General features: G+C 36.0%; 1 protein-coding gene across 1 annotated transcript; it reads right to left on the bottom strand.

Moving 5' to 3' along the window:
* Positions 1-49395: 49395 nt before the first annotated feature.
* On the bottom strand, positions 49396-50363 carry LOC131078385 (uncharacterized). The gene is made up of 2 exons (XM_058016061.2): positions 50142-50363; positions 49396-50046 (listed from the first exon to the last, which is right to left on the bottom strand). The coding sequence occupies exons 1-2, from the start codon at positions 50275-50277 to the stop codon at positions 49565-49567; spliced, it is 618 nt and encodes a 205-aa protein (XP_057872044.2). The 5' UTR covers positions 50278-50363; the 3' UTR covers positions 49396-49564.
* Positions 50364-72089: the final 21726 nt, after the last annotated feature.

The raw sequence follows: 72089 nt of genomic DNA, 5'->3' as shown, positions 1-72089 counted from the left end.
TTATTTTTCAAATAATAATTTAATATTTTAAATTATTTTAATATGTCTGGTCATTTACGATAAAAAGTAGTTTAAAAATATTGATTGCATTCTTCATTGATCCCTCTCAGTGGCCAATGGTTTCCAAGATGTACTCGATTGTTCGTTGAAGCGGAAGGTTAGAAATGCTCACTTTTTGAGCATTCTTAACCTCATTTTTCAACCTTTTGTCAAAAAAGGTTAGAAATGCTCACTTTTTGAGCATTTCTAACCCGTATTTCTAACCTATCACAAAAAGGTTAGGAATGCTAAAAAATTGAGCATTTCTAACCTCATTTCTTAACCTTGTGGGTCCCACTTTGTCAAGAGGTTAGAAATGCTCAAAAATTGAGCATTCTTAACCACTTTCATAAGAGTTTAAAAACGAGCTTCAAACAAAAGGTTATGAATGTTCATCAATGCGTTGAAGGTAAATGGTTTCTCCAGATGTTGAAGTTGCAGCTACTTTGATCGACATGAATGCACATCATGAAAGCATAGACACTACTTATGAAATGTTTGACAAAATGCATGCGAACTATTGTTGAAAGGGGTGTTATGGGCATTTATCAAAGCATAAAGGATAGAGGTATCAGATGTTGTGGTCACAACCATTTTAGTAGATGGTGTTGCAAATCATGGAAGCACAAACAACGCACATGAATAGTTTGACAAAATTCCTCAAAGAAACGTTATATCATTGCATGTGATAATTGCAGAAATGTGGTCTCATCTACGCATGAAAATTGTGGTAGATGTTAACTCCAGCAAGGTGGTCTCACAACATGTTGAATGTACAGGCACAAATCTCAACTATTGGGCGAATCTCCTCAAAGAAATGTGGTCTCATGAATTCCATGCATGGTAGCGCATGTGGATTGTTTGACCAAACTATTTTATCAGATTAAGATGGCAGCGTGGAAGTATTAATGGCACATGAAAATTGTTTGACATAATCCCTCAAATAAATATGGTCTCATGAAATGTGATGATTGTTGGATATCCATAAAATGCAGAACTTGGGATATAAGTTATGAAGAATAGACCTTTAGTGAACTGTTTGACAGAATGCTCCAAGAAGATGTATTGGCAGGTGTAAACCAGAATTCCACGTAACATGCAATAATGGAAAGCTTAGACACAATGTGTGAACTGGTTGACGAATTCCCCGAAGTGATGTCATCTCATGATTGCGATTATTGTTTTTCCATTTTATTTCGACTCAGTGAAATGCATTGGTAACAGATACTTGATCTGTCAGAATGCCTCAACCTTATGAATCTGCTAGAAGGAACTTCAAAACTGAAAAGCTTGCAAGTGCTGGATCTGCATGGCTGTGAAAGTATGAGATAGCTTCCTTTGAGACTCACTTACTTGGTTTCTCTACAAGTTTTAAAGATGGAGAATTTATTCACCTCTGCATCTCCCATACAATTTAAACCACCGACCACCATAACCAGTCAAATTTTATCTCTTAGGAGAAGTCGCACTCCATGTTTAAGTGATTTGAAGGCCTTGATTGAATTCAAATGTCTAGAGATTGATAATTGGAAGGACACCTCCATTCAATAAGGAACCATGAGTTTTTTTACCAAGATAGAGAGATTAATTTTGTGAATGCATAGCATAAAACCGTACCATAGGATATGGTTAACAACAAAGGGTTTAAAATAGGATATGGTTAACAACAAAGGGCTTAGGCACCTTGTTTTCAAGTGTCCGAATATCAACAAGTTACTGGCTTGGATGACTAAGTTTCAAAATCTGCGAAGCCTCAAATTATTTAATTCTCAAAGTTTGGAAATCTTGCGAGCTTTGGATAATATAGTCTCTCAGGTGTTAGGAATTCATAAATGCGATAAACTTAAGGCCCTTTCCACTGCTTTCAGATGTCTGGGAGCATTCCCTAATTTGACGGTGTTGTGGCTGCGAAAATTGGAAATGTTGCAGAATTTACCGACCATTGGAAGGGGATCGATGCCTATGTTGGAAGTTTTGGGTGTTGAGAGACGTATGAAAATATCAAGATTGCCATACGGGATAAAAAGGCTGGATAATCTCAAGGTGCTCAGCATTTATGGGTCCAGACAATTGATCAGAGCTACAAGCCAAGGTGGTGAGGATTGGAAGGAAGTCGAAGGCCACCAGTTATTGTATACGGATTAAGCATGCACCCATTATTTAACATAGCAAAGTTGTGAACTGTTTGACAAAATACCTCAAATCAATGTCATCTCATAACATGTGACCTAATGAATATTATTGCATGTGAGGGCACTCAAAGAATGGAAAGATGTAAAGTTCTAGGTGAATGGAGATCAAAGTTTATAGTGGCCAGATGGTGAGACAGTTGCAAATACAAGTGGGATGCTTTGAAAAGGGATTCATTAAAGAAACACTACTTTCTATATTGTGAAGAACATCAAATTTGTTCCAAATAAGACTTAAGACTTCCAATGATGGAAAACACCAACTCGCAAGGATTTGAATAAAGTCAAGTGATAACAATCAAGTGAAGCTACTTAGTAGATGTAGAGGTGGTTGGGTAGCATCTCCTCAAAGACAGGTTATTGGTGGACAAATATTTCTTCGTGTCAATGATCATTTTATCAATGCATGGGCGTATTGCAACAACCAATCCCTTAAATTCTTATGGAGAACCTCAAGGTTGTCTTTTCCTTTCAAATGGGAAGACATATTGAAAGTCAAAATGAAGTTGATGAAGACAAAGAAGTACCTCAACATAACTTATTACTTTTTTTCTCATCAAAATTATAAAGTTTCAAGTTGTTCTTTTTGTAAAAAGTGACTTATGTCGCTTATTGTAACCAAAGGTTAGGAAATTGAATTTTTCTGCGCATAAGTGTGTAAGTTACTAAATCTTTGAAATTCACGCAGAAAAGAGTTAGTTATTAACCTAGGATTAAATTTAGTTACTAAGGTGGTTATTCTGGGAAGCCTATAAATACAAGGCTTTTGTATTTGGGGGGGGGGGGTTTACAGAAGGGAAAACTTTGCTGGAATTCCAAGAGAAACTTGTAATGATATTTTGATTTGTACTATGTATAGAAAAGATTTTGGACTTGTATATTTCCAAAAGGATAATGAAGAATACGTTTTAGTTCGTGTGTTCTAAATGTATTCGTGTGTTATTATTACCAATTTCTCGTATGTCAAGTTGGTAGTCTTTTTATGCATATGTGATTTATACAATTGATGTGATGATGCACAAGCAACCTTTGGTATCTCAGTTTGAATGTGTTGAAGTATCTTATCTCTGTGTATGTTGAGATTTTTCATTCTTCTTTATCGTCATCTCATGGCTAAGCATATTACGTTACAAACTCCCCTTGTAAATTGTTGCTAATGTTGGGAAATCTCAGTTGATGATCGTATGCCTATTGTTGGGGTTTCTATCTTTATTCCTATTTAGTTTTATGTTTTCCCCTTTATGTACTTTCAGGTTAAAAGTACACAAAATCCTAAATACCCCTATCATATGAGGGAGTTGCCCCTCTCAAACGCAGAGGAAGACCGTGTTACATAGAACGATCTCTCCAACTGTTGGAATGTTTGTCATTGCTCATTGGGCAAACAGGGTCAGTTTCAGGTAAACGACCACAGTGACAAATCTGTTTACTAATAGATTTTTGGCAACTCTGCTGGGGAGTGACATACTAGTGTGCTTTGTTCCTCAGATATTGTAAGGTACCTTCTTCAGAATGAAGGTTGGCGACTCTGTCTAAAAGATCGAATTTAGAACAATGGTTTGGTACAAAGGAAAGTTGGAAAGTGACAGTGAAAGTGATGATGAAGACTATATACACCAAAAGAAGCAAGTTCCTGATGAACCCATACAAGTTGAATTCTTGAAGAACTTTTATGGCGGCATGCAGTTTACCCCTGATAAGATTCATCCCTCCTTATGTCAAGTGTTGCAAGACATTGAAGAAAAAGATGGAAAGGAGATTGGTTTTCTCGCTTGCGATCATATACCCAAGTTAACAATCAAGAAAGATGAAGACAAAAGTAACACTTCTCCTGTACAAATTGTTCAACTGAATCAAAGTCATGATGAACCTGAATAGGTCAACTACTTGAAGAGAGTCAATAGTGGAAATAAACTTGATCCTCATAAAATTAATCCTTCTCTACTCCAGACTCTACAAAAGATTGAGGAAAAAGATGGAAGAGAGAACCAAATTTTTGCTCGTGACTATATTCTTGAATCAACAATGGATAATAATGATGATGCTCATTCTCCTCCACCTGTTTCTTGACAAAATTAGGTTCTCACTGATTCACATATAAAGTTTTTGAAAATCTTCTATGGAAATATGAAATTTGATCATACAAAAGTACATCCTTCTCTGCTCCAAACATTGCAAGAGGTTGAACAAAAAGAGGAGGGAAGAAATTATTTTCTTGAAGATGTGTGCACTCCTGATAAGATGTCTTGTGATCCAAATTTTGAAAAAGATCCATCACATTATGCATGTGTTAAGGAAGATGAAGTCATATTAGCTCATAAAGATACAGGTCAAAAGAAAGATCAAGATGAACCGTGTGAGGAAGAAAAAGAAGTTTGTGTTCCTATATGTCATGAGCATTATAAAGATCACCATAGCCAGGAGGAAGTCCTCCATGAACCTGAAAACAAAGAGTTTGAAAGAGGAATAAATGATTTCAAGACTTCCATGCAGCCCAAGCTTCAAGAAAATGGTGAAGAGGAAAGGTATAAACATGAATCTCCTATAGTTATCATTCCAACTTGGTGTATCAATTATTCAAAGGATGACTTTCTATGTGGAGAGGATATTCCCATTCATCCATCACTAATAGTTGAAGATGAAAACTTTTCCATGGAAAATAAAGGTATGAAACCTAATGGACAATCTTGTATGGATTTGACCAATGGAGAAGCAACCATAGGTAAAATTTTGCAGACACATTCTCTATCTTCAAAAATGGAGACTTTAAGTGAACTCCTAGATCAACCTCGAGTGAAAGAAGATGAACCATCAAGTATCCACTCTTTATCATGCATGCCACCTGACTATGAAGTTTTCAGATACCATGAAGAGTGTGATAAAGAGGAATCATTGGGACAAGAGAACACAAAAAGTAATACAAACGTCTATGAGGAGGTTGAAAATGAAATCCATGTAGGAATATCAACAAGTGACCCTATCTTGATGGAATTGCAATCTATGCCTTATGAAGTTTCCAAGGTTCAAAGCAATCCTCCTTTTGAATACTTAAATCAAGAAGACTCCCCTATCAAAGAGGATAGTTTTGGGAACTTTAACAAGAATGCAGAGATAAATGAGGTAATGGATGATCTAATGAAGAAAGCCAATGAAGTTAATTCTCATAATGATTGTATTCCAGATTGGTGTTTGAACGCTTCAAATGATGACTTCTTCTATGGTGAAAGTGTGTACCTCAATCCTTTGTTTTCAAATGAGTGCATTTCTACAGGTGATTTTCAAGTTGATACTCAAGAACCAGATTCAATGGTTGTGTCTACTCAAGTTTCTTCACATCACAAATTATATGAAGGCTGTCTAATTTGAGGCTTGATTTCTTCCAATCCAAACTATCAAAGCGATATTCAGATAGGGGATATAGGTACACTTGAGAATATTCCACAAATTGCCAATAATGTTCAAAATTGTACCCAAATCTTTCAAGAGAGCTCGCAGATTTATGATGAGATATGGTTGTTTGGTTCATTGCTCAAAGATATTTCTCATCATCTACATGTTGAGCTTACATGTGTCATATGGATGCATGCCATTGTTCCGCAAAGGTGCCTATTTCTCTCAGCCCGTGAATGGTTTTGTATGATAATCATGGAGAGCTTTGAGGTGGGTATTGCCTACCATGTACATAATTTAATTGGAATTTTGTTGTGTTCGTCCCATTTTTGTTTTGTGTCTAGTTTCTCCAGCCATTCCTTATGTTGTTTCCTCTTTGACTCTGTTGCCCAATGGATAGTGTACTAGTCTGTGAACCAGAGATTTTGAGTTCATCCTGTGTCCTTTGCAGTCCTTGTCCCCAGTCAGAGCTAGCTGTTGCCCCCATATTTGGCCTACATAAAATTTGAACTTCAAATCAATCTCAATATCAAGTAAAGGTCCAATGAGTGTTTACGCGTAGGTAATGAGCATGTTATCCAAGGTCCTTGCTAGTCAAAATCTGAAAAATGGAAGAATTTTGAGAATTACCACAAATTGAGGGAAACCAGTTGACAGTTAGGATCTAAACATCATTTTGTATCACATGTCCAACTTTCACCTGAACCGAGTTCATACTTTGTCATATTTTAAACTTAATTTCATCACATTTTCCTTAACCTCTTTAGCCATTTTAGATGCATCTTTGATGAATTTTTCACTACTTCTACATCGAAAAAACAGTCTCAATAGTGTCAGCATTGCCAAAAAATTTTTTAGAGGGTTCCCTAGGTGCATCAAGAAGTGTCTTAGCATAAGCCTCAAGAATATTCAGATCAACTTCATATCCCATCTCTGTTATCCAAATAGTTCTAGGAGTAACAACTTCCATCCATGTTTCATCTCTTTTGATTACAAAAAAAATTTGCTTGTCATACTTATCCATAATTCTCTACGGAATCCTTTCTCTAGCCTTCATTTTGGTTTGGAAGTTTTTGAAGTAGGATTTTACCATGTCATCATTGTTAGCACCAATGTTGGTAATAGATTCCATGATCTGTCTACCTACTAGGATGTCATATGTGTTAGTTAAAAGATTGGATTTCCCAAAATTTATTAACAAATACTCATGCTCGCCTAGTAGGAAACCAATGAAACCAACAGTTGGGTAGATAATGTTAATTTACCCTCTGCATAAGGGTACAACTCCCCATATGATATTCAATGAATTTTGACCAAATTTTATCGTATAATTCACTTTTAACCAGAAAGCAAAGAAAGGCTTTAACATTCACTTGTCAACACAAAATGAATGCCTTACAAAGATTATTGGAATGCATAACAAAACATTAAATTTCAAATAATGATTATCCTATATGAAGTGATCAAAATATTTGAACTTTGATTGATACTCGCTCATGCCTCATAGGACAAAGGGAATCAGAATATTCAAATGCTTTCAACTAATTTCATTCATCAGATTGATTCACAGACTTAATATTTGATAAAAATCAGAGAAGGGAATAGAAATTCTTATATATTCAAACGCACAGGTTTCAAAAGTTGTATTAGACATCCCATTCCATTCAAAGATGGGGTATTTCATTGAAATTAACAAGTAAAATAGTCTGCTATCTTAATTTTACAAAATTTTTTATGGATCCGCACCAAAACATCCATTCCTAATACTTATAGCCAGCCGGCTAACCTAATAGCTAAACACAAAGGTTCAAGAAACAACCGTTTGTAACTGAAATTAACTAAAAAAAATGGCTAAGAGCTGTAAATAGAGCTATAAATGCAGAACAGGAAACGGTTCTTGATTTGTCTTATTGGTGTGTTATGCCACATATATTTCGCCACTCCATATGAGCCGTTGAAAAGTTGTGAACAACCTGATAATGTGGGAGCCCAATGTGCAAGATATGTACAAAGACATGACTCCATCTCAAGAAGTTTTTTGTATACCTCTGTCTCTGCAAGTGTGGATAGAACTCATAGACTTTCATTCCATCAACACATGGTTCTTGATATAATCCTGGCCATTCTCTGATGCAGGCTAAAATATAAAACAGATAGGAAGACATATGAAAATTGGCTATTCCAACAGAATTACTCAAACCCTCATGCAATCTCTCTGCAATTACGTGCGCCCAATCAAGGTATTTCCTACCAGATAATAACACCTGAATGTAAAAATACATCTAGTCTTCCCAATAAAAGGCATGTGAATTCCCCTTGAGCCTGTTCAAAAGAATTACAATATCTCTCACTTCTATAATAAAATGCTCCCTTGTCAAAGGTTTAGGTAACCTAGAACCTCCCTTCTGCATTTTAAGGAGCCAATTTCTAGCAATGACACTCCGATAAACACTTTTCTTCTCAGAGAAAAATGCATATGAGGTTCCTATGGACCAATCTTCATATGACTCTTTGTGAGGGATCCTAATCATAGCTCTTACTGTTTCTTTGTCAATCCACACTAAATGCCTCCATCACTAGCCCTAATACACCTGTTACTAGCATCATATTTTCTCATGCATGCATACACTAATTCAGGGCAAGGAATAGCGATTGGGAAAGTAGCGGCTTCAACCAGACCGCTGTGAACTATCTTTTCCATCATGGAATTGGCCTCTAGATTCTTAGCCCTTTCTAGAAAATTCTCTAACTCATCCTGAACTAAAGCTGTATCATCTAATTCCGGAAGGGTACTAATTAAGCATGAGGTTCGACCCAAGTTCGGAAGAATTGGTCTCATGTTTTCTTAAAACTGCATCAATCAGACAACATTCAACCCCGAGGCAAGGAATTACACTAACAATTTTAGAGCTAAAACAGAGCAGGGGAGGTTAGTGATTAAACTCACCTGTCTTCACCATCAAACTGTGTAACCTTCGGAAAAACTGAGCTAAATTACCTTTCGCGTCCTTACTCTTCGCCAACAACAACAATGATTTGCTTACCTGAGAAACATCATATTTAAGGACGTAAAACACTAACAAGTACCAAAGCATGCTTCGCCCCAGCTCATTTATCTGTGTAAAACTTCCCATGATTTGATATAGTTCTGACATGCTGATTAATTAAAATTCAATTCCACATGGTCGACATGCTTTCTCATGATTTCTTTCCATAATTATAGTTTGAAAACACAGAAAATGAGGAATATTTTGTTCCCATCGTGCAGCCTTTATCTCCTAGACACCATCGAGCTGATTTGAAACAACGCTTTGAACCTTGAACTATTTCGAAAGAGGTTCATTGGTTCAAAGTTCAAAGACAAAAGATCGATACTTGTGGCAAAGAAGAAAGAAATGAAAGAAAATTTCAATGATGCAAAAATGAGCCTTGAACCTTGAACCGGAAAGGTTCAAAGTTCAAGTTCAACGACTACAAGGATTGACGTTAAAGGGACAACCGCAATACATAAGACAAAAGACCGATTGAACCTTGAACCTTGAACTGGAAAGGTTCAAAGTTCAAGTTCAACGACTATGCTAATGAAGACTTAGAACTTAATAGACCATATTTCCTTTGAACTAGAATTTTGAACTTTATAAAGGGTTCAATAGATGAGTACGAAACTCAAATTAATGAAGACTTAGGCTTTAAGATACTCAATAAAATAATGACCCCTAATTGATAAGCTATAAGTGGATAAATAAGGGGTAACAATGGCTCTGACTGGGGACCAGGACTGTGAAGGACTAGGAAGGGACTTAGAATCTCTGGTTACGCATTAAAACAAAGACGAGGGCCCAAAACAGACATAGCTAAAAACAACAAAAACTTGACACAAAAAAACTAACACAACAAAATTGAGTTATGTATAGAAGATGCAGGGAATACCTACTTACAATTTGTAGAGCTTGAGATCCTGTCCATTATAAGATAGGGGAAGAACAGTACCATCCACATGGGCCAACTTGAAGGAATTTGGTCCCTTTACTTCATGAATAAAAAATGCACCCTTCCACAATGACTCAAATTTTCCATGTGCTCCCTTCGGCTCCCTCCGTTTGTCCTAGAGTAGGACTTGGTCTCCTTGCATAAATTTCCTCAGCTTGGCTTTGCGATCAAAAATCTTTTTAACCCATTGTTGATGCTCTGTAATGTGATCGACCAACTTCTCCCTTTCCTCTTCTATCCTGATTAAATACATAATTCTCTTTTCCAACGCATTTTGAAAATACGTATCTTCAATGACTGTTTGCAATTTAGAAGCTGCCAATTCAAGAGGAAGTGAGAGTTGAGCCCCAACTCCATACACAAGTTCAAAATGTGACATACCAATTGCTCGTTTGGGTGAAGTCCTGTCTGCCCACAAAGCTTCATATAGCCTTTTGTGCCAATCTTTAGCATTCTCACTGACCAATTTCTTCATGATATTTATCAAATTTTTATTACTGGACTCTGCTTGACCATTACCCTACAGATAATAGTCAGAGGAATGCACCAAAGAAATGCCATGATCATAACAAAACATGGATATTTCATAGGAGGAAAAATTTGCAGCGTTATCAGTCACTATCTTCAATGGTACCCCAAAGCGAACCACAATATTTTCCTTTATGAACTCACATACTACTTTTGAGGTTGTTCTCCTAATAGGTACTACTTCTACCCACTTAGTAAAATAGTCTATGGCCATGAGAATATGTGTGTGTCTAGCGCTAGAGGGGGGTGTCAATGGACCAATGAAATCTAATCCCCACTGTTTGAAAGGTTCTTCCATGACTACTGGTCTGAGAGGTAAAGCAGCTAGCTACGGTTTTCCTGTAAAGAATTTACATTTGTCACACTTAGCAACCCAGGTATATGCATCTTTAAACATGCCAGGACAATAATAGCAGTTCCTTAATATCTTGTAAGTGGCGACTGTAGAAGAGAAGTGTCCACCGCAAGCATCATCATGAAATGATTTTAACAAGGCCTCACGCCGTGCTTTATCCACACACCTCAAGAAAGTTCCATCTAAACCTTTCTTATATAATATGTCATCAAAAATAACATACTTAGCTACCTTTAACTTTAAGTTTCTTTTCTCTCTGGGAGACAAATGCGCAGGACATTCTCCATATGTTAAATAAAAGGATACATCGGTAAACCATTCATCCTGCAGGCTAACAAACAGAGCTAGTGGCAAACTTTCTTCTTCTTCTTTATTTTCTACCATCAGGCGACATAATCCCTGTCCATGAACTAACTTTGTCGGCCTGATGTCCAAGTCAAATTCTTGAACCTTTGAAACCCAAGTTTCTCTATTATTCATTCCCACTTCTGCAAAGTCAAGATACTTTTAACAACAGAATTTGGCACAAAAACAATTGAATGAGAATGCAATACATAATACCTGAAATGCTTAACAACTTTAACAACTGCAAAAGCCTACTTCTCATTCAACGAATAGTTTAATTCATGCTTTTTGAGCGGGATACTCATAAATGCAATAGGAAACTCTTCACCAAGTTCATTCTTCTGTAGGAGAATACCAGACACTGTATGCTCTGAAGCATAAAAGTAAATGATAAAGTTTTTCTTGAAATCAGAATTAATTAATGTTGGAGCATGAGAAATGGCCTTTTTAACCTCTTCAAAAGCTTTCTTTGCTTCCTCCTTCCATTTAAAGATTTGTTTTTCACTCATCATTCCTACAATATGTTTAGTGATTTCAGCAAAATCTGGCACAAATCTCATGAGAAAGCTTACCTAACCAAAGAACGATTTGACACCACTCCTGTCTGATGGAAAACTTAGCTATTGGATAGCTCTAACATGATCAGGATCAATCTTGATACCATCTTGTGAAACAATATGTCCTAAACGCTTTCCTTCAGTAACACAAAAAACTGATTTCTTTGGGTTAAGAGAAATACCATGATCTCGGCATCTTTGCAACACAGTTTCTAAATCCTTGAAATGATCTTTCCTTTTCTTAGAAAAGACTATCAAATCATCTAGATACACAACAATGGTCTTACCAATCAGGTGACCAAATGAAAGGTTCATTGCTCTTTGGAAAGTGGCTCCAGCATTTATCAGACTGAAAGGCATGTGATTATAGGCAAAAGTTCCCCATGGTGTTGTAAAGGCCATTTTGTACTGATCTTCTTTTCCCACACTTACCTGATTATATCCAGAGAAACCATCAAGCATCGACATCATTTTGGATCTGGCAACAACTTGGAGAATGTGATCCATCACTGGTAAAGGATAATTGTCTTTCAAACTAGCTTGATTCAGATTCCGAATATCAACACAGATTCTTATTTCTCCATTTTTCTTATGAACCAGAACAATATTAGCCACCCATGTGGAATGATGGATTGGATAGATAATCCTTGCCCAAAGCATTTTATCTATTTCTCTGAAAATAGCATCTGCAACTTTGGGGTTGTAATTCCTTAGTTTTTGTCTGAAATGTGCCACTCCGGGTTTAAGGGGAATATGATGTTGAAATTGGCCATTTCTAAAATTTTTCAAATCTTCATAGGACTAGGAAAAAATATAAAAAAAACTTTGCAACAGTTCAATGAACAAATACCTTTCTTTAGGAGTGCAACATTTACCTAGATTGACCATTTTTGGATCATCTTCATCACCGATATTAACTTTCTCATATTCACTTGTATAAGCATCTTGGGAATCAGTTCTTTTTACATACTTGTCATTGCGGTCAAACAAGCTTTCTAAGGTTGCTAACCCTTTTGGAATTCGATTCCCTTTAAGCTAAACCACTCCTCTGAAGCTTCCCTTCTCATCTGGACAAAACTCATTGCATTGATTCTTAGAACCTTCAAAATAAGATGGAGCAAACATTGCAGCATTTTGTAAGAACTTATCAATATGTTTATCATCTTCAAACACTTGCTAGAAATCTGAATTATCAGGAACATTAGGACGATATATTACTTCAATTCTGTAAACATCAGTACCAAAATCTAGATGTGGAAGTAATAATGATGCTGATACTGCCAAAGAATCCACGTGGGAATTTTGACTCCTGGGAATAGCTTCTATTGAAAATGCATCAAAATACTCAATTTCATCCCAGACTCTATTTCTATAATGTTTAAGCCTCTCATTTTCACAGAATAATGGCTACGAACCTGATTTACAATCAATTCCACATCACCCTTAGCGCACAACAGTCTAATTCCTCTTTTCTTGGCTTGTTCAATTCCTAGCAATAATGCTTCATATTCTGCGGTGTTATTCATATTTTAAAACTCCAGTTTAAATGAGAAAGGAATCTTCTCACCCTGTGGAGAAATAAGTACCACTCCAGCACCAGACCTGACAGATGCACAACTTCCATCAAATTCCGTTGTCCACAACCCTGCAACATGATCAATCACATCTTCTGACGTACCCTTTTTATCATCAGAGAAAAGTAAATAGTTACCAAATTCACATTCCTGATACAATATTTGTGACTTTGGATCATTAGAAGGGAAAACCGTATATTTGGATTTCGGTTCAGGTATGAGAGTAATTTTGTGTTTACCTACCTGAATCACCACTTCAGACCAGTCCATTTTAATCTCACCACCTAAATCCTTACAAAAGGTTCTGCTCAAGAGCATTCCATAAGTTGTAGGGATATCAACAACTAATATAGTTAGCTTTACTCTTTTATTCAGATGAACTACCAGAGAAACCTGAGCATCTTTAATCTGACCAAGCAAGGGCACCTATTTTGAATCCATTGAATAACACTTCCCAAAAGTTTTAGTGAGTGGGAGACCTAATGCTTTGGCAACTGCAGAAGGCATTATATTATCTGAGGCTCCTGCGTCAATGATGCAATTATTGAGCTTATATCCATTGATAAATAAAGACACATAAAATGGCTCAGGTCTTAGATCAGACATGTGTGATGATTCAACTGGTTCATCAACAGATATCTTAGATGTAGAAGTAGCAGACAATTCCACAGCCTCGTTATATTGTGAGTGTTCAAGATTTATCAATGGTAAACTTGAGGGCTTCAGTTGAGAATTTCCCTCCTGCACATACTTAATCAGCTTTTCTAATTCTTTAGGATTCAACTTAAGGTATTCAGCAGGCGAGATTTGAATCCTTGATGCTTTACAAAACTCCACAATATCAAAAGAAGTATTAGACTCAGACCGCTTGAACATTTGAACTTCTTGAACCTTTGAACCATTCTCATAATTTCGGTTCATGACTTCTTTACTCTTAATTAAAGTTTCAGGAGAAGTAGGGGTACTTGTATATTTAAAAGGATGTTGACTCCTAGTTAGAACAACACAAGAGGAATCTTCAAGGGTCACCAATATATCACCTCCTCTATCTGAATTTGAGTCATATTCAAGGAAGTGTATTCTAGAGTCGCCAGGCTGCCCATGAACTTCTCCTTCTGAACCAAGTTCGCTTATGAATTCTCCTATACTAAGCATCTGTGCATGTCATACCATTTCAGGGCATGAACTACCATCATGATCATCCGTTAAATGAAAAACACACATGTTTCCTCTATGTGGTGGTGGTTCAATGGCTAGTCTTTGTTGAACTGGAGGAAGTTGTAGAGTTTTGTTCCCAATCCCTATAGGTTGATTATTAACTCTTCTTGGTACATCTTGATAAGGCTGAGGATAGGAAGTGCTAGCCTTAGGTAGCTGCCTTTTGAGAGCAATTACATCATTCATCAGTCTCTGGATTACAGGGTCAGATGAAGTTGTGGAAGTTGATGACTGTGAAGTAGCAGTTTGAATTTCTCTCTTCCACTTACCTGCATTAATTAGGTCATCCTCTAACTCTACTGCAAAATTTTTGGCAGCGGCTAAATCTTGCACTCTTTGTCTACGAATAAAGAAACTTATTTCTGCAGGCATTGCATTAATAAATAAACACTTCAAATTATCATCAGAAGGCCTTCGATTAACTGGAATCTTATGAACAATTTTATCAAATTTCGCCACAAAATCCCTCATTGTTTCAGGAATCTCTTTTTTTAATTGGGCTAACTGGGCTATGAGGGAATGCTCATCTTCTGCTACTTTGAACCTATCCTCGAACCTAGTTTTCAAATCTTGCCAATTTGTTATTACACCATTCGGCAAATTATAAAACCAATCAGTTGCTCCATCAGTTAGTGTTTGTACAAACAACCTTATTGCTACATCTTCATGTTGAACAGCTAAAACCCCACATGCAACATTAAATGCATTTCAATGTTCATCAGCTGTCACTCTTCCATCACAACTGAACTTGGGTAAGTGTTCTCTAGACCCTTTAGGCAAAGAATGCAGATTGGCACCAAGAGCAAGTGGTCCTACAGCTGGACCCCACGGATTATTCCCAGCCATGGGAAGTACAATATTCAAAGGAGTAGGATTAATTACAGAAGGAAGGGTAACACCATGCAAGGTTAAGGCGTGACAAACAAAAGTTTGGGGAGAAACAGGGGAAGAACTTGGGGGTCTACTCTTTGCTCTTCTTCTGGGTGTAAAGGAAGTGAAAAAGTTCAAATTTTGCAAGTCTTGAAAAATCGGATCAACTATCCCTTCATGCCTTTGAGACCTAGTGTACCTTCTTGGCTCCAGTGTGCTCATGAATCACAAGTTCAAGCAAACTGGCAACTGATCATTAATACTGCTTGTGGCTATGTAGCTAGTCTTATTATTCGACTCCCCAATAGAGTCGCCAAAAATCTATTAGTTAATAGATTGGATTTCCCAAAATTTATTAACAAATACTCATTCTCGCCCAGTAGGAAACCAATGAAACCAATAGTTGGGTAAATAATGTTAATTTACCCTCTGCATAAGGGTACAACTCCCCATATGATATTTAATGAATTTTGACCAAATTTTATCGTATAATTCACTTTTAACTAGAAAGCAAAGAAAGGCTTTAACATTCACTTGTCAACACAAAATGAACGCCTTACAAAGATTATTGGAATGCATAACAAAACATTAAATTTCAAATAATGATTATCCTATATGAAGTGATCAAAATATTTGAACTCTGATTGATACTCGCTCATGCCTCACAGGACAAAGGGAATCAAAATATTCAAATACTTTCAACTAATTTCATTCATCAGATTGATTCACAGACTTAATATTTGATAAAAATCAGAGAAGGGAATCCAATACATGAACACATAAATATCCCAACATAAATTCTTATATATTCAAATGCACAGGTTGCAAAAGCTGTATTAGACATCCCATTCCATTCAAAGATGGGGTATTTCACTGAAATTAACAAGTAAAATAGTCTGCTATCTTAATTTTACAAATTTTTTTATGGATCCGTGCCAAAACATCCATTCCTAATACTTATAGCCAGCCGGCTAACCTAATAGCTAAACACAAAGCTTCAAGAAACAACAGTTTGTAACTAAAATTAACTAAAAAAAATGGCTAAGAGCCGTAAACAGAGCTATAATTGCAGAACATTCTTGATTTGTCTTATTGATGTGTTGTGCCATGTATATTTCGCCACTCCATATGAGCCACTGAAAAGTTGTGAACAACCTGATAATGTGGGAGCCCAATGTGCAAGATACGTTCCTTGCAGACCTCTTTGTCCATACTCACTTCCATAACCTTAGTTTTGTGTGTTTCCAAGTGATTAGAGCAGACAACCAACATAGATTCGATTCTGGCAACTCTAGAAAAGTCATCTTTGGTTGAAGGTTTTGATTCTTTAACCAGGTTCATCTTTTCTTTGAAATTATCCACCATATCCACTGTCTGCTCGATGATTTGTCCGTCTTCCTTGAGAAACTATACATCAATGCACTTCAAATCTTTTTGCATTACAGCAATGAGTTCTTTCAATTCTTTCAACAACTTAATGGATTCTTCGTGGCCTTGCTTGATGATTGAATTTCTCCATTCAATATTTTCTTTTGCCACATACAATATCTTGTCATCCAAATCTTTAACCACCTTTTCAGCGAGAAATTTCATGACACCATATTTCTACACATCTTTCATCTGGATCAACACTGTCGCCTATTTGTTCCTTTCTTTTTCCCTTGCTATCACCTCTGTTTCAAGCTCCTGAGTTACAGTTACAACATCCTCGTATACCTTGATCAGATTAGCAATATATCCTGCTCCCTATTGAATTATGGATTCAAGCCACTCATCGAAGGTTTCCGCCATCATACGATTCCTCTGAACCTTATCCAACAAATTTTGGTTCATTGGCGATTTAGGATCAAAAGACAGGGAAATTTTTGATAGGGGTTGCGGGCTGGGATGGTGTATGGCATTGATGTATTCTACCATCTATTTAACAACTTGTTTTAGTTCCCGCTTGTCCTTCTCATCCTTTCATGTTCTTGATAACATCCTTTTTGTGGAAGACTCTAAATGTTTCGCATTCGCAACCCTTGAAGCAGTTCCTAAATCAATCTTTTCAATGGAAAAGTCCTCAGTAGCATTTTCTAGATCTTTGTCTGAAATTGGCTTAGCCATTTCAGCTACCCAATGCCCTATACTCTCATCCACCTCTAGCATGGCCTCTGCTTTTAGTCTCTTAGACTTAGACATCTTTCCAGGGCATCTACTCACCATATCTTCTATTGGAACGTTGATAGGAACCACATTTTGTTTCTTACTGATTGAGGCTCCCAACCATCTGGAAACATTTTGGGGATTCCTTCGCTGGTGGCGTCTGATAGTCTAATGAATCCATGATAGCCAAAGTGGCCACCTAATTGAGATTATCCTCAGGTTGTTCTTTTTGTTTTTCTGCATCTTGAGATGCAAGGATATCTGCTACTGGTTCACCCATAATTACTTGTGCTTCTTCACTATCAAGAATTATGATTGCTTCTTCCCTTGTAGGTTCTTTACTTTTCTTCTTATTTCTAGAACGGGTAACTCGAACTGATGAAGAGCCAAATAGTGATTCCTTTTACCTCTTAGTTTGAAACTTCTCACTCTGCGTATCAGTAGCACATGCAATATCAACAATTATGTCAGAGGAAGAAATGAGTGTTTGTGCAGTAGTATGGGGTTGCTCAACTAATTTCTCAACTGAGGTAGTGGTTAGTTTCATTCCAAATTTACGGTTTCTTAACCACTTTTCTGTTCTCCTTATAACATTAAAGGTTCTGGATTGGATATTTTCTTCTTCTCTCCTATCCCAGTCAATTTCAGGAATAGGTTGCTTATGAATTCTTTTATTGAACTCCAGGTCCAATACATCTTCACCTTCCTCTTCATGTACTCCTGCTATGTTCATTGATAATTTCATAGTAATGATTTTCCGCAGAGTGAACCTTGACCATAATCTTCTTCGAACTTCAAATTCATCACAACAATCTTCCCAGTAGTCTTCTAACTGGGGTATATGTGAAAAGTTCACATCAACATTCAGATGTTTTATTGCATATCCTTTACTGTCAAACCCCTATCGAGCAACATAAGGTTGCAACTTTATTTTCTTGAGTTCCACTTCTAAATTCAATGCATTAGAGGTAGTTTTGCAGTTGTAAAATGCAAGTTCAATTGGGAAAATTGCTTCCGACTCACTTTTCATCCCTAATTTCTTATCAACATGAGCTAACTATCGGCAGACTTCCAGGAGTACATAACTATCAAGATTATATCTGGGCAGTTTGAAAGGTTCATCTTCAAAGCCTCCAATTCTAATATAAGTGAACCTAAGAAATTGAATAAAACAACTCCCATAAGTACTAATCAATTTTAATGCTTCAGATGACATTCTCTTATTCATGTTTCCCTGCAGTTCAAAAGTTAATCTTCCTACAAAGACATCACTCCATCTCAAGAAGTTTTCTGTATACCTCTGTCTCTGCAAGTGTGGATAGAACACATAGACTTTCATTCCATCAACCCATGGTTCTTGATATAATCCTGGCCATTCTCTGATGCAGGCTAAAATATAAAACAGATAGGAAGACATATGAAAACTGGCTATTCCAACAGAATTACTCAAACCCTCATGCAATCTCTTTGCAATTACTTGCGCCCAATCAAGGTATTTCTCCCCAGATAATAACACCTGAATGTAAAAGTATATCCAGTCTTCCCAATAAAAGGCATGTGAATTCTCCTTGAGCCTATTCAAAAGAATTACAATATCTCTCACTTCTGTAATAAAATGCTCCCTTGTCAAAGGTTTAGGTAACCTAGAACCTCCCTTCTGCATTTTAAGGAGCCAATTTCTAGCAATGACACTCCGATAAACACTTTTCTTCTCAGAGAAAAATGCATATGAGGTTCCTATGGACCAATCTTTGTACGACTCTTTATAAGGGATCCCAATCGCAGCCATTACCATTTCTCTGTCAATCCGCACTAAAATGCCTCCATCACTAGCCCTAATACACCTGTTACTAGCATCATATTTGCTCATGCATGCATACACTAATTCGAGGCAAGGAGCAGCGATTGGGAAAGCAGCGACTTCAACCAGACCGCTATGAACTATCTTTGCCATCATGGAATTGGCCTCTGGATTCTTAGCCCTTTCTAGAAAATTCTCTAACTCATCCTGAACTAAAGCCGTATCATCTAATTCCGGAAGGGTACTAATTAAGCATGAGGTTCGACCCAAGTTTGGAAGAATTGGTCTCATGTTTGCTTAAAATTGCATCAATCAGACAACATTCAACCCCGAGGCAAGGAACTTCACTAACAATTTTAGAGCTAAAACAGAGTAGGGGAGGTTAGTGATTAAACTCACCTGTCTTCACCATCAAACTGTGTAACCTTCAGAAAAACTGAGCTAAATTACCTTCCGCGTCCTTACTCTTTGCCAACAGCAACAATGATTTGCTTACCTGAGAAGCATCATATTTAAGGACGGAAAACACTGACAAGTACCAAAGCATGCTTCACCCCAGCTCATTTATCCGTGTAAAACTTCCCATGATTTGATATAGTTCTGACATGCTCATTAATTAAAATTCAATTCCACACGGTTGACATGCTTTCTCATGATTGCTTTCCATAATTATAGTTTGAAAACATGGAAAACGAGGAATATTCTGTTCCCATTGTGGTGCCTTTATCTCCTAAACACCATCGGGCTGATTTGAAACAATGCTTTGAACCTTGAACTATTTCGAAAGAGGTTCATTGGTTCAAAGTTCAAAGACAAAAGATCGATACTTGCGGCAAAGAAGAAAGAAATGAAAGAAAATTTCAATGATGCAAAAATGAACCTTGAACCTTGAACTGGAAAGGTTCAAAGTTCAAGTTCAACGACTACAAGGACTAACGTTAAAGGCACAGCTGCAATACATAAGACAAAAGACCGATTGAACCTTGAACCTTGAACCGGAAAGGTTCAAAGTTCAAGTTCAACGACTATGCTAATGAAGACTTAGAACTTAATAGACCACATTTCCTTTGAACTAGAATTTTGAACTTTATAAAGGGTTCAACAGATGAGTACGAAACTCAAATTAATGAAGACTCAAGCTTTATGATACTCAATAAAATAATGACCCCTAATTGATAAGCTATAAGTGGATAAATAAGGGGTAACAATATGCAAAGTCCTTGTGACCAATTCTGGGTATCTCCTTTGTGAAGGAAAGCATTAAACACACAAGCAGATTCCCAAAATAGAATGTCCCCTTCTTATCACCCTTAATCTTCTTTAAGTTATCTAGCAGTTCATCCTTAAGCCATTCACAAATGTCAATTTTAGCATTTTTCTTAACCATCTCATATGCACTATGTATACACAAGCTAGAAACATAATTTAACCTATTTGCATGTGTAACCCTATATCCAAATACCATGCTCATATATTTCACATTTGCATAAGTGATGTCACTAACCCTAAGAGATTTGTTGTCAAATGTAGCTCCGTTTAGGTCCATAACACCCTTGTTTGGTATCTTCTTCTTTTTGTCAGGTCTAGTACCGGTTGAGGGTAAACCAATAACTGCCTTGATTGCCTCCTTAGTGATTTTAAAAATAGAGTCTAGCCACATAAACTCCCCATGAACTCTGCTCAGATCAAGATGAACTATTTCATCCGGAAATTCAAGAATGTTCAAAATTTCAACTAATCCTAAATCCTTAACAATCTTATGCTCTAACTTGACTAAACCTTTTTCATCAGTTATAACATCTCTGTACATGTTCTTCAAGTAATCTGACCCTAAGTTCTCTATGTTGCAGTGAATATAAATCCTCGGGTCTTCAACAAAAGCAAATCCCTTCGGAATCTTAGAAAAGGCTCCAATGGAATCATCTTGCTTAGCAATCTTAGGAATAATTTTAAAGACGGGTCTAGGGCACTTAATATTTTCTACCACAGTAGGGTTTGCAATAAATTCAGGTGTAGAAGATGAAGTTGCCATTGCGAAAGATAAATACCTTTTAACTTGTGAAATCCTTGAATGCCCTAAAAGATCTTTTCTGCTTCGCCTTTAAAATGCTTTTTCTCTCTCTTTGCACTCTTCGAATGATGCTTGGTGGATTGAAATGAGGGTTTTCCAGTGCTTTATAACCAAAATGTTCTCCATGTTGGCATTGTACACTCTAGTTAGAAATGAAGGTGTTGTCATTGATGGCAACTACCGGAAACCTTCAGGCAACCACCCGATATTCACCTAGTAAAGACACTGGTAGGCACCGACACAGGCAGACACTTCAACAACAATGACAACAATGTATACCGAAACCCCAACCGACAGGAATAAAGTTTTGTTTATTGTATTTAATTGTAAATATCTTTTGTAAGATGACATGGCATATTGTAATAGACTCATATATGTATGAGATCTTGTAAACCATTTAGATGAAAAAGATGGATAAGGCAGAAGTGATGAGCGAATATTAATGCAGATTTTGTATAAGGGTTTATGGTTATAGTATGAGCTTAAACCGGTACTGAACCTGGCATAGCAAATGCTGAATTATAGCAGTACATTATATTGGATTTTCTTAATCCATTTTGTAAGTTAGTGAGACTTCCTTTTGTATCTGAGAAATGAGCTCTAGGCAGTTGGCCTTCCTGCATGTGGAGGCCCCTCTTGTAAGTAATATCCATTCATTGGCCAGTGAGTGAATATTGTGGGTCACAAATCCCACCGAGGTTTTTCCTACACTGGGTTTCCTCATTAAAAAATCTTGTGTTATGGTGTGCTTTCTATGTTGTCTTTATTGTTCCTATTTACTGCATTAATTCTTATTTACGAGTAAATTGTTTTGGAATACAAATTACTTAATAAGGTTAAAGAATTTGTTAACCGGTTAGATACTGATTCACCCCCCCTCTTAGTATCTTTGGGACTATCATTAATCCTAACAATTGGTATCAGAGCCCGGTCCTCTATTTTCAAAAGCCTAACAACTTGAGGAAGATTCTGACACCAATACAAATGGAGAACTTAAGAAAGCAATTAGAAGGAGCTCTTGTGGACTATGATTCAAAAAAGTTGAAGAATATCAAACTTGAAGATGATCTGAGGACTGCACAGGAATTCATTAAAGGAATTCAGGAGAATCTCACTATTGCTAGAAATAAAATAAAAGAACTTCATGAGAAGATACAGAATAATGATGATGAAAAGGAAACTCTTAATGAGCTTGTGAACAAATTGAGGCAAGAAAACAGTACTATGAGGAACGAAATGCAAGATATGACTATGAGGTTTTGCAAAGACATTGAAGACATAAAGAAGAATGAAGATGACTTGACTAGAAGAATCAATGATGCTGGAAATGAGAATCTAAGACTCAGCCATGAGAATGATATGTTGAAGACAGATTTGATTCACATGGAACATGATAAAATAGAACTTATGAGACAGATGGGAATTCTGGAAAATGAGTTGGTGACTGCAATTTTAAGAAAGAGAGATTCAAGAAAAGTTTAGAAGAACTTGATGATATGCTGAAAAGTCAGAAACCTAATGGAGATACTAATGGACTTGGATTTGAAGTTGGTGAAAGCTCCAATACTGCAGACAATCATGATCATAGTAAACCGGTAAGACAACCTAATACTTACAAATTTAATGGGAAATGCTTTAACTGTAACAAGTATGGTCATAGAGAAAATCAGTGTAGATCTAGAAACAATCAGAACACTAATGCACCCATCGATCAATGTTCCAAATGCAACAAAGTTGGTCATAATTCAGAAAACTGCAGAATGAATGTAAGATGTTATGTTTGTGGAAGATTTGGGCACTTATCTAATCAATGTTGAACACAAACCAGCATAGGATATGGAAAGGCTATTCAGAAGAACAATGTGACTTGTAATGCTTGTAACAAGATTGGACATATTGCAAAATTTTGTAGAAGTAAGACTTCACCGGCAAACAATAAAGGACCCAGTTTGAAAGGCAAAGAGAAGGTAGATGAGGTAAAGCAAGAATTTTCAAGACAATGGATTAGAAAGAGAGATCAGAATGTTGATGAGACTATTCCTTCACCGGTACAATAGAGTATTACTCCACTGGCAGGAGATTCTTCATCTAACTGAGAACTAACCCTTTGGGGGTATTGCAGGAAGTTGAACATCATGCAAATTACCCTCGGTAGATGGTGAGAAGATAGATTTCTTCTTTACCAACATATGTGTTAAGTTTCACTTAACTGGCAAGCATTTATTGCGGTTGTTGGAGGAAAAGACATTATAAAACATTGATTTCCCTCTTTTTCAATTCATCGAGCATTCAAACTTTTAGAGAGCACAAAAATCTGAGCGAAGGCATCCAAAGAAAAGAAGTGAAGCAAGTTCTTTCAAGCACTCAAACCTATCAGGTAGCTTAAGTTATTTATCAATGGCTTCCTCCTCTACTCCAGAATTTATTGCAAACCCTACTGTTATAGAAGTTGTGAAATGCCCTGGACCAATTTTTAAGATCATTCCTGAGATAGCGAAACAGGATGATTCCCTAGGTTCTTTTTCTAAAATTCCAAAAGGAGATGCTTATGTTGAAGACCCTAGAATCTATATTCATTGCCATATTGAGGAATTAGGTTCCGAGGAAATATTGAAAATGTTTAAAAATGTTATCTGTGATGAAAGTGGAAATGTGAAACCTGAACATAAGGTAATTGAAACTTTAGGTTTTGTGGAGATCTTAGACATCCTGGAAGGAGGTAGTAAGAATTGTTCTTAGCAGAGTTCATGGAGAATTCTTTTGGCTAGATTCTATTTGCAAAATCACTAAGGAAGTAGTTAGGGCAGTGACTAGTTTACACTCCACTGGTAACAGGCCAGATAAATCTAAGAAGGTTCCCAATAACATAGTGATGACATTAACAGGAGCAACGTATGATAGAAGATCCCTAAGAGTAAATGATGTTAAGGATGACAATGTCAGATTCATAAGCATGATCCTAGGTTATAAAACCACACATGCAAACCGACTGTACTTAGTTTCCAGTCTATATATTAAAAGTTCATATGATATGGTCAACAATGATGAAAAAATAGATGTATGTGAGTGGTTAAAGGATTAATTTATACATAATCTAAAAAAGATAAAAGGAGACAAGAAAGGTACTTTTCAATTTGGCAATCTCCTGGTATGTCTGATGTTGTATCTCACAAAAGAGGTTCCTGGTATTGGTAAGAAAGACTTTGGTTATGATATACCGGTAGGAAAACAACTGTTAGAAATATTCACCGGTATGAGAACTGATAAGGATAACAATATAACAGAGTACTACAAAGCCTTCAAAGAAAAAATGAAAACAAGAGAGAGATTACCACAAAGTATTGTAGACAAGTATGAAAAAGAAATATGTTTTGTAATTAAAAAGGATGAAATATGGATGGAGGCAGTTCTTCCTAGAACTATATGGGTAACAGAAATGGGGTATGAGGCAGATGTAAACATCATTGAAACTTATGCCAAAGCCCTATTAGAAGCCCCTAGAGAACCGGAAGAAAAGGTTTTTGGTAGTGCATAATCAATTGAAAGTGATGTACAAATATTGAAACAAAGGAAGAAAAGAGAAAAGTACATAAGAAGTGCAACCAAGAAAGAAAAGGAAATAAAGGAAAATGTCTTGAACATGACTAGTATTAAGGAAAGTGACCTAGAAGGATTACAATCGGAGGCACATCTCTCACCAGTTGGTACATACTCTGATAGTGAAATTCCTGCAAAATTTAAAAGAGTTGATAGGAAGAGAAAATCATCACTGGTACCCTCTCCTCCTCCTAAGAAAACAAGAACACCAAGACAAAAGAAACAGGCAGTGAGACCACCGGCAAAGAAGTTGACACCAAAGAAGAGGAAATAAAAATAGGTTATACCACCTCTGGATAATCTATTGAATAAAATCACCGATGACGACAATCTATCTAATGTTTGCAAACTGTATAATACATTCACTGATGCAGAGAAATAAGTGTTGAGAATAGTATAATACTACATCTTGATATATACAAGAAAGTATTAATAGAAGTTGTAGATGATTTTCCTAGTGAATTATATAGGCGGTTAGATGCTAAGAGGTTAGCAGTTATGGAACTTGATAAGAAACTAAAGATTGAAAAACTTTTGGCTGTTCATCCGGTAACTCTGTTGAAGAAATTGATGAACTTATTAGTGAAGCTAACAAACCAGTTTTCTCAAGTGGTCACCGACATGTGAACCTAATGGATAGTAGAGTAAATGAAATTCCAGAAGAAACAACAGACAAGTGGGACATTTTCTTTGTTGAGAAAGAAAATCAGGAAGAGTTGAAAAGATGAAAAAACTTTCAAAGTTTATCAAAAGGACAGAGACAAGGGGAAAGGTAAAATTGATGGATCACCAAACATTAAAGTGACTAACAACCTACCACCACCACCTTTGGATACTACACTGGCAAATACTGATAATACATCGGCTACTGAGGATGTGGATACACCACATGAGGATATGAAACCCTATTGGCATTACAGTAGAAAGGAGATAGTTGGCATTTCAATAAGGATATTGAGAAGGTTGTTGGAGATTATTGATATAACTGAAGAAGGATGATTACTGTCTTAATAATATTGTTTTGTCATTAATGTCAAGAAATTGATTTTCTGATTTAGTATGATATTGCCATATCTTGAGAAGTATGTGTTGATGAGTATTAGGAGGTCGGTAAGTGACACAGAAAGAATGTGATAATAAAGGGGAGAAATAAGTTATTCAATGGGAAACTATTATCGAGTTAGACAATGATGAGATCATGTTGTTTTGATTGTTTTGATATCCTACACATGTTGTTGATTATAAGTTTAATACTGTATTATGTTACCGAGCAAGGAACCTAGTCGGTAAACCCTAAGGTACCTAGTTGGTAACCCCTAAGGTTATCGATATCGGTTAAGGAAGGCAAAATGTCTATCGAGCGAAGTTCAGTATTAACCGAGTAACAACCAAGTTATAATCACATTGGATGGATAAAAGCATTATTTAATGAAGGATGCTGATGAGCTGGAGATGAATAAATGATTGGTATGTCACGCAAGAAGTTTTTGTTAAGGATCTACGACAATGAAAATCAAGAGGAAAATCTATAGCACAGATTGAACCACAATAACCTAGCACAAGTTCCTAGGAAGGAATGCAAGTTCCAAGGCGAGGTAAAGCATTTTCAGATCAAAGGATTCATTGAACCTACTCTAGTTTAATGATCTGACGGCTAATATTGATCATGGGAAATGTGATCAAGGAGATTAAGCGGTTAGAAATTGCTTATAAATAAGGAATTATTGATAAACAATGTATGCGGGCAAATGTATGCATAGTGATGCTACAGGATTGGTTATCGAGAATAGAAGCTTGAAGATCTGATTGAAGAACAGATTGAGAAGCCCAACAAGCCCAACAAGGGACTAGATAAGTCTTATGACAAGATTGTTTTGAGCAAATAGAATCTGCTTTAGCATTTCAGATGTGAAGTTACAGATATAATTTATTATTGTTATTTGTTTTGTAAGTGACAAGAAATCTCTTAACCGAGTGGACCTAACAGTCTTATTTGTAAACCCTCTAGCAAGGTAACATTCTAAATGAGTGTTTGAAATCCTTTGACAAGGTCACTTCTAACAAAGTGCAAGACTCTAACAAGTCTGAGGGAAATCCCTTAACCAGGTCACATCTAGCAATGTGTTTGTAATCTTTAACAGGATTTTCTTTTAATTGAGCATACTCTAGAAGGGTATATTTCTTAGTGGGTCCAAAATCCCACAGTGGTTTTTCCCTATTTGGGTTTCCATGTTAAATTTGGTGTTATATGTGTTGGGATGTTATCTGTTCATAAGTTTGAATGTTTTACAGTTTTGGTTACATATTCTGAAGTATAAGCTACCGAGGTTGAATCAGTTGAATATATTGAACAAGTTAAGTTTGTATGATTCACCCCCCCCTCTCATCTTATTAACTATTGGCATCAGAACTTTACAATTGGTATCAGAGCTTTGGACTCTGAAAGAAAAATTTAAAGGTACTTGAGGCAAAGATCCAAAGATGTATAAAAGGGATGCACCAAAGCTGAACAAGTCAAGTTTCTCCACATGGCAGAAAAGGATGAAGCTGCACTTATCAGGAATTGGAGAATATGCAACATATTATTTGGAGAATGAATACATACCACCTAGCACCAACCCAATGACCATGGAAGAGATAAAGGCAAAGCAAGAACATATTCAAGCTATGATTGAAATAACATCAGCATTAACCGACTCAGAGTTTAATGATCTAGAAGGCTGCAATGATGCAAAAGAAATGTGGACCAAGCTCATATCTGTGTATGGTGGTGATGAACATGTTCAAAGAGAAAAAGTAGATAGTCTAAGAGGACAACTTGAATCCATGAGAATGAATTAAGGTGAGAACATAACCCAATACAGTACAAGGTTAAAGGAAATTGTCAATCAAATTAAAGGAGCGGGAGGAACTATTAAAGAAAAGGATGTAACAAGTAAGTTGTTGAGAACCCTTCTACCTGCTTATGCCATTCGAGTCTCTGCAATCAATGAATTAAGGTCTATACCAAACATGCCAGTCTCTTTGGATGCCACTATCGGTAAGCTACATGCATTTGAATTAAGTAATTTTGATAACAGTGGGTCTTCGGTAAATAAAGTAGAATCTGCATTCAGTTCTTTTCATATTGGTGAATCTGGTGACTATAATGATAGAATGAATAAGTATTTTGAAGGAAATCACAGTGGAGCAAGTGAGAGATTTCGTAAAAACATGGAAGAAGTACACAAACTGTATGAGGAAATCAGAAAGGAAGAAGAGTTTGAAGCACTATTGGCCAGAAGGTTGCCAAGAGGCAAAGGTAAGTATAAAGGAAAGCTACCTTTAAAATGTTTCAATTGTGATAAAATAGGACATATGGCTTCTAACTACCCTGACAAAGAATCTAGTGAAAAGAGAGAATACCGAGATAATAGGCAAAAAGACAACCAATACAGAGGACACTGAGACTTCAGAAGGAGAGACAGAAAGACATGCCTAGTAGCTGATGAGGAATCCAACGATGATAAATCTGATGAAATTGATACAGAGGAAGTTGTTTATGTGGCTATTAAAGATGGATCAGATGAAGAAAGGTATGAAGAAAAAGCCCTAATATCTCACATAAATAATAATGATTCTTGGATCATAGACAGTGGATGCTCACATCGCATGACAGGTGATAAACACAAGTTTGTTAAATTAGAAGACTGTGATGGAGGATATGTAAGATTTGGTAATGATGCACCATGTTCAGTGAAAGGTAAAGGATCTATAACACTTCTTGACAATGCTAAATGTGATGATGTATACTGGGTTGAAGGTTTGAAATACAATTTTTTGAGTGTAGCACAGCTAAATAATACAGGATACCGAATAGAATTCCAGAAGGGATGTGTCAAAGTTCATGACAAACATGGAAAGCTGGCTGCTACCGGGACACAAACAAAAGGTAATACATTTCATCTTGACTCAACTCAGAACAAATGTCTATATGCAAAAATAGAAGATACCTGGTTATGGCATAAAAGGTTTTGTCATGTAAATTTTGATAATCTGATCAAAATAAGTAAGAAGCACTGAGTAAGAGGTCTACTGAGCTTGGAAAAACCTAAGAATGCTATGTGCCGAGGATGCCAGATGGGTAAGATGACAAGATCAAGATTTACAAGTAAGTCCTACACTTCTAAAGGAATTTTAGATCTAGTACACACTGATCTTTGTGGTCCCATGAAAGTTCAAAGTTATTATGGTGATAAATATTTTATATTATTTGTGGATGATTACTCAAGGATGATGTTAGTTATGTTTTTAAAAGAAAAATCAGAAGCTTTTCAAATGTTTAAATGGTACAAGGCAAGAGTTGAAAATGAAACAGGAAGACAACTGAAATGTCTTAGATTTGATAGAGGAGGAGAGTTCACTTATGATGAATTTAACGTATTATGCAATGATCATGGTATAAAAAGGCAAGTGTCTGCATCGAGAACACCTCAGCAAATTGGGATAGCTGAGAGAAGAAATAGATCAATTGTAGATTGTGCTAGAACCCTGATGATAGAAAAGAGGGTACCTCAAATATTTTGGAGAGAAGCAATCAACACTGCAGTTTACACCCTGAACCGAGTACAACTGAAGAAATGAACTATGAAGACACCATATGAAATCTGGTATGACAAGAAACCTAATGTAAGTTATTTTAAAATCTTTGGAAGTAGATGTTATGTTCACAAAGATGAGAGAAATAGAAAGTTTGATCAGGAAAGCGAGGAAGGAACATTTCTTGGTTATTCTTCTAGAAGTAAAGCATTTAAATGTCTGATCAAATCATCTAACAAAATAGTAGAAAGTGCAAATGTGAAAATTGATGAATTTACAGAAAGAAATGATGAAGGAAATTCCAAAGAACCAGAAAATTATGAAGAATTTGTTTATGTTCAACCGAGAAGTCCTACCGAGAAAGTTGCTGCAGAAAATGAAGATAATATCCAGTTACCGAGTGATGAAGAAGATCATACAGAGCCTACCGAGCCTATATTAACCAAATATGTTAGAAGAAATCATGCATCAAGTCAGATTATAGGAGATAAGGATGATCTAGTGATGACAAGGAACAAACTGTGACAAAACACATGTCTGATATCTGAATTTGAACCGAGAATAGTAAAAGAGGCATTTAACAATGAAGATTGGGTAAATGCTATGATAGAAGAGATTGATCAAATCAAGAAGAATGAAACATGGACATTGGTCCCAAGACCAAAGGACAAAAATGTAATTGGTACAAAGTGGATTTTCAAAAACAAGCTAAATGAAAAAGGTGAGGTCATTCAGAACAAAGAAAGACTAGTTTGCAAAGGTTATGCTCAAGAAGAAGGAATAGATTATGGTGAGACTTTTGCACCTGTGGCTAGACTTGAGGGAGTAAGAACATTGTTGGCATATGCTGCTTTCAAAAATTTCAAGGTATATCAAATGGATGTTAAATCTGTATTTTTGAATGGTATACTAGAAGAAGAAGTTTATATTGAACAACCTGAAGGATTTGTTGAAGACAAGAGTAAAGATCAGGTATGTAAATTAAACAAAGCTTTATATGGTCTGAAACAAGAACCTAGAGCATGGTATGAGCAATTGCACTCTTACTTAATCAAGATTGGTTTTATAAGAACAAGTGAAAACAACAATATGTACATGAAGAATGATGAGGACAATGGAATACTTATCTCAGCCATATTTGTTGATGATATTATTTTTTGTGGAAATTATTCTCTATGCAATAACTTTGGAAATGAAATGTGCAAAGAATTTGAGATGTCATTAATCGGTGAGATAAAGTATTTTATAGGTTTACAAATACTGCAAATGAAAGATGAGATTTTCATTACTCAATCCAAGTACATAAAGGAAATCTTGAAGAAATTTGGAATGGAGGATTCTAAACCTGTAAGTACTCCTATGACTACTAACTGTAAACTATCAAAGAATGATGAATCTACATTTGTTGATGAGACACTTTACCGATCTATGATTGGAAAGTTGCAATATGTTGTTCATAGCAGGATAGATATAGCACATGCAGTAGGAATAGTTGCAAGATTTTTTGCAAAGCCCAAAGAAACCCATATGACACCAATCAAGAGAATTTTCAGATACCTGAGAGGCACTGAAGATTATGGCTTAGTATATGAAAAGAGGAATGCTTTTGATTTAAAAGTTAATACTGATGCTGATTGGGCAGGAAACATTGATGACAGGAAAAGCACAAGTGGTGGAGCTTTCTTCTTGGGAGATAGATTAGTAAGTTGGCTTAGCAAGAAACAAGGATGCATTTCACAATCAACAGCCAAAGCTGAATATGTCATTGCAGCATTGAATTGTACAAATATAGCATGGATAAAGCAATTGTTGGAAGGTATAAATGAGAAAGTTACCAAGCCAGTAACTATATTCTGTGATAATACTAGTGCCATTAACATTTCAAAGAATCTGGTAATGCACACTAAGACAAAACATATCTCTATAAAGTATCATTATCTCAGAGAAGAAGTTCAAGAGAAGAAAGTTGTGATGGAATATATCAGTTCAAAGGAGCAAATAGCAGACATCTTCACAAAGCCATTGCCAAGGGACACTTTTGAGTATCTCAGAAGCAAGTTAGGGGTCCTACCCCTATCTTCTACTCACTGACAGAGTTCAGTGAAAGCATCAATTTGATGACTCTATAGAATATTATTTGTGGATTGATGCTGATTTACACACTTTAGGAGGTTTTCTAAAGGTGTGCAGGAATTAGTAAATAGAGACAAGTTGCTCTGACCAAGACTAAGTTGATACATGTGTAACACAGTAAGGAAAATCACTTCACAGGAGAAGAAACCATGAACTTTTTTTTTAGCATTGTTGTCAAAGGGGGAGAAGACTAAATGGAGAAAACATCAGAAGACTAATGACAGGGTAAGAAGACTTCAGGAGATAGCTCAAGGATAACAAGAAAAGTCTAACAACAATCTGAATCCGAATCAGATGGAACAAATCAAGTTGGTATTGCCACAACGCCAAAGGGGGAGATTGTTGGCATTACAATAGAAAGGAGATTGTTGGCATTTCAATAAGGATATTGAGAAGGTTGTTGGAGATTATTGATATAATTGAAGAAGGATGATTAGTGTCTTAATAATATTATTTTGTCATTGATGTCAAGAAATTGATTTTCCAATTTAGTATGATGTTGCCATATCTTGAGAAGTATGTGTTGATGAGTATTAGGAGGTCGGTAAGTGACACAGAAAGAATGTGATAATAAAGGGGAGAAATAAGTTATTCAATGGGCAACTATTACCGAGTTAGACAATGATGAGATCATGTTGTTTTGATTGTTTTGATATCCTACACATGTTGTTGATTATAAGTTTAATACTATATTATGTCACCGAGAAAGGAACCTAGTCGGTAAACCCTAAGGTTATCGATATCAGTTAAGGAAGGCAGAATGTCTACTGAGCGAAGTTCAGTATTAACCGAGTAACAATTGAGTTATAATAGATCGCATTGGATGGATAAAAGCATTATTTAATGAAGGATACTGATGAGCTGGAGATGAATAAATGATTGGTATGTCGTGCAAGAAGTTTTTGTTAAGGATCTACGATAATGAAAAATCAAGAGGAAAATCTACAACACAGGTTGAACCGTAATAACCTGGCACAAGTTCCTAGGAAGGAATGCAAGTTCCAAGGCGAGGTAAAACATTTTTAGATCAAAGGATTCATTGAACCTACTCTAGTTTAATGATCTGATGGCTAATATTGATCATGGGAAATGTGATCAAGGAGATTAAGCAGTTAGAAATTGCTTATAAATAAGGAATTATTGATAAACAATGTATGCGGGCAAATGTATGCATAGTGATGCTACAGGATTGGTTACTGAGCACAAAATCTTGAAGATCTGATTGAAGAACATATTGAGAAGCCCAACAAGCCCAACAAGGGACTAGATAAGTCTTATGACAAGATTGTTTTGAGCAAATAGAATCTGCTTTAGCATTTCAGATGTGAAGTTGCAGATATAATTTATTACTGTTATTTGTTTTGTAAGTGACAGGAAATCTCTTAATCGAGTGGACCTAACAGTCTTATTTGTAAACCCTCTAGCAAGGTAACATTCTAAATGAGTGTTTGAAATCCTTTGACAAGGTCACTTCTAACAAAGTGCAAGACTCTAACAAGTCTGAGGGAAATCCCTTAACCGGGTCACATCTAGCAATGTGTTTGTAATCTTTAACAGGATTTTCTTTTAGCCGAGCATACTCTAGAAGGGTATATTTCTTAGTGGGTCCAAAATCCCACAGTGGTTTTTCCCTATTTGGGTTTCCACGTTAAATCTGGTGTTATATGTGTTGTGATGTTATTTGTTCATAAGTTTGAATGTTTTACAGTTTTGGTTACATACTCTGAAGTATAAGCTACCGAGGTTGAATCAGTTGAATATATTGAACAAGTTAAGTTTGTATGATTCACCCCCGGTCTCATCTTATTAACTATTGGCATCAGAACTTTACAATCCCAGTCAGAAATTTTGTACACTATGAATATTAACACTCAAGAAGTAAACATTGTAGTTGATAAAGGTAGCACATAGGCACAAGACAATGTTGCTAACACTGAAAAACATTGAGCAACTGATAGATAATATTGAGGTTGGAACATAGGCAGGTAATATTGGGATTGAGACAGAAACAGAGAAGGTAGATCCAACAGAGCATTCAATGGAAACCTTGGATAGTGGAATGGTTACTGGTAATACTGATGCAAGCACAAAGAAACCCACAGAGACAGTAACAGAGACACCGACAGTGGACAACATAGTGAAACAACCAGAGAAACCGGTAGATTCAGAGGTACACATTGAGGTAGTGAAACCGACAATGACAAAGAAACCAAAACCATTGCTAGTGGAAATGCAAACACAGACTGACCCACCAGAGGTCGATTCAGGCAAATTGGTTACTCCCACCAGAAGCACAAAAATTGTAAAGGTAGTTGGCCAGACATCTGGTACTTCACTAACAAAATTTAGACCTACTAATGCGACTGAAGTACTTCTGGATTCAATAAAGAAAATAACAGATTGCAATGAATTGGCATATAAGGCAATTGCTGACACAATTCCTATTCTTAAGTTGATTGCACCCAAATGCAATTTAGATCAAGTAAAGGATTCTTTAGGACAGTTAGACACATTGTCTAAATTCATTTCTGGAAATTTACTGACAGTTGATCAAATAAATGAAGAAACATTCAAGGAGAAAATGGAGAAGGAAAAATGAAAATTCTTTGAGGAAACAATAAACAAGTGCACGGAACACATCAATACACTTTTACCGACACTAAATAAAACAATTTTGGATTAGAGGGAACTATACAGAGATACTTGCAAGACAAATATGTTAATAGTGGATATTGATAAGGAAATTAGCAAAGTTCAAAAGGAGATAAATGAGATAGCTGATAATATAATTGGTTCATCTGAACCTATATCAGTTATTGAGCAAGAAATTACTAGATTTGAAGAGAAACTAGAGAAGTTAGAGAAAGAGATGGAAAGGATAAAAGGAAATGCTAGAGAGCTTAAGTGCAAACTCAGTCCTAAGTTAGATAACCTTATCTCTCTAAGGAAAGAAATCGCTGAGGCATTAATTCAAGGACAAAAGACACCAGAGTAACATATGCATCATCTCATCGGTACAATTCAAAGAATTGAGGCAATTATGAAGGACAATAACAGGTTTATTCAGAGCTTAAACTTGGTATTAGCAGACATATCCTAGATTGTAACCAACCGGTTACAAAGTTCAAGCTGAAATCTGCACTCATTTGACAATTTTTGACAACCTTTGTCATTGATGTCAAAGGGGGAGTAGTAGGAAGAGAAAAATGGTATTCAATGGAGATCATCTGCTTAGGGGAAGCACACATTTTTGGGAAAATTTTGGACTTCATTTTTGGAAACAGATTTTTGGATTTTTCTCATGAGTGTTGCCATCAATGCCAAAGGGGGAGATTGTTGGTATTCTACACTCTAGTGAGAAATGAAGGTGTTGTCATTGATGGCAACCTATCGGCAACATTCAGGCAACCACTCGATATTCACCTAGTAAAGACACCGACAGGCACCGACACTGGCATACACTTCACCGACAGCGACAACAATGTATATCGACACCCCAACTGATAGGAATAAAGTTTTGTTTATTGTATTTAATTGTAAATATCTTTTGTAAGCCGATATGGCATATTGTAATAGACTCATATATGTATGAGATCTTGTAAATCATTTAGATGAAAAAGATGGATAAGGCAGAAATGATGAGCGAATATTAATGCATATTTTGTATAAGGGTTTATGGTTATAGTATGAGCTTAAACTGGTATCGAACCTGACATAGCATATGCTGAATTATAGCAGTACATTATATTGAATTTTCTTAATCCATTTTGTAAGTCAGTGAGACTTCCTTTTGTATCTGAGCAGTGAGCTCTAGGCAGTTCGTCTTCCTGCATGTGCAGGTCCCTCTTGTAAGTAATATGCATTCATTGGCCAGTGAGTGAATATTGTGAGTCACAAATCCCACCGAGGTTTTTCCCACATTGGGTTTCCTCGTTAAAAAATCTTGTGTTATGGTGTGCTTTCTATGTTGTCTTTATTGTTCCTATTTACTGCATTAATTCTTATTTACCGGTACACTATTTTGGAATGCAAATTACTTAATAAGGTTAAAGAATTTGTTAACCAGTTAGATACTGATTCACCCCCCTCTCAGTATCTTTGGGACTATCATTAATCCTAACACTCCAACAACCGCATTAAATACTTGTTGGTAAAGTGAAGTCTAACATATCTGCTGGTAAAGAAGAAATATAACTTCTTACCATCAACCGAGGGTAGAATGCATGATTTTCAATTTTTTGCCATACCCTCTAAGGATTATTCCTTAGTTAGATGAAGAATCTCCTACCGGTGGAGGGTTACTCTATTCTACCGGTTGAGAGATAGATTCATCAACTCTCTGATCTCTCTTCTTAATCCATTGTTTTGAAAATTCTTGCTTTATTTCATTTACTTTTTTCTTTCCTTTCTCATTAGATCCTTTATTGTTTGTTGATATAGTCTTGCTTCTACAAAATTTTGCAATATGCCCAATCTTGTTACATGCATAACAAGTTACATTATTCCTCTGAATAGCCTTTCCATATCCTTGACTAGTTTGTGTTCTGCATTGATTAGATAAGTGTCCAAATCTACCACAAACATAGCATTTCACATTCATTCTACAATTTTCTGAGTTATGACCAACTTTATTGCATTTGGAACACTGACCGATGGGTAAATTTGTATTTTGATTATTTCTAAATCTGCACTAATTTTCTTTATGACCAAATTTGTTGCAATTAAAATATTTCCCATTAAATTTATAAGCATTAGGTTGTCTTACTGGTTTGTTGTGATCTTGATTATTTGCAGTCCCGAAACTTTCTCCATGTTCAAATCCAAGTCCAATTGTATCTCCATCGGGTTTTTGTCTTTTCAACATGTCATCAAGCCTTTCTAAACTTTTCTTGAATTTGTCTTTGTGTTCATTTGTAGTGATCAACTCATTTTCCAGAATGCCAACTTGTCTCCTAAGCTCCTCTTTATCATGTTGCATGTGAATTAGACATGTTTTTAGCATATCAATTTCATGACAAACTCTCAGATTTTTATTTGCTCCATCATTAAGTCTCCTAGTCAAGTCTTCTTCATTCTTCTTCCTATCTTCAATATCCTTACATAACCTCATGGTTAAATTTTGCATTTCATTCTTCATGTTAGTGTTCTCTTGCCTCAACTTCTCTACAATATCTCTAAGAGTTTCTTTTTCATCATCATGTTTCTACATTTTCTCATGAAGTTCCTTCCTCTTGTTTTGTGCTATAACCAAATTCTCCTGAAGTCCTTAAATGAATTCGTGGGTAGTCCTCGGATCATCTTCAAGTTTAATATTCTTCAATTTTTCTGCATCAAAATCTTCAAGAGCTCCTTCCAACTGTTTTCTCAAACTCTCCATCAGTACCGGTTTCAGAATCTTCCTCAAGCTATTAGGATTTTGCAAATAGAGGTCCAGGCTTTGATACCAATTGTTAGATGCAATGACAGTCCCAAAGACACTAAGAGGGGGGGAGTGAATCAGTGTCTAACCGGTGAATGGAATATTTGAACTTATTTATAACTTTGCAACCCAAATTAATGTACCGATAAACAAGTAATAATGCAGCAAAGAGAAATAACAAAGACAACATAAATGCACACCAAAACACAAGATATTTTGGCTAGGAAACCCGGTAAGGGAAAAAACTTGGTGAGATTCGTGACCCATAATATTTACTCACTGGCCAATATGAATAAATATTACTTACAATAGGGGCCTGCACATGCAAGAAGGCCAACAACATAGAGCTCACTGCTCAATGAAATAGTCTCACTGACTAAAAAATGGATAATTAAATCCAAGACAATGTAGTGCTCAAAATAGTATTTGCAATGCTTTATTCAGTACCGGTTTAAGCTCTGTTAGAAACCATAACCAAAAACATTGCAGTGAATGAAATTCACTCACATAACGTATCTGCCTTATTACAAAATCCTTTCACTATCTTCTACATAATGTCATATCATAAATGACCTATAAGATCTCATACAAATATGAGTCTTTGCAATACATTATGTCAGTTTACAATTAATTACATTTACAATACAATTCACATAAATAAAACTTTGTCTTATGTCAGCCTGAGTGCTGGTATGCTTTATTGCCATTGTAAACTAGGTGCCGATGAATGACCTTGTTGTGTTTGCCGGCGCTGATAGATGATGTCTGCATTGCCAGTGAACCTGTAAAATCCCGTTACTAATTGGTTGCCATCAATGACAACATCAACCATTCTCATGTGAGTGTAGAATGCCAACACTCCCATTTATTCAAAAGATTAGTATGTAAGGAATTAGAAATATCCTTTTCAAGATCACAAGGTAATCTATTGTAATGGCATAAATAATTGATTACCTGTTGAACAATTTGATCCTTCTAATCTTCATTGAATGAATCAAAAGGATCTTTGACATTATCAAATCTGTTTCTTCCTAATGTCTTCACCGTTCTCTCAAAATTAGTCTTGGGCTTGAAAGTTAAGACATTAATAGGCACGATTTCCTTTGGCACTTCTTTCACTGGTTTGGTTGCTTTACTAGTTTCTTTCACTTTCTTGGGTTCCTCCTCAGTATCAGTACTTTCAGATTCTTCTTGGAGAATCACTTTCTTACCTCTTTTATTTGATGTAGTCTCCTTCTTTACATATACTTTAGGTTCCGGTTCCTTTTTAGTTTGGACACTTCGTGTCACTCTAGTACTTTTTATTACCAGTGGTGCTTACTCAACCTTCTTCCTCTTACCTTTACCACTTATGGTTGGAACACTACTGGTTTCATCTTTTGCAGTTTGAACTTCAACTGTATCCAATCTTGCCTTCTTTTTGTCCACTGGAGATGCCAATAGGTTATTGGCATAACCGATCAATAAGTCATAATTGACTTCATAGCCCATGTCTTCCATATCATCTTCTCTAGGCTCAATAGCCTCCATCAGATAGAAATCAATGGTGACTATGAAAATAATGTCCTTAGCAAAGTTTTTCACCACATCCTCAGGCAGCCTTACCCTCATACTCATTTTCTTCTCAAATTCATTGAAATATTTATTCATTGCAGCAGAGAAGGTGTTCCTCACAGCCTTAATGTTGTTCTTAATCTAGGCAGTTACCGGTAGATCCTTAGACCATTCAACATCACTAATTCCTGGTAGGAAATTCTGGAAATAAAAGAATAGACCAATCAACAACTGACCAAATTTAAACTTTTGACTATTGTTCTTCTTGATAGACTGGAGATTCAACATTAATTGGCTCATTATGGCCTCACATAGGTCATAATTAGCATTTTCAGCTATCATTTTATAAGTAGTATGCACTGCTGCAAATGATATATTGTTCATTCTACTAGAATATAATATTTGGTAGCTTATAACCATAGCTACCAACTTAACCGCTGGGTCCTTGATGTTATTGACAGAAAAAACACGCCCATCAGAGGTTGATACGGTCAAAGTGTTTACTGTCTCTTTTGAAATTCGCCTTAGCTTAGGTACTTCATCGGTTGAGCAAAAACCAGTTACTGCTTGAATAGCCTCCTTGGTTATAGTGTGAGTCCTTTCCAAATACATATTCTCCCCATGAACATGACTCATAAAAATTTGGATATGTTCCTCTTCAAAATCTTCAAGAAAATAAGCTGCATTATGAAAATCTTTCTCATAAACCCTAATATACTCGAGTTGAATCTTTCCGTTTTCATTGCAAAGGGATTTCAATTGAGAATATATTGACAATGATCCTAAATCCTCAATTTTGCAGTCAATGTAGCAAGACAAATCTCATTTCACGATGACACCGTTAGGAACTTGAGATAAAGCATTATAAGACACAATTCATTCTGACTTTACAACCTCCATAGGTTCAGATGTCATGATCATCAATTTCTCTACTGTTTTATAATATCATGCCATTTCAGATAGACTATATTCGAAGCATGATTTTTTAAAGAAATACCTTATTTTACGCACGCTACCTCGTTTACCTGTTGATTACTCAAGTGCACACTAGTTCAGTCTTCACTAACCTTCAAATCAGCTTGATCACTCAAATCACGATACAACTTTGACTAAAATCAGCTAGAAATCCTTTCTTTTCTCTGTAGGTGCTCAAAAATTCTTTCTCAAATGCATTAGGGTAAAATTAACAAAGTAAAACTCACTTTTATCCCTTTTTACCTACTGCATTAAATTCTCTCCCGTTAGGGTTACAAACCCTAATTACATCGCTTAATGATACATGCAATATTGACAGATGTAAAAGCGGTTGATAACCGATTGACAAAAAGTTATCAAAATTTGATGCATTCAAACTCTCTTACCACTCATTCTTTTCAAGGGGTTCAGAAGTAGATTTACCGTTATTCTCCCCTTAGCCATATTGAAAGGCTTAGTTCACCAGTGTAGGATTCTCCACACTGGGGGAAGGATTAGTTTCTTCTTCAAGTATATCATCACTCTTCTTCTTCCATAATCGATTCATTTCTTCTCTGGTTTCTTCAATATTTACCTTCTTCTTGCCTTTTTGATCTTTAGAATGATTAACCAGTTTTTTTTTTTCTGATCTACAAAACGTTTCCATGTGTCCTGGTTTATGACAATGATAGTAGGCCATTCCAGATGATCTCCAAGGTCCTGCATTGCCTCTTCCAGTTATCCTTCTGCAATTCATAGCCACATGGCCAAAATTGTTATAGATGGTGCAAATGACATTTGTTACGTTTTCCATCTCAAATGGACTAAACCGGTTGACATAGGGTCTTTGCCAGTTCATGTTACCCCGGTTATCATAATTTCTCATCTAGTTGCCATTTGATCTTGGATTCATATGCGGTACTAGATTATTTGCTCCATATATACATTCAACTAATCTATGTCCATACATTTTGCATGTGAAACAATGACCTTCAAATTTATTGGACATATACCCAGTATCTGTATTGTAGCTTGCATTTCCATTATGTTTGTTTCTACACACATTTGTAGTATGACCAGGTTTATGGAAAACAAAGCAAGCAGGTTTAAAAAACTTCTTACCAGTAGGTTTTTTAGCCTTAGGAGCAGTTTTGTCCTTATGAGTGTTTCTCTTGGTACCAGAAGATTCTCCTTTCTCATATGTGTGAAAACCAAGTCCAGAGGTATCACCTTTCATCCTTTGTGATTGAATTTTCTCATCTAGCAAGGTAGAACTTTTGTTGAACTTTTCCAATTTCTCATTCGCTTCAGTGAACAGTAAGATCTTTATTATGTTTTGACAGAGTCTCTCTCAGAGATGATGCTAAGTCAAGATCTAGTTGTAAGGTCTCTTTTTCTTGTTTCTTTGCATTCCAATGCTCCTACAAAGTAGCATTCTCTCGCTTGATCTTGGAAATCTCATGATCTCTTTCTTTGATGAGATCTTCGCCAGTCCTCCTGGCTTTTAGTTCCCGACTCATGTGGATAGTAAGGCCTTCTAGTTCTCTCCTTAGATTTAGCTTTTCACTATTTAGTTTTTCAACTTCCTCAGCTAAAGCATCAATATTGGCCTCATCTGAAGAACTATTATCAGATATTTCTAACAGTTGTTCAGTTAGCTCTCTCCTTTTGACTTGAGAAGCTTTCAATTTGACCCTTAGGGTTTCAAGCTCATTTCTACTAGCCTCAAGCTGTCTAGCCATCTCAAAGTAGCTCATATCCCCCATGGTGGCTTTAGGGTTTCCTTCCAAGCGATTAGGATTTAAATAAGTTAGGCTCTGATACCAATTGATGGACTTGTAAAGTACTGAGAGGGGGGGGGGTGAATTAGTGACACCAAAAACAATACTACTTTAAACACTAACCGATAGATATACTTAACAAGTTTGTTAAACAATATGCATGCAATCCAAAATGATATAACAACATCCACAATAAGTAAAACATCCACCATAACACAAGTGTTTATACGTGGATAACCCAAATGGGAAAAATCACGGTGAGATGGGACTCACAAGTTAACTATCTGCAGTAATAGATAACTGACCAATTAAGGTCTACAAAAATTTGCTCAGCTAGGAGCGAATACTATTAAAGATCCCAAATCTTAGTTAAAAGCTATACCCTGTTAAAGGTAGTACCCTGTAAGGAGTTACCTCAGTAGAGGATTTTTGAATCTAAACTAATGGATCACCTGGTTAGAGGATTTGTACAATGAAGCTTGTTAGAGCTTACCTGGCTAGAGGATTTGATTGTTGCAGTGATTAGAAAACAACAGGTGGTGTGATCTAGTAGTAGCACAACTTGCTTGAATAGATCCTCTTCAACGCACTCAAAACTTCATTACCAACATACTTTGCAACTTAACACTTCTGCCTTCACATCAAATCATCTCATAACATATCTCCTTTACTCATACAAAATAATTCATTATGATGTCAATATATAGACATTTAGATTTCATGTCGGCCTCTAGAAATCATATCACAATTTCCTAGGTGTAGTGTATCTGGTCAAACAATCATAACTCATCACAAAAATACTGCCAAAAATTGTCAATAAGGATAACTCATCACGACTAGTGATAGCTCAATACATAATCAATGAATACCGGTTGGAACAACAATACCGGTTGGAGTTAAACATATAAAACATTTGTCCTTTGATGCTCCTTTTATAATCTTTGCTGGATCTTCAGGTTGTCACCGAGTTATGTATATCCATATATAAATACACACTGGTTGTCTCCATGTATATATCAGTTGTCACTATGTACCGGTCAAATATAAAATTCTAGTATACTAGTCGTAATATAAATAACTTTGAAGTCACACCGATAGACAATATGAACATATGGGTGTGTATGTGTTTCATTAATGACAACATATGAAGTTATTCATTACAATCATCATCAAGTCAATAGAAAATGCAGCCTTGAAGATCATTGAAAATGCTTGATGATGAATGCTTCAATGCTTTAGATTGAATACTTATGATGCTTGGATTCTTGGATTCAAAATGAGTTGTGAATGATGCCTTATATAGGGATTTCATAATTAAAATCACCTTTAGGCCAACTTAGAATCAATATATTTTTTCACAAAGCTAAATTTGAATAGGAAAAGACCACCCAATCATCCTCTCAAAATTTGGGGAAAAACACCAGGACCAGTGTGGTGGGCGCCTTGGTCCTGACCACTTTTCTCCAAATTTATAGGGATGCAAGCTATCATGATTCTAATGCTAAATCCAACTCGATGGCTCAGCCCTAGATGTGTAGATATACAAAATATGCTTTGAGAGTTGAAATTATGACAAGATTAAGGAAAAATTAGGATAAAATGATAAAGGGCACACCTAAAATTAAGGGCCCAAATAAGAGTGTGATGATGTAATAAAGTGGAATAAGACCTATAGTATTAAATAAAATATTAATGAATTACAACAAAGGTCCTATAATTGATAGAGGAAAGGAAAATACTAAAATAGGTGCTAGGAGAGTGTGCAATTGGATACAATAATAAAGGGTGTACAATTTACAACACCACATTTCATTTTAATCCTTCAATCAGTGGGATAGCCTCACTTTTCGGGTATTGTTGACTCATCCATTGTTGAAGATTTTTTAATTTATTATCAATCATTGGTAAATGAAAACCCTAGTTAGTGATTCACCTTCATCATGAGAATTATGTAAAGAACAGGGATAAACAACATCAATTGTTTGAATAGAAGAACCACCTACATTCTCATGATACAAGTTATCCAAATTAGGCTCCATATCCTTAGTAATTAAACCTTGGGAAGCCTTAATTATACAACTTCTTCTCATGAGAATATTATAGGTAGGACTAATAGCTGTAAAACTCATGCACAAAGGAGGGAAATGTGAATTTGAATTTGGAAAATATGATTAAGCAATATAATTTTTTGTGAAAATGATTGATTAACCAATTAATTAAACAATTTGATTTGTGAATTTGAAAGAGAAATGCATCTATATTATAGCATATCATTCATAAAAATTAGATATGAAAATTAAATTGAAAATTTATGCAACCCTCATGGTAACTTTCATAATTATAAATTAAGGTTTTTGTAAATTCAACCACTAAATTTATGTAATTCAATTTGAAAATGAGATCTAGGAGGGAAAAATTGAGTTTTAAATTAAATGAATAATCAGATCTGAAATGATAATTCCAAATTAGAGAATCCACAAGCTTAATTTTAGATTTAAAAATTAGGGTATTTGTGAATTTAACCTCTAAATTTTTAAAAGTCAATGAAAATTTAAACTTGCAAATAATGTAAATTTGAATTTTAAATTCATAAAATCTCATATCCGGGAACATAAATAAAAATTATAGGTGTAAGGAGTAGGGTTCACCAGAATCTAGTGGTAAAAAATTAGGGTTTTCACCACTAGAAGGATGAAAACCGCTAATTTTTACTTGGGGACCATTACATTAGGGAAAGATAGGAATTAGATAAATCTAAACCTCAGAGGTTTGAATACTAATCTAATTGGCCAGGGAGTTTGGAATGTGCCTTTTCTTTCCCTTAAGTTGAATTGAATTGTTGAATTTGGTGAAATTATGGTAAATGTGTTGGAATTGATGTAAAATTGCATAAACAGTAAACTACAATCATCAAATCAAGCCATGAACCTAGATCTAAGAATTGTAAGAGGATTCAAATTTATTCCCAGAAGGAGCTCCTGATTTGTCGAGACTGGTGTGACGGTTGCTCTAGTCCTTTGAACTTTTTGCACTTCAATGGGGGATCGATTCATCTTTGCAAATAAATCTTATCTTGAAGATCACAATTCTATACCTATTCTTGCACACACTAGAGAAGGGAAATAGGTTGTGAATAGGGGTTTGCCTTAGGTCAAACCCCGGTTTTGAAATTAGCCATGAAATAGTTGAATGAAATTTGATTGAATTGCAGTAATAAAATGTTCTCCTTTTGAGGGAGATATTGAATAATAACCGAAACACAAATAATATATCTCCTTGTGAATTTTTAATTGTTTGCACACAAAATTAGGGTTTCACGAAGTCTTCAATAACATATAACATTAATGTCAACTCCAATGCTTGAATCTTGACTTTATCTCTGCTCCAATGCTTGAATGAAGACTGATTGCTTGCTTGCTTGAACTTGAATGCTCAATTTATTGATGTCAAATTGAATTTCATGTGTGTGGATGATCAAATGAGAGGGGAAGATCTCTTTTTATACTTTCCCATTAAAAACCAGTTTATTTTTCTAACATGAGCCAACACAAAGCTAGAATTCCTACTCACATTTTATGATCGTTAAGAGGCCTAAATTTGGGTCCTAGTTGGGAGGACCAGAGCATGCTCTAGTCTTGAGGGGACTAAGGCGCCACACCCTGGTCCTACCCAAACAAAGATCAAATTTGAGGGGCAGGACGATGTGCAAAGTGAAAATGATCATAGACTTGCATATCAAGAGCATAATCAGGTCCCATTCAGGCCTCATAGTGCAAATGCCAAGGTGATGGCTCAAATGTAGATAAAATTGTAAGAGAGTACAATTTAGGATTCTACACTCACAAGCAATGAGATCATGCCAAGAAAACAAAAAAAAAAAATGGACAAACCCTTTTTTGAGAAGAGGCTCTAGCTAGAGCAACCATCTTGTTTGGTCACAAAAGGAGAGAAAGAGAAGAAGGGAGAGGGACACTTTGATTGGAGATAGGAACCAATGAGAGATAAGTGTCCCAACCCTAAGTAACAAAACCCTCTTTCACCCACCTCAAAAGAGTAAGGGGAGAAGGAGAAGGACCTTTCCTCCTTCGATGAACAATGGTCTGGGAAATACTATCATCTGACTTGTTAGAAGTAGGTGAAACATGAGGAGATCCCTCAACAGAAAGATCAACAACAACCAAAGAGAGGAATGATAAGAACAATCAAAATCAGTGGCCATCGAAGAAGACAATAGCTAGGAGGGAGTAACTTGCTTAACACTTGGGATGGGAAGAGGCTCCAAAGATACATCAAGATACACAATAGGAATTTTAGGGAATGAAATACCCAGAACATGGTGCTCAGTAGAAACTTGGTTAGATCCTTCAAAAATCCCACGACTTCTCTTTTTATAAGTGGCCAAAACTAACAACCCCTGAAAGAATAAAGCTTCTTCTACCACCACAAACTATTTGCATGCCTACAACATGTCATAATCATCATGAGGCTATTGCATTTGTCTCTCCTTTGGCTTGATCATGGATCAATATTCCTTTCAGTGTACATGCTAAAGGTTTTTGAGTAGCACCACTTCTTTGTACTACATCGGCTTATGATGTTGATCTCCTCCACAACTTTTATACTATTCATATTTTCTGGAACAATGTGACAAGTGTAATTTCTTATGAAGAGGATGCCTTAGATATTCTAGGCACGTGGCGACTAGGCGTGTATTGCAAATTGATCTTCCTTTTGAGATTTTATAGAAATCCTAAAGGGAGAACACGTGGCCAAAATTTTTTTTTTTCTAATGTTGATGGGGCTCACCTTGAATCTAAGTTGAAAACCTAACACACAACAGTATAGTAGAACTTTTAGGGGCCGAGAAAAAAAAGACTATTGCAAATTCCCATGGGGAAGACACGCTGCATCATCCAACTCATCAACGCTAAAAAGGATGGCTGCAAGAAACAATGCCTAGAAAACCAAAATAAGGCAACCCACAAAAATTCATTCACAGTAACCATTCATGTACCAAAATTTCTATAATTTCTACAACCACTTGGATTGGTATCAACATATCTCCAAGACAAATTGAAAAGAATATTTTAGACTAATTATCACCATATTATTTTAGGCATTAAAATTATGGCATGCAATATAAATAGACATGTATGTAGTATTAGTATTCAAAAAAGTAGAGCTTAAAGATAAGATCAAACCATTATTGCACATAAAACAATACAAAAAAATATTATTGACACTCATCAAATTCCAATGGATGATACGATTTTGCACATTGACTTATAAAGCCATTGAATCCCATACAAAACTAACCAACTTATTCATGATAATAACTCCCAATAAACTAACATCTAGTTATTTATTAAATCTAACTTTTTTCACTAACATTATTTATTTATTAAACTATAAAATCCTATCTAATTAATGTAATGCTTCAACATTGCCCCCTTATTACATTAATCCGAACAAGAGTGGAACATTACAAGGGTTGAACACAACCCTTCTAGAGATTTTGATGAAGTGCCTTCACCAATCCTCTTCGCTGACCCAAGAAACACCAAATTGATTGCATTACTGGATCTCCTAATTGTAGAACCTGGAAGCATTTGCACAACATGAGAGGACATGAATCATTCCCAACCTCAATGCACAATGAGACACATTTCTTTTGAAATTGCACATCTCCTCCAAGTGTGTCTAGTTCCTCCTCTAGTGCTGCACATAAGATACCTTTCCTCAAAAAGCCCACATCTCCTTTGAGTGTGTCTAATGCCCCCTCCAATACTATGGAAACAATCCCTCCTTTGTTGTACAAATCACCAACCATTTATGTGAATACACTAGGTGCACCTACAAGAAAACTAGCCCCCCTTGCTCCTTGAAGGGACAAACATCATGCCAAGCCCCCTCTTTTCTTTAGGAACACAAACAGGGTGGTTCTTATGCAACGAATCATCCCTGAGCGAGAAGCTAGCTCAAGATGATAAAAGACCTCCTGCTTCCATTGCCTCAAACCTCCAATAATATCCTCTGTTACATTTTATTCACTTGATTCCACATGTAAACATTTGAGAACCTTCAAACCCCTATCAACTATAGCAGAAATGTTCTTGAAAATACAAGCAATATGTGTAGCCATGATATGTATACAAATTTCATTATAAATCCTATTACAAAGTTTCAAGAATAAATATTCCCTTCAATGCACACTCTTCACATGATACAATAGGTTGGAAAATAATGAATTTATGTTTTAATCAACAACAAACTCTTATTTCAATTCAATAGCTTCCCCTTTCATACCTTATAAGCCCACACTTTTTACAAATTTTTATGGTACTAAATAAATCAAAGAGTTCAAACCAACACTTAATAAAAAAATACATTTCTTATGCAAAGAGGAAATTATCTTCACCTTTACGTCAACAAACAAATTAACTGCATAAGTTATAACTCCTCACATTCATGAAAAATATCACCACCATGTAGGACGAACTTGATTTTTCCAAAATATTACGTACAATATTAGTAATACCTTCTCGTTGTTGATATGCCCATCCAGTCCCTTCTCCATGGAAATGACCATACGATCTCTAGAGAATCACCAAACTATCTGTGGAGAATCAATTCTTAATATCCATTCACCTGCTAATAAGTTACCCGCTCAATTAGGGTTAATAAAATCGTAATGTCCCTACAATTCACCCTAAATTGTTTCGTACACTACAAAACACAATGCCCTTTGAAATAAAATTATGCCTTCTGAAATCAATCCATCAGATTCACTCCATTTTTATTTACTTTCTTTATTTTCAATAGATCACATTTTTGAAAATAAAAGATATATATTTGGCGTACTGGCAATTCTTTGGCAATCCAATGATTCACGCAACTCTTGTTGACAATGTTAAATGTAACTACCTTAGAAAATAAGGCATTTAATAGCAACTAGTTTGTGAATTATTCATTGCGTATAACTTTCCTTTCTGCTAGAAATGTGAATGCAAGGACATTTGGAGTTCTTTCTATGCTTATCGAAGGTTAATACATGCAACAAATTTGCCACTAATCTCCTCTTCAATTACTGCTTCACGCCCCAAAATTTTTATGCTATGTCATCTCAACGCATAGCAAGTCTTTAATCATTTTTCATGTGTCCAAATAGATCTGTGCAACTTCAATATCTTTAAGTAGCTTTTTCCATCTATCTATCTCCCTTTCTCTTTCCCCTATCTTTCCCAATTCATATATATCTCTAGATATCTCCCTCTTTCTATATCTCTTTCTTTCCTCTTCTGTTTTCTATTTCACTCCCTCCCTCTCCTTCTATTTATCTATAGCTTTATCACTCTTTATCTTTATTTCCTTAACTCTCTCTCACTCATACGTAGAGAGTCCCTATTTCTCCCTTCCCATATCTCTTTCTCCATCTCTAGATATCTCTCCCTCTTTCTATCATCATAGTTGGTAAGTTAAAGATTGTATAATTCAACACCATACACCTCTCTCTCTATTTCTCTCCCCCTTTCCGTCCATTTATTTGTATCTTCATTCCTCTTTATCTCTATCTTTATTTCTCTCTCTCACTCATACACAGAGTCCCTATTTCTCCCTCCCTATATCTATTTCTCCATCTCTATATGTCTCTCCCTCTGTCTATCACCATAGTTGGTAAGTTAAAGATTGTATAAGTCAACACCATAACTCAAAACAATCCGATCCATAATTTTAGGTGTATAAATGTTTAAAATAAACAAGGAATGCCTTTCAATGTCAAATGTAATGTAAATTGATTATATGATAGGCATTTTTCCTAAGAAATTATGATGAAGGAAAGAATAAAAGAGAATCATAGTATTGCTCTATTGATATGTGTCAATCCAAATACAATTTATTCAAGTGATTCCTTATGAGAACTAGTGAATTGATATGTGTCAATTCAAATACAATTTATTCAAGTCTAAAGTTAAAAATTAGATATTGTATTCTCTTGTGAATAAATAATATCAAGGGTACAAATTGTTGACATGTGGTCCAAAAAGAATTTTTTATTCAAGTAAAATCATAAAATTCAAAGAAGCTATTCATCTCAAAGAAACATACCTTTATTTCCATCCTATTTAATGACTTGTCATAATAACTCCCCAATAAAACATTTTACATTAAATATTTATAATATAAATTACAAATATAGATATAAGTTTTCAAATTACATAACACTTTTTAAGTCCCTTAAAATCGCCCACAAAGTAAAATTCTAAACTTGAGACAAAGTGATGAAAGAGACCATAAATGTTTTTCATCTTTGAGATTAATAAATAACATAGAAAATAGGTATTTATACAGAGGGCAATATACAATCAAGGCATGGACTATCCCATGCTTGAGACATCCTTGGAGACATAGTGCCAAGGCGAGACTGAGTATTTTATATACAAAGAATGGTTGTGATCCACGAATAACAAATTCACTGCTATTCTACGTTTTGGCTGTTAGCGGTGATTTTCTTTATACTTCTCCTTCTAGTCCTGCGATATTGTAGCATTTTTCCCTGCGCATTTGACACATAGCTCTTAGAAGAACAGATTGTGTCCTTGTTAATGATTTCACTTGTATCAGAACAAGCTGATGACGAATGGTCCATTTTCACAGCAGCCGGAGATGAAGCAGCTTGTGATTTCATTTGGTGGGCATCACGATGAATTTGAATGACATGGTAAGGACTGAATCTGTTGTGCCTGAATTTGGGCATGACAAGATGCAAAATGTGTCGCTCGAAGCTACCTCTTGTGGCGCCCACGTTGACATCCTCTGGAATTTTGAAAGGACTTCTTTTCTTAGACATGAGGTGCCACCTCCACTTAAGCATTCCCACCTCTTTGCAATAACTCTCTCCACGTAATGTGAGACCCCGATCCTTATCCATCTCCACCTCTATTTCATCTGGGCTCAAACCTGCATAAATAAATGCCTCTGTTTAATTAATATGCTTCTCAAAAGAACAGAAAAATCAAAGTAGCAACGTAACGTATAATGTATAATCTACCTACCTCGAAGGATGAGATTGAGAAAGTAGGAACAGCGAGTTTCTCTCAATCTAACGTCGCCACAAAATCCTTCAAGCCGAGGCCGGCCACGTCTACAACTTCTTCCGCGTGCAGTACTCAATGCCAAATTCAACTCCATTGCAATTTGTAATACTTAGAGGGTAGTCCCAAATAAACACAAGAAGAAGAATTAAGAAATACTATTAGAAATGATAATAGCTGTTAAATTAGTGAAAGTGTATTGTTTGATAGAGAAGCAGATGGAACGCATAAATATAGCGTTCCCATCTGAGGGGAAAGATTCTGTGCGTGAGTTGATGTTTTTTCACTTTACGTCAGACGTACTCTCTTGTTAGCCAAGTAAAAGGGAAGCGCCCAAGAATGGAATATGGAAAAATACAGAGATGAGAGGGAGTAGTAGGATGCAGTAAAGCAAAAGCTACTTAGCGTATAGCCCAAGTAACTTCTATACCATGGACACCGTTATCCTTTTGCAATATATTCTGTTTCGAATTCTTGGGCTTCCTTCCAAACTATTTTGAGCAAGCTTGACCTTTGTGAATATGGCTCGCTATATAGTTTTGGGTAAAAGGAAATTCAATCGTATATCTTCATTCCGTTCATACATATATAAACTGAGAATACCGATTTACCTCACTTTTTGGTGAGCCTTCTTAATTAGATTTGTAAATAAATAAAGTCTCTTTTTACAAAACATAGGTTAATTATGAAGTGTAAACAATAGCTAGAGTAGAGTAACGAGTTTTAAGGAAACTGGTAAAAAAGATGTTTGTATGTAGTTGAGTATCTTATTGGAAGGGATTTTCTCGTTTCGTAGTGATTTCAAATAATGAGTATTTTCATGTTAATTAATAAAATCAATGTGTTATCAATTATTGAACTAAATTCAATATTTGATATAGAGAATTGGTATCTATTTATAGAGTTCATGATTGTTTTTTAATTGATAAATGTGGCTAAGAGGCCACACAAAATATATAGACTAAAAATTACATCATAATTAGGCACCATTACAGGCATGCATGGCTAACAAAATCCTACCTTCTCATATGACCAGGGCTTAAACAAATTCTCCTTATACATTACTATGTTAGTACCTATATCTATCTTATGGCAACCATCAAATTGTGAAGTTGAATACCTTAAAATTGCATCCACTTCCTCCTTATTTAACATCTAAAGGTTCAATGGAAAAATATATGTCCACTCCTAGTTCCACAGAGATACCAACAATAACATTTAGAAACACAATTCCCCAATGTGCATTATGTCATTTGGTGTTATCATCTACACCTAGTGATTGCTATATAAAGGGGATCAATGGGCTATTGTAGCCCTGGTAGATGTTGGGCTACACTCCATTGTTGGGTTGAAATTCCAATTGCATGATTTCCACATCAAGAAATACTTGTAAACCCCTATACCACTATGATCACACTAACATCCACATAATCATTTTCACTACCATCCTACACTCACTTACATCAAGAATGACAACTAGAAATATGTAGGCTACATCAGCATTGACATGGTACCGATGAGAGGAATTGATATACATCTCACATAGAATCATCTTTATAGATTCAATAAAAACTAATGCCCTCATTCTAAAAGTTATCTGAAACCTTTGATCTACGATATTCCCCATGAAAGTCATCTAGAAAGGTCTCATCTTCAAACAAAAGTTGGTTTCCATGTTGTGTATTAACCATGGTGTTAATTGTGGGGTGATAGGCTCATTTGTATAGTGGCCACACTATGTGACATAAATGTTTCTTGTGTCATTGCTTCACTTGACCTTCTCCAATAATAAAATTGGAATAAATGGTTTTAGACTCATTATTATTCTCCCCTTGAAAACTTACATGGAGATCATACCCCAAGTTTGACATATCTAAAGGAAATCATTGGAGTTCATGTCTATTTCCAAATTTTCAAATTAGTTCACCGATGTATTCCCCTCCCTAGAAACATGTGATATTTGAAGTCTTCGAATTGCATCAAGGTCTCTCAAATTGGGGATACAAATTCAATTTTTTTTAATTGGTTATTTTCATGCATCAAATCCCATTAATTATGATGAGAGATTCTCCCTCAAATTATATTTTTTAAAATTTGAATTTCCTACAAAGTTTGGGGCCAAATAAAGTTGCCTAAAACTTGACTTCATTATTCTAGTTTTGCCTAGGCACTTCCAAGCAACCACCATCCTAATCCCATCATCATGATTTTTGATAATGCACTCAACTCCCAATCGATCAATGTTTCCTCTCAATGTCCCATCAAATTTGATCTTAAAATATTCTTCTCTAAGAGGAATCCATCTCGTATTAGATGTCAAAGCTATCTTTGGATCATCTCAAGTGAATCCATGGATGAGGCAATGATTAGGCTAGGAAAAGCTTCGGTTAGCTCCCCATCCCATGTAGTAAAGAAGCAGTATTTTAACTTTGATTTGTTGCAACACTATTTACTAATGCTATGCTTGTAGTGTCATGAAATTTTTACCCTTGCAATTGTCGACCATATTAGGGTCCTCACACATGCGATCCAAATCCCTAGGCCTGATCGGAGACTAGAGACTTTCTCGACACTTGAGAACTGCATCTTTCTTGCCCTTTGCACTACCTAAACTGCATCTTGTCTTGGAAAAAAGGGTAGGATAGTGGCACCACGCCCCTGTCCCCTGCCCTATTTTGGGGTAGGATCCTTCAAATTGTGCTTTGGTGGTTGTGAATTGAGAGGGAAAACTCCCCCAGTATCGACCTACGATGAAAAATCAGTCAATTAGCCCTAATTGACAAGTATATAAGTTGCATTTTCCCTCTCATTTGCATGAGTTCAACGATAAGTTGGATATGCAATAAGGCAGGCATAAGTTCAACCATTCAAACATTCCTTTCTAGCATTGAGCATTCTCAAGTCTCCCTTCAAGGCTAGGTGTTGCATTCAAGTCAAGGATTCAACCATTGAAGATGAGATTCATTCCAACATTTAACTTCATACAAGAAATTCTATCAACATTTCTATCACAACCCCCCTTGAGGTGATTTACAGTTCAATCTTTCATTTACATTTACTTGCAAGTACTTTCTTTCATCATTTGGTTAATTCCAAAACTGGGGTTTGACCTGAAGGCAAACCCCCAATCCCAACACTTTCCCCTCTCTTTTCTATGTGTAGGTTGTAGGTGATGGTATGATGAAAGAATAAGTATCCGGTAGATTACTGAGAGGGGGGGAGGGGGGGTGTGGGGGGGTGGGTGAATCAGTAAACTGAAAAACTGATACAAACTTCCCAAACTCAAAATCAAACTCACAAACTAAACTTTCACTTGTCAAGGTCAATACTTGTAAGAATACTCAACATCAACCGGTTAACTGTTATACCAACTTAATAGTAAACATCACTCAACTTGTAAATATCAACATGCTTAATCATATATCAACATATTCCATCTCTCAATGCTTCAAGTTATCATGCCTTATCAGAATAGTTAAGTAGTTAATAAAATCAACAACTAAGATCATAACAAAAAAAAAAATTCACCACTTGACACAAATATTTATACGTGGAAAATCCAAATAAGTAAAAACCAAGGTGAGATGAGACTCACAAGGATAGCTATCTAAACTCTTCTGAACTTCGCCCTGTTAGGAGCCAAGTCTGTTAAAGCTTTTACAATAAGTCTTGTTAAGAACTGACCCTATTAGGAATCACCCGTTTAAGGGATTTACAAAATGCCTTGATGAAAAGAAAAATACCTTGTTAGGAGTAACCTTGGTAGAGGGTTTGAGAATCCAAGCTAATGGACCACCTTGTTAGAGGATTTAAATAGTAACTTAGCTTGTTAGAGCATACCCGATTAAGGGATTTTACTTCTGTTGTAATTGTTAGAAAGCAACATGTTTTGTTGATCTGTCTGAATAGCACTACATTTGCTTGATCGGATCCTTTTAAGCTTCAATATACCTTTACACAAATTGCAGATCCATTCACCGGTTAGGCAACCACACACTCAACTGATTTCTGCCAACTTTTGCCAAGACCTTTACAAACAACTTCATCGACCTTAAATACAAATCAATTAGGTCGGTAACACAACAAAATCCTAATTCGCATCATCGAGATTACAAACAAGTCGGTACAATCTAGATCGTTAGAAATCATAACAATCTCTTCACATTCTTCAAGAAAATTCCAACTGCTTCATCAAACTTTGTAACTCATCACGTGCTATGCATTAGATGCAATCCACTTTGCTCATTCCCTAGACAATCGACAAACGTGCCAAAACAATCTGAACTTATCCTTATATAATGATCACACGTGTCACTACCATTACTGCTCACCATTAGATCTTAAACCAACAAATCTTGATCGTTTAGGTTTTAACAAAAACAACTGGTAGGGTTTACCAGTTACAATGCATAGAAAGGGTTTAACCTTATACACCGGTTTACCGATTCAACTCACAAACTAACATACCGGCTTACAACATCTTCCTCAAATCTCTTCCTACTAGTTACAAGACAATATCAATAATGACAACAATATCAACAATATCATAAATACCATCATCGGTTCAATTGACATCAATGACAACATAGCATATCATTAATGCAATCTTCATGCAAATGCCAACAATATCCCACTTTGGCATTGATGGCAATACAAATATCAACGCCTCTGATTGCTGTTGTGGATTGGTGAATAGGAATCCTAGTTTACATTACCAAGTATTCACCATGCTCTATCTGTCTTCAGCCTGCTGTTGGTTTCCCTAATCAGACACATAATTCTTCTCCCCCTTTGACAATAATGCCAAATTGAAAGTAAAACATGTAATTCTTCTCTCACTGTGTATCAACAACATACTGCAACTGGATGCTCCCCCTGTGGAATACATCTACTTCTACATCAATCCATGTATAATTCTGCAAGTGATTCAGGGACTGATGCAATAAACATCATGTTCAACTGACCTCATGAAGGGGTACAATCCCTAGTTGTCTTCTAAAACACTCAAATTTAGTCTTAGGCAGAGGTTTGGTAAAGATATCTACAAGATGCTCCTAGGTAGAAACATGTGCTAAGATAACATCTTTACTTTAAACTTTTTCCCTCAAAAAGTGATACTTCAATTCAATGTGCTTGGTGCGAGCGTGCAAAACAGGATTCTTAGAAATATTTATGGCACTTGTATTATCACATAAAATCTTTTTTAGGTTCTAAGATCTTCATCTTAAAACCTTCCAAAATGTGTCACATCCCAATAGCCTGTGTGAATTCATATAAGCTACAACATACTCAGCTTCAACAGTAGATTGTGAAGTACAACTCTGCTTCTTACTACTCCATGAAATTAGCCTTCCTCCTAAAAAGAATGCTCCACTGGTAGTACTTTCTGGTCATCAACATTTCCTACCCAATCAACATCTGCATATACTTTCAAATTAAAATTTTCTCCATATGGATACCATAATCCATAGTAAACTGTACCTTTCAGATACCTAAAAATTCTCTTGGTTGCTATTAAATGTGCTTCCTCTGGATTCTTTTGAAATCTAGCAACTATACCAACCACATGGGCAATATCCGGTCTGCTATGAACAACATAGTGTAATTTTCCAATCATTGACTTGTATTCCTTTTCATCAATAGACTTAGATGCATCTTCCTTGGACAACTTACAACTTGTAATCATTGAAGTTCCAACTGGTTTACAGTCACTCATGCCAAAAGTCTTCAAAACCTCTTTCAAATACTTAGATTGAGTAATGAAAATACCATTCTTCATTTTCTGTATTTGCAAGCCTATGAAATGTTTTATTTCCCCTACTAAAGACATCTCAAACTTATTCTTCATTTCATGTGCAAAACTGTTTCTCATGACATCATTTCCTCCAAAAATAATATCATCAACAAATACTTCACTGACCAGTATTTCATCTCCTTCAGACTTGAGATAAATATTACTACCATCATTGGTTCCAGCAAAGCCTATCTTCATCATATGTGTATGAATCCTTTCATACCATGCTCTGGGTGCTTTCTTTAATCCATACAAAGCTTTATGCAATATGCATACCATGTCTTTTTCATCTGTCAAATCATAAACATTAGGCTGCTCTATGTATACTTCTTCCAATATCCCATTCAAAAATGTAGACTTAACATCCATCTAGTATACCTTGAACTTCTTATGGGTTGCAAATGCAAGTAATGTTCTGACACCTTCTAGTCTTGCTACTGGTGCAAACTTTTCTCCATAATCCTCTCCTTCTTCTTACACATAACCCTTGCAAACTAATCTTGCCTTGTTGCAAAATACAACACCATTTTCATTTAGCTTGTTTTTGAAAACCCATTTAGTACCTATAACATTCTTATGTACTGGTCGGGGTACTAGGGTCCAAGTGTTGTTCTTCTCAATTTGATCCAATTATTTTTTCATAGCTTTAACCCAATGATCATCACCAAATTTCTCCTTAGCACTTTTTGGTTCAATGGTGGAGATCATGCAAGAGTTCTCTCTTATTCTTCTTCTAGTTAGTACTCCAACATCCTTATCCCCAATAATTTGCTCAGGACTGTGATTCAGTCTCACATATCTAGGAATAACATGATCATTCTCTTTAGGTTCAACTTCTTCATTATCATCTTCTACTGAATTTATTTGTTTTGGTTGAACAAGTGCATCAGAATTTTCTTTGCTGATTTCTGATTTAATAGTTTCAGGTTCCAAAAGAAAAATGCAAGGATCTTCATCCTTTTTCTCTGAACTAGTTCCTTCTAAGACTTCAAGACATTCATCTACTCAAACATCAACACTCTCAACAATTCTCTGTGTCCAGTTGTTGAAGCATTTGTAGGTCTTACTCTTGGTGGAATAGCCAAGAAATATGCCTTCATCGCTCTTAGCTTCAAACTTGCTTATGTAATCACCTCTCTTAATAAAATATTTGCTACCAATTATCTTAAAATATCTAACATCATGTGATCTTCCATACCAACATTCATAAGGGTTCTTGTCCTTACCACTTTTCATCAGAACTCGGTTCATTGTGTAGACAACTGTACTTATATCTTCTTTTCAAAATGTTTTCGCTACACCTCCTTGTATCAACATTGTCCTAGCAGGTTCAACCATTGACCGGTTGTTCCTCTCTATGATACCATTGTGTTGTGGTGTCCTTGGTGCAAAAAGCTGCTACTTGATACCATTCTCATCACAATACTTAGTGAATTCCATAGAAGTAAATTCATCGCCTTGATCTGTTCTCAGACATCTTATCTTTTTGCCACTCTCTTTCTCAGCTAAGGCCCTGAGTGCCTTGAACTTACCAAAAGATTCATTCTTATCCTTCAAGAATATGACCCACACCATCCTTGGACAATCATCAGTGAAGATCATGAAATATCTATCACCTTGAATGCTTCTTATTCTTATTGGTCCACATAGATCTGTATGAACCAAATCTAACAAGTGCTCTGCTGAGAAGGACTTTCTCTTGAAAGTTGAAGAAGTCATCTTTCCTAACTGACATTCTTTGCAAAGAGCATTAATCAATTTGTCTATCTAAGGTAGACCTCTTACTATCTTAGACTTGTTCACTTTAACAATGTTATCAAAGTTTATATGACAAAGTATCCTATACCAAAGCCATCTATCATCTATCTTTGCAATCAAACAGTTGCTAACTTTAGGATTAAGATGAAATAGATTACCTCAAGTTTGTTTTCCGGTTTCAATCAATTCACCTTTGTTGTCAAAGATTTTGTACATACCATTTCTAAACTCCAGTGGGTATCCTCTGTCATTAAGTTGTGCCACCTTCAAAAGATTGTGCTTTAGACCTTCAACCCAATAAACATCGTCAGCACTACTCTTCCCATTAAGAGAAATAACTCCCTTACCTTTGACCATACAGGGCAAGTCATTGCCAAATCTAACAACACCGCCATCAAATTCCTTCAAGGAAAGAAATTTTCTCTGATCATCGGTCATGTGATGTGAACAACCACTATCAATGATCCAATCATCAAAGTTATCCATCTTGGACACTAGTGCTTTCTAATCTGATATCTCTTCCTTAATAGCTACAAACATAATATCTTCACTAGCATCATCATTAGATTCTTCATCAGTAATACCACTGTCAACCACTATAAGACAATATCTCTTTCCTTTGCCCTTATACTTCTTGAATTTGTCTCTCTTGCATTCATTTTCACTATTAGGACAATTAGCTGCTATATGACCAATCTTGTTGCATGCAAAACATTTTAAAGGTAGCTTACCTCTATATTTCCTAGTGCCTCTAGGTAGTTATTTTGCCAACAATGCTTCAAGTTCCACTAAGCTGTCTTCATCATCAACATCTCTGCTAGATCTAGATTCATAGCTATGGCCGGTATCTCTACTTTTTCTCACAGATGGGTTAGAGACAGAAGCTCTGAATGCAGATTTTGATTTCTGTACACTACCATCATAGCCATTTAATTCAAAAGTAGTAAGTTTTCCAATGATAGAGTCAAGAGTTACCTTAGTTTTGTCAATGGACTTCAGCTTCTGAATAGCTACAACTCGGATAGCATAGACCAGTAGCAGGGTTCTCAGTACCTTACTGATCACTATGGCATCTTCCACTTTCCCTCCTACACTCTTTATTTCACCAACTATCTCTTTTATCCTTTGAACATACTGCTGGATATTCTTACCTTCAGACATTCTCATGTCATCAAACTTTCCTCTTAGACTCTCTTCTTTAGCAACCTTAACATGTTCATCACCGCTATAAATCTCTTCAAGTTTTTTCTATACTTCATATGTAGTTTCAAGACCATGAACATCTACATATTCAACATCAGATAGGGAACTTATAATAGCCTCCAATGCTTGATGATTTTCTTGTTGTTCTTTCTTTTGATCATCAGTCAGAGTTCTAGTAGGTGTAACATACTGAGTTTCTACATGATCCCAAAACTGACTTCCAAGACTCTTAATATAAATCTTCATTCTGTCGCTCCATATCCTATAGTTATCTTTGTTGAACTTTGGACCTTCCTTCTTCATCATGATCTACAAGATCTTTTCCTCAAGTTGTTAGACTTTAGGTTAAAGAGGACCTGAGACGCTCTGATACCAATTGATGGTATGATGAAAGAATAAGTATCTGGTAGATTACTAAGGGGGGGGGGGGGTGGTGAATTAGTAAACTGAAAAACTAATACAAACTTCCTAAACTCCAAATCAAACTCACAAAGTAAACTTTCACTTGTTGAGATCAATACATATAAGAATTCTCAACATCATTCGGTTAACTATTATACCAACTTAACAATAAACATCACTCAATTTGTAAATATGAACATGCTTAATCATATATAAACATATTCCATCTCTCAATGCTTCCAGTTATCATTCCTTATTAGAATAGTTAAGTAGTTAATCAAATCAACAACTAAGATCATAACCACAAAAATATTCACCACTTGACACAAACATTTATGTGGAAAACCCAAATAGGTAAAAACCATGGTGAGATGAGACTCACAAGGATAACTATCTAAACTCTTCTGAAGTTCACCCTGTTAGGAGCCAAGCCTGTTAAAGATTTTGCAATAAGTCTTGTTAAGAACTGATCCTATTAGGAATCACCTGGTTAAGGGATTTATAAAATGCCTTGATGAAAAGCAAAATACCCTGTTAGGAGTAACCTCGGTAGAGGGTTTGAGAATCCAAGCTAATGGACCACCTTGTTAGAGGATTTAAACAGTAACCAAGCTTGTTAGAGCTTACCTGGTTAAGGGATTTCACTTCTGCTATAACTATTAGAAAACAACATGTTTTGTTGATCTGTTTGAATAGCACTACATTTGCTTGATCAGATTCTTTTAAGTTTCAATCTACCTTCACACAAATTACAGATCCATTCACCAGTTAGGAAACCACACACTCAACTGATTTCTATCAACTTTTGCCAACACCTTTACAAACAACTTCATCGATTTTAAATACAAATCAATTAGGTTGGTAACACAAAAAAAACCTAATTCTCATCATCGAGATTACAAACAAGTTAGAACAATCTAGACTGTTAGAAATCATAACAATCTCTTCACATTCTTCAAGAAAATTCCAACCCCTCCATGATCACCGCTTCATTGGACTTTGTAACTCATCACGTGCTATGCATTAGATGCAATCCACTTTTCTCATTCCCTAGACAATCAACAAACACGCCAAAACAATTTGAACTTATCCTCATACAATGATCACACATGTCACTATCATTACCGCTCACCATTAGATCTTAAACCAACATATCTTGATCGGTTAGGTTTTAACAAAAAGAACTAGTAGGGTTTACCAGTTACAATGCATAGAAATGGTTTAACCTTATGCACCGGTTTATTGGTTCAACTCACAAACTAACATACCAGTTTACAACATCTTCCTCAAAGCTCCTACCGGTTACAAGACAATATCAATAATGGCAACAATATCAACAATATCATAAATACCATCACCGGTTCAATTGACATCAATGACAACATAACATATCATTAATGCAATCTTCATACAAATTCCAACAGTAGGTGTGCAACTGTACTTTCGGATTTGCACTCCATTTGCAAAGGCGAATAAACCCTTTTTGTTTTGCAGATTTTTTGGAGGACCGTGTACACTCCCGCCACGGTCTGGGCAAATTTTTCTCAAATTTGTAGGGTGGCTTCATCTCGACATATTATTGCTAGATCCAGGTGCACAACTTCATACTATGCTTCTATCTCGAGTTATAATCAAATCTTTGTCACTTTCCACTTGGTCATAATTACACAATTCAATCAATTCAAATCTCATTCCAGAAAAGGGGATTAACTTACCATCACTTAGAATTTAATCTCTTTTTCTAGAGGTTGAATCTAGTGCATTTCCGCCTTCTTCTAATATAATGCGTGAAAAGTGTTTGAAGGGAAATCCAAAGTGAAACTTTCATATCTCTTCGGAGGGAAGAAAAACTTTCCTCTAGATCTCATTCATTAATGTTGAAAAAGGTGTATGAATAAGATCTAGAGGACAGATTTTCTTCCCTCTGAGGAGAGATGAAAGTTTCACTTCAGATTTCCCTTCAAAAACTTTTCATGCATTACATTAGAAGAGGGAGGGAAATGCACTAGATTCAACCTCCAGAAAAAGATATTGAATTATGAGTGATGGTAAGTTAATCCCCTCTTCTGGAATGAGATTTGAATTGATTGAATTGTGTACTTATGACCAAGTGGAAAAATGACAAAGATCTGATGATAACTCAAGATAGAAGTATAGTATGAAGCTATGCACTTGGGTCTGGCAATAATATGTTGAGACAAAGCTGCCCTGCAAATTTGAGAAAAAGTTGCCCGGACCATGGCGGGAGTGTACACGGTCCTCCGAAAAATCCACGAAACGAAAAGGGTTTTTCCACCTCTGCAAATGGATTCCAAATCTGAAAGTACAATTGCGCACCTGCAACCTACACATAGAAAAGAGAGGGAAAAGTGTTGGGATTGGGGGTTTGCCTTTAGGTCAAACCCTAGTTTTGGAATTAACCAAATGATGAAAGAAAGTACTTGCAAGTAAATGTAAATGAAAGAATGAACTGTAAATCACCACAAGGGAGGTTGTGATAGAAATATTGATAGAATTGCTTGTATGAAGTTGAATGTTGGAATCAATCTCCTCTTCAATGGTTGAATCCTTGACTTGAATGCGACACTTAGCCTTGAAGGGAGACTTGAGAATGCTCAATGCTGGAAAGGAATGCTTGAATGATTGAAATTATGTCTGCCTTATCGCTTATCCAAATTTTTTGATCGTTGAACTTATGCAAATGAGAGGGAAAATGCAACTTATATACTCGTCAAGTAGGGTTAATTAACTGATTTTCCGTCATAGACCGACACTGGGGGAGTTTTCCTACTCAATGCACAACCACCAAAGCAAAATTTGAAGTGCCCTACCCCAAAATAGGGTAGGGGATACGGGCACCACGCCCCTATCCTGTGCAAATTTCTATCAATTTCTTTCAAATTTAGATTTCTAAGCATTTTCCAAGGTGTCCCTATCCATTAGGTTTGACCATTTTTATGATTCAATTCCTCTTTTTCTTCAAAACCCTAATGGGGTCCTATTCTCACATTTGAACCTTAATTTAGCCTATCTCGAGATTGTAAAATTTACCAATTTTTTGGGGTTAGCTTTAAAATCATCGTAATATTCATCCTTGAAAATTTTAAAAAAAGTTGGTCGAACCATGTGCATTACCGCCACGATCCTTGGCTTTTTTCTTAAAATTTTGGGAGATTGTTATGACTGCATTTAATAACCTAAATCCACAAGATTGGATGATTTTGTCAATTTTTGATCCCTATAACATCAAAAATACCTCCAAAATTCAATATTTTAAATTTCAAGAAATTTTTTAAAATTAAGAGGTTAATTATAATCTGCCCTAATTTTAAATTTTTTATTTTTGTTCATTTTAAAATTAATTGGTATCCCCTTGGCCCTAATTTTAAAATTCTAATTTCATTTGATTTATTATTTTGAAAATTGTGTCATTTTCTTCTTCCAACAAAGTTCAAATTGTTTAATCATTATTTTCTTAAATTTTGCATTACTCAATTTTGTAAGATTTGTTCAAAATTCAAAATTTCAATTTTCCCTCTAGTGCATGAGTTTCACCACTATTATTCCTACCTATAATATCCTCATTAGACAAAGCATTAGAATTAAGGCTTCCCGAGGTTTAATTACCATGGACATGGAGCCTAATTTGGGTGACTTCTTTAATGAGGATAAGGCTAGTTCTTCCCATCCTAATCATGTCCCTATCTATCCCATTGATGAATCCCATGACGAAGAAGAAGCTTTGACTAGAGTTTCCATAGATCAACTTTCAAAATTGGACAATCAATTTGATAACTTTCAACAATGGATGTCCCAAGAGTACCCTAATAGTGAAGCTCTTCCATTAATTGAAGGTCTTAAATTAATGATTCAAAGTGATAAGAATGGAATTGATATATTGCATGGAATTGATCATATTGTTGATTCTAATGTCATTTCTATCATGAGTTGTGTTGAGAACTTAGGTTATTCACAAACTTCACATCAAATCAATTCTTCTATTTCTTTGACCACTTCGGAGGCTAGTATTCCTACTTTCACTTCAAACATCATGGCTACATCAACTCAAAATATCATTCCTACAACCATTGGTCATGGGAGCAACCCCTCTTCTTCATTTAATCCTCCATCTTTACCTATGTCTTCAATAAGTATTCCTATTATCCGTCAACCAATCAATGTGACACAAGGGGGAAATTCGTTCAATAATTTTATTCCTCCTTTAAGTGTCCCCTTTCCTACTCAATCATCACCTATGCCTACTTATCATAATGTCCCACCACCTTATTCTCAATCCATGCCTTCCTTCAATAACATCACACCACCTTCTCAATCAACCATGTCTAACATCAATTCTTCTACCGAAGCAACCATTAACAATCTTGCTCAAACCATATCTTCCTTACAACAACAAGTGGCTTCTATGAGTCAATCCAAGTTTAGTGTGCCAACCTTTGATGTTGCGAGTGCACTTTCTCTTGATATTGTTAAAGTCGTGCCACCTAAGCATGTTGAGTTTCCTCAATTGGAACTCTATAATGGAAAAGGTAATCCTCGTACGCATGTCAAAACATTTCAAACATTGTGTACTGATTTTGCTTATGATCAACGATTGTTTACAAAAATATTTACAAGAACATTAAGAGATAAGGCTTACAATGGTATTGCTCTTTGCCTTCTTATTCCATCACTTCTTTTCAGCAACTAGCAAATGCTTTCATCCAACAATTTCAAAATAACATTGGTCCAAAAATCACTTTGATTGATTTAATGCATTGTAAACAAGGTGTTAAAGAAAAAGTGATTGATTTCCTTGGTAGATATAAGCATTTGTGTGCTCAAATTTATTTTCATGTACCTGATAATGATATTCAATGAGTTTTTAGTTATAATTTGCGAAAAGATATTAGGGAAAAGCTTCTTTTGTTTGAGTTTACTTCCTTTCTACAGTTGTGCACAACACTCCACAATTATCAACTGGTTGTGAGTTAGATGGAGCAAACTACTCCTATGGCTGTGAGTGATAAGGGGGAGAGTGTTCAACAACCATTTGTGAAGTTCAAACCAACAAAAAGCTTCATCAAGTTCAATGATACAATCAACAACAACAATGTGAATGCTACAACAAGTGTGCCTTCTATTTCTAAATTTTTCAAAAGAGAAAGACAATTTACTCCTTTGAATCAATATTTTCATAGTATTATGTCTTAGTTGTTGCAAAGAAATGTTATTAAACTTCCTCCTATAAAATAAGTTGATCCTTCTAAACTTGCATCCCCTTATTTTGATAACAATTCCTTTTTTCAATTTCATCGTCAGCTTGGTCATGATACTGAGAAATGTTTTGCATTAAAAAATAAGATTCAAGATTTGATTGATAACAATACTATACCTGTGGTAGGTGTGAATGGTAAGGGAAATAAATCAGTAGCTTCTCCTAATCAAAGTCTTCAAAATTTTACTGATCCTTTGCCTTCTCATACCTCTAACGTGATTGAGACTATGTATACTTCTTTCTCCTCTGAAGAATTCACTTCTATGGCGCCAAAATCGGTAAATATGGTAGAAAAAAAGATATGCCTAAGGATTCTTGTATTGCATTTGACCCTGGTGAGATCATTAGAGCACCCGATGGCCCTTTATACATAGTTGTGAAGGTTAAGGATATCCCTTGCCATGGCGCTCTTGTTGATCCCTCTTGCATGGTTTACATCATCACTGAGGAGTATCTTTTCACTTTACGATTGCATAAACCAATATATGATGCCTCTAATTTAATTGTGAAGTTATTTGATGGATTCTCTTGTCCTACCATTGGATCTATCACCCTTCCTATTGAAGTTCATACTAAATCTATGGATGTTAACTTTGTTATCATACCCTCTTCCAAGAAATTCTATGTGAAGTTGGGATATCCTTGGCTATCTTCCATGAAGGCTATTGATTCTCCTATCGATAAGTGTTTGAAATTTACTCACAATGGAGAAATCATAACCATGAACCATAGCTTATTTCGTCCATCCAAAAGAAGCCCTAGTGTTCTTATTGATTTCTTTTGGCCTAAACAATTTCAATCTCTTCCATCAAGGAGTGATGCTCTTTTTCAATCTTATCAAAAATAGAAGAAAGATATGATCCTATCCTTAAGTCAACCTAGATCCCCAACAATTGACATTCCTATCATACTTGAAGATGAAGTTCTTCCCCTCACGGATAGAACTAATCTCCCTCCTAAGGAGCATCTTCAATCTATTCCTATGGATGTGATTATTCCTTCTCCTAAGAAGAACAACACTATTCATCCTAAGGTTAGATATTTTCCTCCTCCTCATGATGGACCTGGTCTTCTTCCTACACCTAATATTCCTCCTTTATATGGTGCAGTTCCATCTCCTTCCTCTTATAGAGAGAAGAGTCCTGCTTCTCCTCTTGTTCAACATAAAAGACCATAACCTAAACCTTCAACTATGAAAGAGAAAAACATTCCTACTTTTTCAAATGTTCCTCCTCCTTCTTAGTCTTCCACTAAGGCTCGATGAAGATGTCGTGTTCAAGCTCATGAAGCTGTTCCTCAAACTATTCCATCTCCTAAAACTCCAACAGTTGACATGATTCCCTTTTCTCCTAAGAAAGATGTTTTTAACCTACATCTCCAAATCATAAGTTGCATAAAACATGTGATGGTTTTACTCCTATTTGTGTTTATGCTCCTCTTTCTCTAAATTTTGATGAAGAAATGAGTGAAAATGTTATTCATGATGGCAATACAAATCATAATGCTTTTGATAGTGACTATGAATATGTTGATGTGGACAAGCATTTTCAACTAATTTTTCACAAACCCTAATCCTAGTTCCTAGAATCGAACAAAGTGACTTACCACATGAGCATAGTCCTTGTTTGAATCTTGTGATAGCTTGATCTATTGTTCTCGATGTTGATCCTCTGGCATATTGCTCGCCTTCTCAAAAAAGTGATCAGCAAGATTGGGAGGCGGATGCCGTGGTAGATTAGCAATATTAGCACTGTAGATCTTCTCTCTCTCTTCTTTCTTTCTCTTTTGTGACCATTCTTCTATGTGTATCCAAGTTCTCCTATTTTTCCCTCAATGTCTACTTGAGGATGATGCAAAGCATTGAGATCTCTTTTGGTCTCTTTCATGTTGACTCGAAAGACATCCTCTCTTCCCTTTCTTCTAAGGTAGTGTCCTTTCTTTGGGGAATGACGATTATTATATGCACACATATATATATGATATACATGAGTTATCATACAACATACTGACCCCGAGGAAAGAAAATTTGCTTTGTGTTTTGCGTGCATTTTCTTTGGGTTTATTGCTCACTTGGGGGCCAAATCCTTGTGATAATGTGTTCCCTCTCTTCTCTCTCTCTTGGGTGTATCCTACCTTAAATAAATCATTCCTGATAAGGCGTGTGTGATTGATTTAATGTGGGGGCATACACTCTGCTCATATTTTCCTTTTTGATACTTAGAATTATTTAGTGAACTTGGCTTTGCTTTATAATTTTGGTATCTTTTCCGTGACTCATAGTGAGGGGAACCTTGCTACTTGTAGTCATGGTTTTCCTTTCTTGATCTTCCCTTTTACTTTGTCAATCGATGTCATAAGATCCTTAGTCCACTGGGGGCTTGGTGCATCTTTCCTCCTTGACCTGGTAGAAGTCTTTCAATCTTGTTTCCTTGTACTTCACCAATAGTATTGGTGTACGCTTATATTCCCACCAAAGTGGGGGATAAATGTAGTGTCATGAAATTGTGACCCTTGCAATTGTCAACCACATTAGGGTCCTCATGCACGTGATCCGAATCCTTAGGCCTGATCAGAGACCAGAGACTTGCTTAGCACCTGAGAACTACATCTTTCTTGCCCTCCGCACTGCCTAAACTATATCCTGTCCTGGAAAAAAGGGTAGGACAGGGGTGTGGTGCCCCTATCCCTTGCCCTATTTTGGGGCAGGACCCTTCAAATTGTGCTTTGGTGGTTGTGCATTGAGTGGAAAAAATCCCCTAGTGTCGGCCTACAATGAAAAATCAGTCAATTAGCCCTAATTGACAAGTATATAAGTTGCATTTTCCCTCTCATTTGCATGAGCTCAACGATCGGAAAAGTTGGATAAAGAATAAGGTGGGCATAAGTTCAAGCATTCCTTTCCAATAAATTGAGCATTCTCAAGTCTCCCTTCAAGGCTAGGTGTTTCATTCAAGTCAAGGATTCAATCATTGAAGAGGAGATTCATTCCAACATTTAACTTTATACAAGAAATTCTATCAACATTTCTATCAAAACCTCCCTTGAGGTGATTTACAGTTCAGTATTTCATTTACATTTACTTGCAAGTACTTTCTTTCATCATTTGGTTAATTCCAAAAATGGGGCTTGACCTAAAGGAAAACCCTCAATCCCAACACTTTTCCCTCTCTTTTCTGTGTGTAGGTTGTAGGTGCATAGCTATACTTTCGGATTTTTAATCCATTTGTAGAGGCGAAAAACCCTTTTTGTTTTGCGGATTTTCGGAGGACTATGTACACTCCCGCCATGGTCCGATCAACGTTTTCTCAAATTCGCAGGGTGGCTTCATCTCGACATATTATTGCCAGATCCAAGTGCACAACTTGATACTATGCTTCTATCTCGAGTTATAATAAGATCTTTGTCACTTTTCCACTTGGTCATAAGTATACAATTCAATCAATTCAATCATATGGGTCTACTGGTTTCTGTAGTGGCGCTCCCTTTGGGCACCCAGTCCAACCATTTTGTGGAGGCTAGAGCTGCCCATTTAGGGATACATATAGCTAAAAGGGAAGGATTTAGAAAGGTCTAGCTGGAATCTGACTCACTTAACATTATTAACTATTTGAATGGGAGTGCCGATCCTAGCTGGACTATTGCCAACTTGATCAAAGATTGTTGTGATATGATTAAATATTTGGATGAATTCAAAATCTCTCAGTATTTCAGGAAGGCAATAAAGTGGCGGATTTATTGGCCAATATGGCAGTGGGCTATGTGGCAAAAAAATGGTGAAGCAATAGGGACTCTTTCCCAAAAAACTTGTGCGACCTAGCATATGATGATACCATCCACTTGTGGTAATTAATGAAGAATAATCATGATTTGATTAAGTTGTTGGGGAAATGGTTTCCTTTTGATTTCCTTATTCGAAGATCTAGAAACTTCCCTTGTGCCTGGATTTTTTGTCTTCTTGTGTGGTCCCTATCCTGCTTCTGTTTGGAGACTTGTCTTGTGTGTCCCATTTCTTGCTTCTATTTGGTGACCCAGACCATATGGGTGGGGACAAGAATAGGCAAGAACAACCTACTTTTGATAAATGAAAGAAAAATAAGGAGGTGTGGCAGGAAATTGTAGATGGGGGGATGGTTCCCTTCTTGGAAAGACTCCATGGCCCTTCTCCTCTGCTCATGGAAACATTTGTCAATGGGTGGAAGAAAGGGGTTTTGAGGGCTTATGGTGCTAAATTTCAGGTGGATGAAACCCTAGTGGCTACGGTTACAGGTTTGGCTATGAATGGCAGAAGGTTTTATAGAGAGAAAAACTGGGGAGGAAGACATGGTGAATTTTATTGATAGAGATAAGGAGCGTTTAAGAGTTAATAAAATGGTGGATGGTGGCTACAACAGAAAGAACCTAATGGCTCCTTGGGCGGATATGGCCGAATTCATTATGAGGTACATTACGCTTGATGGCAGATATGCCAGTATCTTTTCTTATTATTTTACCATCTTAAATGACTTTAGGCATGGAAAAGTTATTTCGATTCCATTCTATCTGGTTTCTTCTTTGGAGAAAATTCTAGAAAAATATGTTGAGAATCCGAATAATCTGGTTCTCCATGAAGGGCTTATTGTGATCATTATGGAGTATGCCAAAGCCCATGAAGTTGTGCCCTCTCTCTCTGAGAAAGGCCAAATCCCTAATATTGATGTTCAAGATGTCTCTGATATGGATATGGAGATGGAGGATAGTGGGAGCACCAAACCTCTTGTTGACCCTGATTACAAGCCGATTGAAGAGGGTGAGATGTTGGTCACTCTTGGAACCCATAGAAGCAAGAACCCCCTAGATGGGCTGCAAGTAAATATAAATTGACCAGCAAGATGGTTTCTCAAACTGAGCCTTATTCCAAAAAGAAGAAGTTGGTTGCTAAAGACTATGGTCCCAATACCTTGGACCCAGAAATCAAATTGGACATTCCTCTTCATGTCTTGAAGGAGAAGCAGGGGACTCTGCCTAAAGATGTAGATAGTGGCTTACAGAAGGAAAGTACTCTGATGAATCTGGTGATGGAAGTGACTAGAAGCCAAGAGAACTGCTAGAAGTGGGCGGGGAAGGAGATTGATACCCTCAAAGAGGGGATTAAGGAGATAATTGATAACTTCACTGATTCACATGAGCCTAATGAAATGGAGAAGCTCATGATCATGTCCCATAAGCTTTCCTATGATGTGGAGGTTATGAATTGTAATCATGAGCAAATAATTGAGAAGGTTGAGCAGTCTATGGAGGAGATCAAGAATAACCTTAAGAAACTAGTAGACATAAGAAAGGAGGCCATGAGAAATAGTATGAAGGGGCTAGAAAAGATCAATTCCATGGTGGTAGAGTACAAATCCAATCCTATTGACAGTGATTATCCTGGTGATAGTGATAGAAAGAAAGAACTAGATGGTGAAGACTCTGCTATGGGTGGTGATAAAACTATGGGCCCTAGTTCCAGGACCAAAAGAAGGAGCAACAATAAGGGTACCTCCAGGTTCATTATGGAGGACTTGGAGGAAATCAACAAGGTTACCATCCAGAAGAACAAGGAGCTGATGCACTTGCTTAATTGAGTGTTTGTCTATGCTTTTTTTTGTTGCCTATTGTTTCTTTTTGCTTTTGAGCTCGGTCTAGGGTGTTCCCCTATTTTGCTGTTGGTTTCTGTTTGGTTGGTTGATGGCCAATTTCTATAAAACTCTTGGTTTCGGGTCCATGTAAAACCCATTTATCTTTATAAAAAACTTACCATCGCTTAGAATTTAATCTCTTTTTCTGGAGGTTGAATCTAGTGCATTTCCCCCCCTCTTATAATGTAATGCGTGAAATGTGTTTGAAGGGAAATCCGAAGTGAAACTTTCATCTCTCCTTGGAGGGAAGAAAAGGTTTCCTCTAGATCTCATTCATTCACCTTTTTCAACATTACAATGTCAAATTCAATTTCCACTACTAGAAGCTGCTTTATCATATCCTTGCCCAAAAGAATCTTGTTTATCCCCTTCCAAAGTTGCCATATGATTAGTAATGAGCTTGCATTCCATATACTTGTAAAGGTAGCCTTTATGTGAATAATCAGCCAAGAATACAAAAATTCTCCATCCTTAGGTGCCTTTAGGCTCTAGTATGACTCTATTATACTTTATCAATTTGATGACTCACGTGATCATTTGGAGGCTTTGTCACGTGTAGGAAAGATAACCCAAAATGTCCAATAATATTTTTTTGAGGATCCATTCAAACCTTCAAAGGTTCTACCAAGTGAAGAAGGAATGGCTCTAAAAGAACAAACAATGTTTAGCATAAGTGTAATCATGATTAAAAGATGAAAATTTCAACTTCAACCAATAGTGGAACCATACACTAGTCAATTTTATACATCCTAAAATAACACACCTTTATTTTTCTTATCACTCCAAGGCATATCTAATATTTAAAATAATAATTCCAAAGTAACAAACCTTACAAAAATGGAATGAACTCCTTATTAACTTTGTTTCTTTGAATCACTATTTTTACTGCTTCATTCCTTTTCAATGTTCACTAATTTTCAACTTGCTTTTGATGCATGAGTTCAAACTTTCTTATTGTTTCTTTAGTAAAATATTCTTCTCCAAACTAGCTAAAACAAAATTGTACCTTATATGTGTATAACCTCTTTTACTATTTTTTTTAAAATTACTTTTGCGCAACTTCTCAATATTGAATTACTACCAAACTATAATAAAAATAAAACTTCCGCTTATGTTCCTAACATGCCACTTGTAATGAAAAATAAAAAATTCAAAATCAAATCGTGCACCTTGAAAAACATTTGTAGATTAACATGGAAAAATCATTCCCTTTTTTAATGTCCTTGAAATAGTAAAAATGTTGAGGTGATTTTGTTATCATCACAAGCAACACCTCAAATACTCGTAGATGTCCACAAATATTCACACACCACCATTCCTTCAATCTCCTACTCCTGTCTAATGTCACAAGATTGCATATTCTTCAAAGTAATGGATATAAATGCCTAGCAATGAAGAACACTCAGTAATAGTGCGGATACAAGTACCAATTTTTCATGCCACATGTCTCCTTTGTAGATTTCAATGTGAATCGACATCTCTTTTGCCCAATAAGAACACCTTTGAACATGTATATGAAGCTTTGTCCTTTGTATATATTCACATTAGATTGAGAGAGGCAACATGGCTTCAACAAAGAAAACAACCATTAGAGAGTAGAGACTAGATACCAAGATGTGGTTGATGGTATTGCAATAGATTTCTATTGGGAGTAGATGACTACTTTCTCTTTAGATCAAATCATGAAGGTCTTTCACCTAAATGGCTCCAACTCCTTGATTCCCCTTGAAACTTATCACTCATATGTATGATCAAAGATTGCAAAGTGGAATACAACAATGACTTTGTTTCTCCATCTGTCAAATTAGTCTTCACCTTAT

Source organism: Cryptomeria japonica, chromosome 3 (genome assembly GCF_030272615.1).
Source record: "Cryptomeria japonica chromosome 3, Sugi_1.0, whole genome shotgun sequence".
Classification (NCBI taxonomy): Eukaryota; Viridiplantae; Streptophyta; class Pinopsida; order Cupressales; family Cupressaceae; genus Cryptomeria; species Cryptomeria japonica.
The sequence above is the reverse complement of the archived record's forward strand: the minus strand, read 5'-3'. Positions and strand labels throughout refer to the sequence as shown.

Bases quoted from the DNA above. Each gene is read 5' to 3' on its own strand.
- LOC131078385 (XM_058016061.2), bottom strand. From the start codon at position 50,277: ATGGAGTTGAATTTGGCATTGAGTACTGCACGCGGAAGAAGTTGTAGA. The intron at 50,047-50,141 runs GTAGGTAGATTA...TTATTTATGCAG, and splicing joins TCTCAATCTCATCCTTCGAG to GTTTGAGCCCAGATGAAATA.